The sequence below is a fragment of the Wolffia australiana genome, chromosome 16, assembly GCF_029677425.1.
Source record: "Wolffia australiana isolate 7733 chromosome 16, ASM2967742v1".
Lineage (NCBI taxonomy): Eukaryota > Viridiplantae > Streptophyta > Magnoliopsida > Alismatales > Araceae > Wolffia > Wolffia australiana.
Window position 1 is genome coordinate 4,434,877 of NC_135850.1, and position 70,134 is coordinate 4,505,010.

At 42.3% G+C, this 70,134-nt stretch overlaps 7 protein-coding genes across 8 annotated transcripts; 2 read left to right on the forward strand and 5 right to left on the reverse strand.

Annotated features, from left to right (window-relative positions):
• Positions 1–2,148: 2,148 nt before the first annotated feature.
• On the reverse strand, positions 2,149–6,827 carry RAD23D (Rad23 UV excision repair protein family). The gene is made up of 12 exons (XM_078588718.1): positions 6,633–6,827; positions 5,392–5,553; positions 4,728–4,766; positions 3,897–3,979; positions 3,753–3,815; positions 3,455–3,632; positions 3,247–3,387; positions 3,102–3,179; positions 2,973–3,020; positions 2,787–2,893; positions 2,497–2,575; positions 2,149–2,423 (listed from the first exon to the last, which is right to left on the reverse strand). The coding sequence occupies exons 1-12, from the start codon at positions 6,696–6,698 to the stop codon at positions 2,307–2,309; spliced, it is 1,161 nt and encodes a 386-aa protein (XP_078444844.1). The 5' UTR covers positions 6,699–6,827; the 3' UTR covers positions 2,149–2,306.
• A 1,023-nt stretch (positions 6,828–7,850) lies between these two features.
• Positions 7,851–10,713, reverse strand: RPL15 (ribosomal protein L15). The gene is made up of 4 exons (XM_078588719.1): positions 10,555–10,713; positions 10,173–10,482; positions 8,968–9,119; positions 7,851–8,239 (listed from the first exon to the last, which is right to left on the reverse strand). The coding sequence occupies exons 1-4, from the start codon at positions 10,621–10,623 to the stop codon at positions 8,018–8,020; spliced, it is 753 nt and encodes a 250-aa protein (XP_078444845.1). The 5' UTR covers positions 10,624–10,713; the 3' UTR covers positions 7,851–8,017.
• A 14,950-nt stretch (positions 10,714–25,663) lies between these two features.
• LOC144713801 (14-3-3-like protein) lies at positions 25,664–29,253 on the forward strand. 2 transcript variants are annotated; one of them, XM_078588493.1, is made up of 6 exons: positions 25,664–25,808; positions 27,374–27,831; positions 27,899–27,972; positions 28,656–28,783; positions 28,856–28,972; positions 29,045–29,253. In XM_078588493.1, the coding sequence occupies exons 2-6, from the start codon at positions 27,425–27,427 to the stop codon at positions 29,075–29,077; spliced, it is 759 nt and encodes a 252-aa protein (XP_078444619.1). In that variant the 5' UTR covers positions 25,664–25,808; positions 27,374–27,424; the 3' UTR covers positions 29,078–29,253. The 2 variants fall into 2 exon arrangements, with proteins under 2 accessions (XP_078444619.1, XP_078444620.1); XM_078588494.1 differs by having other exon boundaries at positions 25,808–25,947.
• On the reverse strand, positions 29,217–32,093 carry LOC144713800 (uncharacterized). Its single transcript, XM_078588492.1, has 7 exons — positions 31,937–32,093; positions 30,923–31,081; positions 30,148–30,214; positions 29,999–30,079; positions 29,788–29,909; positions 29,435–29,505; positions 29,217–29,361 (listed from the first exon to the last, which is right to left on the reverse strand). Exons 1-7 carry the CDS (start codon positions 32,068–32,070, stop codon positions 29,234–29,236), a joined length of 762 nt encoding a protein of 253 aa, XP_078444618.1. The 5' UTR covers positions 32,071–32,093; the 3' UTR covers positions 29,217–29,233.
• Positions 32,094–32,296: 203 nt separating this feature from the next.
• On the reverse strand, positions 32,297–35,829 carry LOC144713799 (Major facilitator superfamily protein). Its single transcript, XM_078588490.1, has 5 exons — positions 35,811–35,829; positions 35,631–35,745; positions 35,335–35,552; positions 34,500–35,059; positions 32,297–33,218 (listed from the first exon to the last, which is right to left on the reverse strand). Exons 2-5 carry the CDS (start codon positions 35,686–35,688, stop codon positions 32,456–32,458), a joined length of 1,599 nt encoding a protein of 532 aa, XP_078444616.1. The 5' UTR covers positions 35,689–35,745; positions 35,811–35,829; the 3' UTR covers positions 32,297–32,455.
• Positions 35,830–46,218: 10,389 nt separating this feature from the next.
• On the forward strand, positions 46,219–47,046 carry LOC144713829 (non-specific lipid transfer protein GPI-anchored 14-like). Its single transcript, XM_078588539.1, has 2 exons — positions 46,219–46,705; positions 46,805–47,046. Exons 1-2 carry the CDS (start codon positions 46,234–46,236, stop codon positions 46,921–46,923), a joined length of 591 nt encoding a protein of 196 aa, XP_078444665.1. The 5' UTR covers positions 46,219–46,233; the 3' UTR covers positions 46,924–47,046.
• A 16,419-nt stretch (positions 47,047–63,465) lies between these two features.
• Positions 63,466–65,448, reverse strand: LOC144713542 (uncharacterized). Its single transcript, XM_078588134.1, has one exon. It carries the CDS (start codon positions 65,406–65,408, stop codon positions 63,576–63,578), a length of 1,833 nt encoding a protein of 610 aa, XP_078444260.1. The 5' UTR covers positions 65,409–65,448; the 3' UTR covers positions 63,466–63,575.
• Positions 65,449–70,134: the final 4,686 nt, after the last annotated feature.

Sequence of the window (70,134 nt, forward strand, 5' to 3'; positions counted from 1 at the left end):
GAGGTCGGGTCTCTCTAGAGTGCCTCTCTCTCCCTTTCTCTCTCTACAAAATGCCTCTCTCTCTAGAACACCTCTATTTCAAGAGAGAGAGAGAGAGGTCGGGTCTCTCTAGAACGCCTCTCTCTCCCTTTCTCTCTCTAAAAAATGCCTCTCTCTCTAGAACACCTCTCTTTCTAGAGAGAGAGAGGTCGGGTCTCTCTAGAGCGCCTCTCTCTCCCTTTCTCTCTCTAAAAAATGCCTCTCTCTAGAACACCTCTCTTTCTCTCTCTAGAACATCTCTCTCCTTCTCTCTCTCTCTAGGCCGCCTCTCTCTCTCTCTCTAGAATGCCCCTCTCTCTCTTATCAAAAAACCCTTGGCAGGTCGACATATCCCGGCGATGACGTGGAATCCAGCGTGGCTGCCAGGTGGGTTCTGCCAGGTCAAAATCTGGCCGAAGATCCACCTGGCAGCCACAATGAACTCCACGTCATCACCAGGATATATCGCAGACGACTTAGTGAGTTTGGGATATACCGTACCAAAAAAAAAGCTAAGGTTAGCTCTCAGATTTTCAACCTAGTTTGGGCTGTACCGTGATATTAACCCTTTAAAAAGAGTGTCCCAACTCTCCAAGATTTTGGGTATAATTCCAAGGGTTTGGAGGGCTATAATTACTTGAATAATATCCTAGATCCACTGGTATTCATTTCCATTAAAATTGGACTTTTCCTATTCAAATTTCAGGTTAGTCTCACCATTCTTGCCCTTATTTGGTCAAATTCTTGAATAGAACTAAAATGGGCTTGAAGAAGAATTTTTTTATGTATTAAGCCATGGGTCTCTTTTATGATCTGATCCATGGTTTGGATTTATTTTCCAGTCTAGTTGTGGCTTGGACTCATTGCTTCCTCCCATTTTCATGCAAAATTCACCATTCTATTCACCATGCAAATAAAACTCAAGAATCCATGAGATAGTGCACTTAACTCTAAGGAGTCAAATGGGTGCACCTCAGAAATCAATAAAATTAGGACTTAGGAAAATAAATTATGATTTTCTCTATGTATCCTTAAATGTAGAATGATGCAAGTGCAAACCTAAAAATGAATGTGATGTATAAAATCATATTTACGTTGACCTGATTTGATGTTATCATTTTGCCGAGGGGATATAAAAGATAAATATGTTGACTCTATACTCAATGATTATGATGGTAAAATCTGATGGAGACCATCAAAGCATCATTAGTTCAAGATCATATTTTAGTAAAAGTGCTCACCATATAAAATCTCTCTCATATCCTCACCTTATAACTAGTAAAAATTAATGAGGATTTAATTAGCATCATCTCACATCCAGCGAATGCAGAATGAGAACCTCCGAAAGACTGTCATTTAGGATGTCGAGGAAATGAAAATAGACACTAGCTGGGCAAGAAGAAATGGTACGTAGAAGGTCAGGAAACCAAAGGCAACAAACATCTTTGAGGGAGGTAATCTTCCATCCAGTTTGAAATGACTCCTAATTAAGTGCATATCTTTATTTTATTTATAACAAATGGTTCATGAATGTAAGATGTGGCAAAGTCATCCCCTAGATCATCACCATATTTTCCTCTTAATGAAAATCCTCTTATTTCACTACCAGTTAACTTCTTCACTAAGTTGTTGGAAAACACTTTCTCCAGGTTTAATTTTCATCAATTGAGAACATGAACCACCATATTGACTTTACTTATAGGAAAATATAAAGGTGAAGAGGGGAAGAATCCAGAATGTTTGCATCTTAGAAGGTTGTAGAGGGAGAGGATTTTAGGCTTCAGCACTTAGTAATGCAAAGAGAGAGAGAGAGAGAGAGAGAGAGAGATGGCTTAGAGAAGAGATGAGAGAGAGATGGCTTTGTTATGATGATGATGATGATGAATCAGAAAAATGAAGAGAAAGGGAGGATCCAGAATGCTTGCATCTTAGAAGGTTGTAGAGGGAGAGGATTTTAGGCTTCAGCACTTAGTAATGCAAAGAGAGTGAGAGAGAGAGAGAAAGAGAGAGATGGCTTTGCTATGATGATGATGATGATCATGAATCAGAAAAATGAAGAGAAAGGGAGGATCATTGATTTGCTCTGCTACATAGGTTAAAATGGTGGTTACCTAAACAACGCATAGGGTGTGAATGGAAAGACGAAACTCAGGCTAGCCAGAAGATAGTCTCAGGAGGCATATAAACATGATCATTCTCATCAGCATCATCATCATCATCATCATCAAAGGGAGTCCTCATTATTCAAAGGGTGGATGGGAGACACCGCCATCTCGCCATGGCGACCGTCACTCATCAAACTCGTGGCCGTGATCCAGCAGGTAGTTAGCCGCCAGCTCCTCGTTCTTATTGCAGGCGAAGAACACCTCGAGCACAAGCGCCCGATCAAAGCCCATCGCCTCCAGCTGCAGCCGGCAGTTAGAAAGACGATCAATCAAGGGGGAAAACCGTAAAACCATGTCAACCGACGAAGGTTACCCGCTCAATCGCCTCGCGTTCCTCCGGAGTCACGGATACCGCCTGCTGCGCTGCGGCTGCCAGCTGCCCGAGCACATTACTTCAAAGAGAATTGCCAGTCAATTACATGGCATTGTAGGAAGCAATGAGGGAGATAAAAAAGAGAAAAAACCATAGGAATAGACATTTAGCATCAAAGTTAGCTATATAGATTGAGAATGAGAGAACTAGAGAGAGAGAGAGAAAAGACATAAAGATGCAGATAAATATGAAGAGAGAAATAGAGATAGAGATGGAGCGATAGAGCCAACCCCTCGCCCTCCACAGGCTCGTTGATCAGCCGGAGGAAGTCTGCCTGGTGCTCCTGGATCATTCGCACCAGTTGCGGGTTCTGCCTGCCCAACTCTTGGAGTAGAGGCTAAAAGAGCACAATTTTTAATTTTGCAAATTAGATAGAAAGAAAAAAAATAGATTAGGAGAGAGAAAGAGACAGATACCTGAAGGATCTGGGGGTTGGCCTGCACCATTGCCCGAAACGCTTGGAACTGCAACAGGAGAGAGAGAGAGAGAGAGAGAGACGGCGTGAAGAAACAGTATACCTACAAAACAGGGGCTACTGCACCCACCTGGGGGCTGTTCCGCAGGAAATCAAGAGTACTGTTACCGCCGCCGTCGCCCCCACCGCCACCCAAGTTGGGTAGACCCTGCAACCATAGCACGGCATTTACAGACCGAAAAATTAGGGAAAATAGGAAAATACGATGAATAAACCTGGGGAAACAAGTCCAGAGGGTTCGCGTTCGGCCCTCTTGGTGCCGGCGCTGGCTGCGGGGGCGCCACTGCCGCAGCAGCTGGCGCAGCAGGGGCTGCCGCAGCGGATGACGGCGGTACCTCTGCAGTCTCCGGAATACCCTGCACATAGTACGATGAGTTTTGTACACAGCCGGGAGCGGCTAATCCAGGCGGAACGACGACTTACAGAGTAAAGATACTCGACGGCTCTTTCGGGGTTATTGAATGCAGCGCGAAGGGCCCGAACAACGGTGTCCCGGTCCCATGTCCCGCCACCCATGTCCAGTATCTGTTGGATGGTCTCCTCCAGACCAGTCCCCGCCACCAGGTTTGATGCAGCCTGGCCATAAACATCTGCCGGTGCGCTGCTCCGGACCGATTCGCAGAAGAAAACACGTCAGTACTTCCCCGAAACAGTGAGATGGATGAAGATTTTTTTTTTTTGTTTGAACTGTGAGATGGTTGAAGATTGTGGCGGAGCTTACGGAGAGGTAAGGCCAGCTGCTGCTGGCGCAGGCGTAGCTGGGGTTGGCTCTGCTGTCGATGAACTGCAGACGAGAATCAGCAGAGGCAGCATGAGGTGCCATGCTGTCGAGTAATTTAGAGATCAGCTGGATGGGTCAACTTACATTGTGGCTGGCTCTCGGGGAGCTTGAGGCCGCTGTGTTGCCGGGCTTGAAGTGACTGCAGGTTCTGGACTGGGTGTCGATGTCTGCGCCTCATTCAGATCAACGGTAAGTCATCACAGCATGAAATAAAACAACTGCATTTATAAACTAATGGTATTTATAGACACCAGGGTGTGGGTCTCTGGAGGGTATTGGAAAGAAAGTGCGGAAAAATAAAAAGGAAAGAACCAATAACAACAGAACCAAATCGGCAGCCCTGTTCCTTTGGGAGGATTTCCTGCCAATTCTAACTGCCCTCCTTAAGGGAGGGCTACAAGTATTAAAAAGGAACTACACTTATTTCAAAGGACTAAAGTATCCGTAATAGGGTTGGGAAAGCATATCAGATATACAGTAGTTTATAGAAAGAAAGAGATGTTCGGAATGCCCTTCACTCTATTTTTATTGAATTATAGGCACAATGAGGTCATGATCATCACCCATGTCCAATCTCTTCAACAAGAGATTACTCTGACTTTGTATTTCCTAACATTACGTTCAAGGCATTTTGCTCGTACTAAAAGTATGGCCGAGTCCTTGGCATGTAAATATTGCCTGTTCTGAGAGGCATTCCCCCGCCTAACAATAAATATGGTTTTAGATCATGTCTTCTAAAGGTTTAGAGCGAAAAGGAAAAATACCAACATTTTTACGCTCCATTGGCCCACCAAAGATAGATGGCAGGCCATTATCAAGTAAATAAGTCAAATGTAAATCTGATGCGGAAGGATAAGGGTAAAGATAAACGTGGATATGATATATGTAAACTATACGTTAATCAAAATTTCAAACCTGGGTTGCAGTAGATGTTCCAGCAGATGATGGTTTGCTCTGCAAACATAAGGATTGATGTAAATAACAGAGTTTATTTTAAGAAAAAAATACCAAAGCGGCCAGGGAATATAATAGATAAGCAAAAGGAATGCTTCTAATGGGACAAAAAACAGGAAGACATCAAACGATAGGGCGACGAACATTACGAGACAGAGAGCTGAGAGAAAACAAGTAACGCAAAATTATTAACAAAGAGGCCAATAGCACCAACTGTCTTTAAGTCCCACCATAATTGTGTTTAGGAAGCGTGTGATCAAGGTGAAACATGCCAACGAATGTAAAATATGATTCAAATGAATGAACCCATGTTAAAAGTATGACATAGAGACTAAAAATAATCTCAATATATCAAGAGTACAAGAGATATCAACTACTTATAATTCAAAAGTCAATTTAACATCCATGACATAACAAGGAAAGCAATTTTTTTCTCACCAAACCATCACATGACGGTAAACAGCCAAACTTAATCACTGACGGGTTACTAGAGAAACCTTTATCCAATAGGTTTTTCTAGATATCAAAATTAACAAATAGTGATTGAACGCCAAAAATAAAATTCCACTAAACACAAAAAGCTAAGACTCCGTCCCGTTTCCACTGTTAGAGAGCATCTACTTACCTTGGTTAACATAATGACCAAGAAACTCGCCTCAGAGACACCATTTTGTTCCAATGTTGAATCATCTTTAAGGATTTTCCCTTGATGAATGAGCATCTGTTTGTCCGCTGGGTATACATTTTGCCCTTGGGAAGTCTCAATGTTCTTCTTTACATCACCAACCTGAAGGGAAGAATGTAAAAGCACGCAAAGTCAAGGGAGCAGATAGAATTGGCGTGTTTGGCAAAATATGCAACCACAATAGGTTATTCATCACAGTGTAGAAAGCGTCCCCAATAAGATTAGATTAAAATATGAGATTGGCAAACGGACTGATCTCAAAGATGAGGACATCATTTTTGAAGCCTAAGATGAATTCCACTGAATGCCACAACATTTAATTCCTTTGATCACTTTCAAATACTTCCAAGTGAAATCACGTTTATGCATCTCTGGCATAGTAAATACTTTTTTCCTGGTGGAGGTTTCCACGCATTTGATGCGGTTATTACCAACTTATCTCGCCATATGGAGATCGTGCCATTCAACATTTAGCATAAGCTATCGAAATTAGATAGCCCTTCTCATTTCTTTCAAAATGACAGGCTGGTTGTCGTACTCACCAAAAAGGTGGATAGAGGTGAATAAATTTTATGCATGGAAGGAAAGTTACATTGGAGTGATATTTAATTGTCAAGCTAAGAAAATCACCACGCTCAATTCACATGTAAATCGTCCTTTCAAAGAGACAAGAACCTTTTCTACATCAAGAAGAATAAATCTGTTTCGGGTACTCATACTCCGCATCCACTAGAATTCAGAATTAAAACGTGTGAAATAAAGGATGCAAAGAATTACCGAAAAATCCGTCGGAGTTTCGAAAAACCATCAATCCCCAAAAACTTCACACTTCTGTTGAAGTGCAGAGTAAGGCACAATTCACTGAAGGCCAGAGCTGCCCACATCTCTCGCTAAAAAGGTACCAATCCGCAATAAAAACGAAAAAAATGGAACAACACAGCAACGAAAGCCACTCAAGACTTCACGCACGAAACCTAACAACGGAATTGCAAAGATCGGCCTTCATAGAAACCCTAATCACCGCATCATACTAGCTCTGCCGTCAGCAATAACCACAATTAGGCGAAAAATCCCCTCCAAAACATCAAACAGAAAGTTTAACCGCCAGATCAGGCGCAATCGGCAAACAACACGCAAAATCAAAATCAGACAAACAGGCACAGAATCAGACGGAAACTGACCTTGTCTTCAGGATTCACTTCGATCTCGAAGTGAGAGCCTTTGAGAGTCTTCACGAACACCTTCATTTCCGCCGCAAATCCGCGCTGCCGAGCGTGGGAATGCGTGCGAATGGGGGAAAGGGATAAAACCTGAAGCGAGACAAACGCCACCAGAAGCGAAAACTGGAAACGGATTCAACGCAGTTCTTCGAAATATATGAAACCGCGATTAAATAGTAACTACAACGAGAAATTATACGGATCGGAGATGGATCGTTCGGAGATGGACGGCCAGGATCGCGTCGGGACAGCCGTATTCGATCTGGCCCAACCAATGGAATTGAAGAACTGTTTGGAGTCCGGGGTTTAATGGGCCACGCGCTGGCCCAATTGGAATTGATTCCTGGGCCCAGGAGAGGGGGAGAAGGGGAGAGAGAAAATTGATTTTTTTTAAAGACAAATAAACCCCAAAATTGAAGAAAAACTAATTAAGAGAGATGGGTCAAGAACAATATCAAATTTTACTTTCTCCTTTTTTTTATTAGGGGGTTGCGGATAGATTGAGACGAGTGGAACGAGAAAGATTGCTTATTTGGCAGTGCTCCGGAGTGCTCCGGAGTTAAATTCAGTGTTAGGTTTAGGTTTTTGCTAAAACTGGGACCAATACTGGAACCCAGAAGTGGGTGGGAAAGGGAGAGAGAAATATGATAATTTTTTCGAGACAATTATAACCTAAAATTGAAGTTGAAGAAAATTTAATTAAGAGGGATGAATCAAGAACTGGATTCATTTTTTCTTTATCTTTTTATTTGGTGAGAGGTCTGGAAGAATGAAGAAGGCTCATTCAGCAGCGGCGTCCGCAGCCTTCATCTTCGCAAACTGCTCCGGAGTTAACTTTTGTGCTAGACTTAGGTTTTTAATAAAACCGAGACAGATTCCGGAACCCAGAACCAGGTTGGGAAAGGGAGAGTAAACATTGATAGTTTTTCAAGAAAGATATAACCCAAAATGGAAAGTGAATAAAAACTAAACAAAGAGAGACGGGTCGAGCACAATATCAAGCTTTCTTTTATGCCTTTTTTTTGGAGGGGGGCGGGTTTGTAGTGAGTAGATTGAGAGGTCTGGAAAGAGGAAGAAGGCTTATTCAGTCGCAGGCGCGGCTATCAGGAGCAAACTTCAAGTCTAGGTTTAGGTTTTCGCTAAAACAGAGACCAATACCGAAGCACAGAAGTGAGGCGAGAAGGGGAAAGAGAAAATTGACAATTTTTTTAAGAAAAATATAACCCAAAATTGAAGGTGAACAAAAACTAATTAAGAGGGATGGGTAAAGCACAAGACCAAATTTTCCTTTATCCTTTTTTTTTGGGTGGTGAAAAGATTGAGAGGTCTGGAAAGAGGAAGAAAGCTCATTCAGCAGTGGCAGCAGCGGCAGCAGCGGCAGCCTTCTTCTTGGCAAAGTACTCCTCTGCACGTGCGAGGTTCTTGGCCACGGAGGGCTTCACCCACTTCTTCCGGCCAGGGAGGATGGTAAGCGTGCAACCTGCAGCCTCGAGCTTCTCCCGTGCCGCCGATGAGAAGGCCCGTGCTTTAAAGTTCAGCTTCAGAGAGAAATCTCCATCCCCAAGTATCTGAAACCAGAGAAGAATAAACCACAATTCAACCCTCAAGTCAAATCTTTCCAGAATGAAGTTCATCTCTTTCCCTCTCCCTCTCTGTAAATCTGTTTATCTCACCATCTACCAATATGCTAACATGTCTCCCACTCTCTCCATCCATCGCCACTGTTGAACACCTTGGCAATATCTCCCTCTATCCATCTCTCTCTGCACATCTAAGTAAATCTGTTCACCAACCCATCTGTTCATCCATCCATCCATAAGTTCCTCTTTTCCTCCATCATCTGTTCATATATCTCTATTAATTTATTATTTATCCATCAGTCAATCTTCCCATTTACTGATATATGTATAAGTCCGCCTCTCGCTCTTCATGAGTTCTCTCTTGTTTTCCATCAATAAATCTATAAATCTATCTATTATTCAGTTCAGTTGCTACTCTAATGATCGACTCATCTCTTTCTGTATATTTCCATCTCTTTCTCTATACGCTCTATACAAACAGATCTATTTAGTTATATATGAATCAATCTATCCATCCGAGCACCAGTCTGTTTATCAACCCGTCTACTGCGCTACATCCTTTTTAATCTCTACCTATCCCTCTATCTACCCACCTACCTAACTATCTAGCAATTAATATATCCCTCCATCTGTGAAACCCAGACTTAAAACAAGGAACAACATGACCTATTAACAGGCTGCTTAAAACAGCGCGCCGAATCTAGAGAGAGACATACCTTCAACGGAAGTCTCCTCTCCCTCCCAGTTGGGTTGATCAAACCCCTCTCCTTCAAAGACTCAAGAGACACTTCCTCTCCTTCTTCGAATCCAGCGGTCTCAATGTCCTTCAAATTCACAGGAACGTACTTCGGAAGACCGGCATGCATCCCTAGAAATTAAAATAAAAAATTCCAATCACGGGATCAGCAAGAGAATCGTATGACTTGGAGGACTCTGAAAGAAAATTCCACACATGGGTAAGTAATTATCCCAGTTTTCCAGGAACACATGGTTTCTCCCACAACATATATGATTATAGACACGAAATACCGTGAAACAAATGGACAAAAAAGAAATGCAGCCGCTTGATGAAGAGATGGATTGAATAGATGGATCAAAATTACAAGAACACTGATCTAAATCACGAGAAATTTCCATATATAATAAGTAGATTGTCCCAATTTTCCTGGGAAACATGGTGTCTCCAGCAACATCTACGACGAAAGACAGAAAATCCCGAAAAATAAAGTTACGAGAAAGAAATGCAGCTACTATGTTTAGACATGGGCAGATTGAAAGTATCAAAATCATAAGAAAACTGATATGAATTATAAGAAAACCGACCCCGAAAGAAAATTCCGTGCATGGGTAAATGGATTATCCCATTTTCCCTGGAAAACATGGTATCTCCGACAACGTAGACAAAGATAGTCCCACGAATCAAAGGGACATGGAACAAGCGTTGCCAACTGGATTAAGAGATGGGTAGAGTTGAAAGACCTAAAAATAAGAAAACTGATCTAAATTCTGAGAAAAGCAGGTTCTTCTTCTCAGAAACGCACAACAAAGTTATCAGAAAGAAATGCAAACAACTGGATTCAGAGCTTAGTCGAGTTGAAAGACCAAAAAAAGAGAAAACTGATCTAAATTCTGAGAAAACAGGTTCTTCTTCTCAGAAACGCTCAAACAAAGTGACCGGAAAGAAATGCAACCAACTGGATACAGAGCTTAGTCGAGTTGAAAGACCAAAAAATAAGAAAACTGATCTAAATTATGAGAAAACAGATTCTCCTTCTCAGAAACCCAGAAACAAAACCACCAGAAAGAAATGCAGCCACTACATTACGAGATGGGTCGACTTGAAACATAAAAATCACAAGAAAACTGATCTGAATTACAACAAAAAACGGGATCTCCGTCAAAAGAATAAGCTCATCATCACCTCCAGCAATTCCCCGGAGTTTGGGGAGTCGGCGGTAGAGGGGCATTTGCCCCCCCTCGAACCCCTTTCGAACTCCCGGTCCAGAGCGAGACTTCTGGCCTCTCATCCCAAACCCACAACTACCACCCTGCCCGGCGGCATACCCTCTACCCTTTCTCTTCGCCTTCTTCCGAGACCCCGGCTGAGGGCCGAGATTATCAAGCCTGAAACGATCAGAGGAAGAAGACGACGACGCCACAGCACAGACTCTGAAGGGAACCGAGGCCTTGGCCGTTTGCTGTTGCCGGACTCGGAGGCGAAGAGCTTCCCCCTGAGAAATCGAGATTGAACGAAATTGAGATCGAGAAAAAGGGTATGAAGAGATTAAACTGAAAGAGCGCACCTTGAATTGAGATGAGAGGATTCGTGGAGTTGCAGCGGCTGCAGAGAAGGAAAGGAGAGCGGCCGCCATTGCGCTGAGCTGAGGAAGAAATTAGATGGGTAGCGAAGAGGATGAGATAAGAGAGCTGCTTCTACAATGGATGTGGCTGGAGTTCTGGCTGGTACAAAGCGCTTTGCACGGGAAGCCTGCTATTATCCAATTGGAACTTGTCAGGAGTTTAGCATCGTGTATTTACTGGGTTTAGCATGCCAAGAAATATACTCCATTTCAATTGTCTGGTCCTGCACTTTATAATTAGTTTGTTTTCATGATAAGTTTTTCCCAAGTTTGAGTGTTTTTAAAATTGGGGGTTTGGATTGACCAGTCTGATATTAGAAGAAGCTCTTTGGTTGATTGCAGACTCATTTCGGCCTCAAAAATTCTGATCTGGGTCAATCTCCGTACCCGGCAACATGCTTTGATTCTATTTAATAGGGGGATGGGCTTCATAAAGAAAACAAGAAAATTACAACGGCCTTAATGGGTAGATCTGATTTTCCATCAACAATTTTTGCCAAGTTAGTCATCGTAGATTCGTCTTAATATATTTATCAATTGAACCAATATGAAATTTGAAAATCTCTCCTCATCAAATTTTAGTTTATATAGTTAGGATGTAACCTAATGGAGGGTGACTTCTATGATTAAATTTTACCAAATTAAGCTAGACATTTAATCTTCACTAGGTGTGCCCCTATCTAGAAGTAAGGTGGATGATAAGGACAACAAGTGCATTTTCATAGAGGTTTGGGCTAGTCCCATAATCCTATCATGGGGATATTGATAACATCAAATTAGATCAATAAAATTATGAATTCATACTTATTTTTACCACTTATTTTTAGATTTTATTTTTCATTATTTACCATTGAAGGATGAAAATAATAAAATTTTAAATTATTTTACAAATGCAAGGAAAGGAGAAACCCAAGCCATCTCCTAGATAATAACAAAATGCCCAATACACAAGAAGCCCGCTCTAGAAGTCCCTTCAAACATCCTTAAGAATTGGGTCAACTAAAGACAAGAATTCTGGAACTAACCCATAATTTTAATTTCAAAGGCTTATTCTCAAATCTGGGAAGGAGGGAACATGGATCCAAGTGAGAAATCAAGTAATCCAGGCCCTCTAAACACTTGGAATTAAATCTAATGGTTAAGAGAGTTAGGGCCCTTTTATTTAATCTCTTCTTTCCTCTCTTTGTATTTCATTTTTTCTACTCCCAACTTCTTGTTGGAGGCCTAGTGCACCAGATTTATTTGATCCTTTCTTTTTCTGCAAGATTTTGGGCGAGAGACTTCAAGGGTGATCAAGATTCTTGGAGAAAGAGCACAACTTGGCACTTGGGTGAAGGCACAACAAGGTTTGTGTCTCCTGAATTTTTTATTTAAATTTTCTTTAATTTTTCTCCAAATAAAAATTCAAGAGAATATCCTCGTCTTCAAGCTTTCCAACGCATCCAGTGGCTTTAAAAAATTGCTATTGTAGGAAAATTTAAAGTATCTTTCATCCACTACACATTTCTACCCCATTCTAACACAAGGCGATGCACTGCCACCTGAAAAGTTCACCGAGGGAAGGGCGGCCTAAGATTCTATTTTTTCTTAACATTTATTTCTCGTCCAAAAAATACCCAAATAAAATGCTTAAAAATCTTAATAAATTATTAGAATAGTTATGAATATATTTGATAATTAAGAAACAACATAACTATTTATTTCATTTATTAAAATAGTTTTGACTAATTTTCCTTCATCTCCTTGATTTTTTATTAAGAAAATAGTTTAAGAAATAAAATAAAAAATACAAAATCACCTTAATGATTATTTTGAAATATATTTGAATTGCAATTACCTGCTTATTGTGGATTCAACCCTTACTTACCAGATTATAGATAATGAAATTTCACAAACATTGTTACTTATATCTGAGCCTTAAAACGGCTTATTTAACTCAACTTCTCGTTTGTTAGATATATTTATCCTCATGTCCAAGAAACCAACCAAGTATTCATACCCCGAATCCCCAACCAGCTTTATCACAAGACGTTGCACAATGATATTAGATGAATCCAAAAAACTTCGCATGCACTCTATGTTGGGTTCTTGGTCCTTAATATAGAGGAAACAAAATGGATTCAAAATGGCATCAACAGAATAATTAATCGAATCACATGGGCATGGATCACATTGTGATTTCTTAGAACCTCGAGTGAGACATGTTGAGTTGCTCAAGTATGCAACATTTAGATGTATCAACATTATCTTTGGCATGTCGAAACTCCTCTTTCACCTTGATCAACTCCTTTCAGTCTTTGTCGTTGCCATTACCCATCATAATCACATAAAAAATGGAGAGGATCCATGAGGAGGAGGGAGAATAAGGGAAAGAGCCTAAACAACTCTGCCATGTGTAAATTTTGTCCAAAGGACTATTGGAATATGACCCTTACGCCCATGTATCAATCTAGTTAATGATTCTACAGACCCAATAACCTTTATTGGCCATCTAAAATAATTAACCCCAAAATCAATTTAACCCAATAAATACATGGAGTTTCACGCCACACCTCATGCTCTAGAAGATACAAAGAAATATGTATAGACTCACTCATGGATTTTTTTCTTTTATTGGTTATCAAGTATGTATAGTCCCTCATCCAATTGATACTCCTAGTGTGACTTAGGCAACTATCGACCCCTAATTGATCATCTGAATTAGAATTAAATCGTCAAAGAACTCTTTTCTAATATTCCTCTACCTTGGCCAAGGACTTCATCGAACCATCTTCCTTGAGTTGTATCATCTTATATCAAGAGCAAACAACCCCATCTTGGCCATTCAGTCGTTTTGGTGAACTTCTTGATGCATCTGAACTAAGATTATTAGAATTTCATTATTGGGAGTCGATTAGTCATAGTCAATGAACAACCTTTGGTCCACAAGATGTCTTTGGTGTCTCAGGTTTAAGGACCACTTACATGATTGTGACATGAATCAATGTGATTGACAGTTCAGTATAATACCATTTAGGGATTTGTATGGATAAATATAGTGATATATACCTTCTAAATAGCATCCACTATCTATCATTAGTGTCTCCACACTAATGGCAATGGGACCACCCATACTCATCACATAAAGTCTAGATAGTGTTTTTTAATTGGATACTTTGATATCCTTCTCGAGTATCCTTAGTATAGGAATATTTAGAACATATGATTATGTATTATGTTCTCATCATAATTCACTGAGTGTGATGATGTATTCTTGGACTTCATTATAAGTGTCACACATGCACTATAATAGATATATTTTATTAATAAATATGGAACAAGATATGGAATGTGTGTTTGGTTTTCCACCCACATATATGTCCATCACTCTAGCTTTTCCTCAAATCCTTAACTAGTATCACATCCTCGTGGTGAATATTCAACGACTTTGAGGATGATCCCCATCTTTGTTTGAAAAAATGGAGTCAAGCAAGCACAATGTTGATAGAGGTATGTTACTAAACTCCAACAAAACTTTCATTAATATAATCAAGGAATTTGTTTCAGTAGTCCAATCAATCTCAAGCACTATAAATAATGATAGCTAGTGAAATATATTATCCAAATAATGTTTCTCATTTTTCTCCAAATAAAAAAATTAAGATATTTCCAGTTATAAATGATAATAAATGAATATGAAAATATTTATGATCATATTTCTCTCTGTTTGTTTCATATAATCTATGTTATCCCTTACAACTCACATATTTTACATGTAGGTCCATAAACATTAGATATTTTTTGTGACCTCAAGATCTCACAATTAGAATTAATTTATTTTTATTCAAGTTGAATTTTCTAAACTTCTGAGGTTGACCTTGAGATATATTCTCAGATGGATATTATGTGGCCGTCAAGCCAAATCATACCACCATGTTTTATTTAAGTGACTTTTAAAAAATAATAGTTCATTATTATTCTTTGATTTTGTAAATTAATATGAGATCATAATCCACTGATCGCTACTCTTTAAACATGCATTCTAAATATTCCTATTCGATGGATAGTCGATACGGACATTGAATTATCTAGATAGAATAGCATTAGTTGATCCTACTTATAGGATAAGTATAGCTGATCCTGTAGCTATTAGTGTGGCGACAATAAGGACAGATACTGGGTGCTCTTTGGAGAAAGAGTTCACTGAATTGGTATTATACCTAAACATCAATCAGGTTGATTCAAGTCACAGTTGTAGAAGTGATCCACTGACCTGAGACACCAAAGACATCTCGTGAGTGGATGACTACATTTTTACTATGACTTACGAGCCTCTAATAATGTGATTCAAATAAGTTATAGCTCGGATGTAGTAAGAAGCTCACAGAGATGATTGAGTGGTCAAGAAGGGATCATCCGCCCTCGGTATAAGAGGAGATTGACTCAAGGAACATGATGCAGAAAATCTCTGGACAGGGTAGTGAGGATTGGAAGCCCCCTTTCTCCATTCTGATGTTCCCTCCACTCAACTAAGGAGAGTGTCTTCATATTGAGAAAATCTTCAAGATTTTTCAAGGAGAGTTGAAGAAGAAGAACTGGAGATTCAAGAATAATGTGATGAGGTGGATACTTCATGGGGCTGGGCATGTGAACGGCTTCAGAATGAGCAAGTCAAGGGTAGAACAAGTTCTCCACAAGGTACATGTGATGTATGATTTTAAAGATCAATTTAGAATCAACAATTGCTTCCACACTCATGGAAAAACATGTTTTTAATGACTGAACTAAGGCATTGAACCCAACTACATTGCCTTTTGTGATTTGTGCTATTTGATTTTTGGTTGTGGTAATCCTATGAGCAAGATTATTTATTTTTTTCTTAATAAGTGAATGTTTTATCCAATTCATGGATCAAATTTCAACGATTGATTCATCATTAGTCTTACGACTGATTATATGAATCAAACAAGAATATCTATAATCAGTTATAAGACTATCGATGAATCAATCGTTGAAATTTGATCCATAAATTGGATAAAACTTTCACTTATTGAGAAAAAATAAATAATCTTGCTCATAGGATTACCACAACCAAAAATCAAATTGCACAAATCACAAAAGGCAATAAAAAATAGTTGCAAATCTGTGTAGAAGTATTAGCCTTAATAAGACAAATTGTGCTGATAAAAATTCAGAATTTCAAAACATATTTGGAAAATGTTCAAAATAAATAGTACCCCACAAATATGTAAAATTCTACTATTTTATCAATTATTTCATTCCGATAATATACAGTCAAAATCTCTGGATAACCTCTTTGAGACCATTAAAAGTTATAGGACCAATCCACAACTATTCCTTGAATATACAGTCAAATGCGCTGGATAACCTCTTTGAGACCATTAAAAGTTGTAGGACCAATCCACAACTTTTCCTTGAATCAACAAAATAATGATCACTAAATTACATTACCAGAATGAAACAAATCAAGAAAGGATTGATAAAAAAAATCAAGATATAATTCACTTTATTTGGATAATGCAAAAGGTACTTTCTGAGTTATCCTCTTTATCAAAAGCATATGTATTTTACTTGTTTTCACAATTTCAAGTTAATAAGAAGTATTACTTGTTATCTCTATTTCAATATTATGAGACCCATCTTTTCTTAGAGATGGAACTTAGGATTATTAGGGAACACGAGGACTATTTGATTAAAACTAAATCATAATAAAGCTGATAAGTCTGGGATGAATGAATAAAAAAACTGTTTAAGAGTCATTATCAATACAATTTATCTCAAACTCGATGGTCTTGACCAGTACAAAAAAAATGGAGAAATAGAGTCGATCAATGTTGTACAATTCAAAAAAGGACTCAATAATATTGGATTCATATACAAACCAATTAATTCGTAAAATACTTAAGTTTGACTTTTGATTAAATTTGGCTAAGACCTATGGTTGACCTTTATGCTATAGTTGACTTTGAACCGTGGTTAACCTTTGTGCGAATTTTCAGTGTGACTGCCTCCTCTCCCCCCCCCCTTCTCCCCCCAGCCTGCGCCCTGCCGCCCGCTTCCCCCTCTAGCCCGCGCCCCCCCCCCCCCACCGCTGCCGCCACCCGTCGTCGCCGCCCTTCACCTCTCGTCCTCCTCCCCCGGCCGCCGTTCTCTCCCCTCCCTCCACCCCCTGGCCGCCGCCCCACCCCACCACCACCCCCCGGCCCCCCCGCCTTCTCTCCACCCTCCTCCGCCCCGCGGTACCCCGTCCACCCCCCGCTGCGTTCGCCGCCTTCGCCGGCACCATCTTCTCCGGCGACGCCATTTGGGCGACGCGGCGGCGCCACCCTGGCCCGTCGTATGATGGCGCCGCGTCATATTATTTTTAATTATTAATTATATTAATAATTAAATATAGTTATTTTATTTTCCAAATCACATTTAAATTTTTTTTAAAATCCTTCTAAATGTACGAATTTAGTGCGCCGTGCAGTGCGCTTTTCCGCACAAAAGTGCACCGCACACCGCACAGGGCATTTTGTGCGTGCAAAAATTCACACACTCGGTGCGAATTTTCGCACCGCACCGCACGACCATCTCTAGTCGGAACGTCGTTCGATCGTCACCGAGTGTGTTGACCCGGTGTCGATAAGAAGTCGGTATCGGACTACGGCAGAGTACGTCGTTCGACAATGAAACATAACGGTAGGGACTACGATGAAATGCGAAGTATGTCTACTTATGGTACGTGCAAGTGCCGACAAGCAAGGACTTCCGACTTCCGGGAACTCGCGGGAGTCGCCCGGTGGTGGGTGATTAGACCTCCTGAGCCTCGTCCGAGGGTGGGGTCGAGGACGCTATGGCGCCAGACGGGGTATGTCCCCTATTGTTCACACGGACGGACAAGCCCGGCTCGTACCAAACAGATAAGACTCTCTAGATTTCGCGTGTTTTCACTTGTCCTTTCCCACTCACCTACGTCTAATCCAAGCGCAGTGGAGGCAAATCGAAAGTGCACTGAAGAAAATAAGAGACGGTGACAAAACAGGCATACCTCGATCGTGTCCGGGGAAGATCGTCTCAGCTTCGTGCGTTCAGCCTGGTGTGGCGACGTCAGGGACGTTTGAGCTGAGGCCCGGAGGAAGATCTATTGGCCGGTGATGAATGGCAGGAGTGGCATGGCGGTGTCGACTGCGTGTGGGTGGACGACGCCGGCACGCGACGGGCACGCAGTGGCAGCCGGTCGTGCCGTGAGATCGCGTGCAGACAGTGGCATCGGTGCACGATCACACAAGCACGGGTGGCGGAGTGCCGCCGGCTCGCACGCGGGGTGCAGCGTCAGCACACCGGCAGGCGGACGGCAGCAGCAGGTTGCACCGCGAGTTCACGTGGAGGGGGCAGTCGCCACACGACAAGGGACAGGCTGCGGCAAGTGGAACCAACATCGCGCACGGCAGGCGGACGGTGGCGGCAGTCTGCACTGTTAACTAGCGTGTGGCCGAAAGTATCACTGCATAGCAACAAGGGACGGCGTCTGCAGTGGGCGCGACCACTGTCGTGCGTGGGCGAGCGGTCTGTGACGGTGGTAGCGCCATGAGCGTGCACGCATACAGCGGACTCACCATGTAGCAACACGGGATGGCGGCCGTGGTGGGCAGGGCCGCTGTCGCGCGCGGAGCGAGCGGACCGCGACGACGGAAACGCCGCGAAATTGCGTGCGGGTGGTGGATTCGCTGCGCGGCGTCAGGGCGGCCACAGTGGGCAGAGTCGGTTCCACGCGAGAAGGCGGCGGCTGCGCGCGGAGAAAGGCGGGAGCGGCTTCAGGCGGCGGCGGTGGCGGCGCGCGCACGGCCGGCGTGGGCGTGGGGGTGACTTAGGCAGCGGCGGCTGCTGAAGGCAAGCTCTCTCACTCCTCCTCTTCCCACACCTCCCCTCTCCTTTCTCTTCATGCTTCCTCCCCACTCCTCGTGGATCGTGACCTCTTCTCTTTTACGAGAACTTTCAAACTTCAAATTATCAAAAGAGGTCATTAGGGCGTCCATCTTTTCCCTTTTTATAGGGGAACATGGATGGACCCCTAATGGGCTAACAAAAGGGAAAATGAGGGGGAAATAATTGTTCTAAACCCCTGTGTGGGTGGGGGGGAAAATCCTTATAGATTGGATTTCCCTTCATTGCAACATGAGAGTAATGGGGAACAAAATGAAGGGAAAATGTGAGATACGTGGATAGACGTTCGGATGAAAATGATGAAAGAAAACGACGACTGAAAACAACGATAACGTACCCGTTACCCGGGATATTTGAATCCGGGCGTGCGTGCCGTCGGCTTGGCTTGCCAGGCGGGCTGAACGTGAACCGACCGCGGTGTCGACGATGATGGCGACGTCTCTGAAGACATTCCTGGGGACTCAAGCTGTGTCACGCCATCAATCCCCCTCTTCTCCAATGCTTCTCCTCACACACCCATGACACCAAGAACACATTTGATGGATCTCAAAAGTCACTACCTTTCAATCAGCCCACGCAAGTAGAAATCAGATTCAATATGAAATTCACAGTGATCCAGGCCTCTATTTATAGATCAAAGGGCATGGATGGAAAGAGGAGGGGCAGACAAAGCAGTGCTGAAAATTTTAGCTCAATCGGGTTCATTGGCATGCCATAATTCCAATAGACGGAATTTGCTATCAAGTACCACCGTAAACTCCTTCCCTGCAGATCTATTATTTTCTTTAGTATTTGTGGAAGTATCTTCCGTGCCCAGAGCGAGTTAGCAACCCTCGTTGTCGACTTGGACCCGATCCGATTAGTGAGATATAGGTTTATTTCTTGCGATAAAACACTAGTAGTTTATCGAGGGAGATTGGACGCTGACAGGTAACTGAATTACCCCTCATTTCACGCGTCTAATTGGTCTAAAGGGATGTTGGGAAGTCAATTTTGACTTAATCAAGCTTCGCCAATTTAACCGATCTTTAGACTTTATTAGTTCATTCTTCTTACTTGTCGTTCGAATTCATAAACTACATCATCTCATCCTCGACATTAGCGCATTTGTCGCTTCCCTATGGCGTAATATGTGCCATTCGATCACAGTCGATAACGTATTACATCATATTGGTATCAGAGTCGGTCGTGTTAGCACTTGCTTAACACGGTCGGTATCATATCACCTGTAAAATTTTCTTTCATAACGCAGGTAATTTCTCAAAATTTATTCGCATCTATATCGCGTCATATCATTTCATTGTCTCGTCATTCCATAGGAATCATCGTTTAGTTTACGAGAGAATTGACCATAGGATGTCTCGAACATATGGATCGTGGGATCATAATGGTATCAGAGCTGGTCGTGTTAGCTCTCGCTTAACAAGGTCGGTCGGATAATTCCATCTGAATTCTTTAGTGTAACGTGCATCTCATATTTCAAAATTCATAGCATCACTTCACACATCATTTGCATTACATTCTAGAACCCGTAGTGAATCTAGTGCAGGAATCATTGATCATACAATGGTTCAAACTAGGGCTCAAGTACATAGTATTGTAGACGAAGAGTACGTCGGACAGGATCCCATATATGATCCCAATGTTGTGGACCTTCCACTAGAAGTTCCACGCACTGAACACTTTCAGGACGAACATTTCAATTGGGCTCCTGCCTCCTCCCTTTGGAATATTATCTTTACAGTTTTCTAGCCTAGCATAGATCGTGGGATTGCCTACCGCGACGCCTTGCCCACGTCGAGAATCCTGTGGAGGAGCCGTCGCCGCTGCCCGGCTGATCTTCCGCTCACGCCCATTCATCGCCGACTGCATGCGCACCTGTGTTGTTGCCGCGCATGCGCATGGACCTGCTGCTGCCGCGTGTGCACTCTGCCTGACCGCGCGATGTGCACCCCTTCACCGGCGCCCCTACTGGCCTGCATCCTGGTCAGGCCAACGCCCGCTTGTGTCCACTCCAATGGCAGTCTTCATTGCGCCTTTCCCATGCCAATATGATGTAACACGATGCCTATAAATGCTTTTAAACTCCTTTGTAAAAGACATCCTGAATTTTCATTTGGGAATTTAGTGAGAGGATAAGCGGATTATTTTCCTGCTCTCTCTCTCTCTCTCCAGAATTCTGAGAGTTATTGAGGGCCAAGTGGAAGAATCCAAGAGAGAGAAATCCTTCTCTCTCTACTCCCTCTCCCAAGGGTTTCATCCTCTCTCCCTCTCTCTCTCTCCCTACATTGGAGCTGCAAAAGGATCCAAGGAGGAAGAAATGTCCAGGGCTTGTGGAGGTGGAAGGAGAGGCCTACCAGCCAGGTAAACCAATTCTTTCTTTCTCCTTCTTGACTAATCTTCATTTCTTGTGGTAGAAATCAATATCATTGGTTCTTTCTCTCTCTAGACCACCTGCATCGTGGGAATTGGGTGTTCTTGGCCCATGAACACACCCGATTCCATTCACAACACTTGGCAGATCCCACAAGTGTGAGGTAAAACAGAATATTGCAAAACTTGGTCAAAATTTGTTCTCAACCGAGATTTGTTCAAGAAGAACAATTCAACATTCATTTTCTTCAGAATTTCTTCCCGATTTAATTTTTCAAAATTAAATCGAGTAAAAATCTAGAAAAATATATAAAAACCACTCAAACATAATTTGAACTTACCTGAACTTTTTTACACACATTAAGAATCATTTAAAAGGGGAAGTCATAATTCATTGTCGTTTACACTCCATTTAATCAGAATAAAATTGAATATAATTCCTAAAATTATTACACACCTGTTTTTATCTTAAATCCACTCAGGTTTGGTCTAGTGCTCTCCATGGTTCGATTCTAACTTCTCTATCAAAGAGGAATATAGATTTATTGCTTAATCCAGGGAACTCCTCACTCGACCTAGGTTAGTGATACTTAGTATCAATAACCTAGACCCCTAGTTCCCAGGTTATCAACAATCCCATATATTGATCTTTTTCAGCCTGACATGCATAGTGACTAAGAAAGCATGTCTATTAATCATATATGAGAAAAGTGAAACAATCATGTTCTGGATATAAATGCTCAAAGAAAACATGTTGAATTCAAAATGAAACCTCTCCTCCACATCCAAGGCTCCATATTATGATGCTTTAGACTCTTTGTGGACCTGATGGGCTTAGCGGCGCATGCGCCCTAGGATGCTTTAGGATGTCTCACACGTTTTCAGCCACCAGCGCTCACTAGCTGCAGTTGCTTAAGCGGCAGTTGGCTTGAGTGTTGGCCTTGTAGGCTATGGATGTGGGCTCTCTCTGCCCACTACCCCTGCATGCTGTAGCTACTAGCCTAATTCAAGCATCCCATTTTTTAATCGTATTTTAAATTCATTCCTTGAAACAAAATTGATGCTAGAGAATATTAGGCCCAAAATATGTTCATTCTGTTAAGGCCATAATGTTAAAATAAATATGACTTCAAAATATTATATCTTTCAGATATGTAGTTCATAAAAATATTCAGTATGCCAAACTAAAAAAATGGAATATTCATGTTGTAAATTTATCAAAATAATATAGTGAATACAACCGCTGCATGGGTCATTTCATTAAAGTAATTTTGCACTAAAATGAATATAATATGAAATATCATATGCCAAAATAGTTTCGATGTGCGTATGATTGCATTTATAATATTCATTGGTTATTATCCTCTCAAATTCCTTGCACTTCCATTCTCATCTTCTTCTAAACACCATCCTCTCATATCCATTCCATCCATGTCAACTATTTCATTATTGTCCTAAAAAATCCATGAAAAGAAGAGGGGGAGAGACGGATAGAAAGGGAGAGAGAGAAAGTGTGAGAAAAGGAGAGAGGGATAGAAAAGGAGAAAGAGAGAGGAAGAGGGAACGAGAGGGAGAGAGAGATAGAAAGCTTCAGAGAGAGAGGGAGAGATATATAGAAGCTTCAGAGAGAAGGAGAGAGAGAGATAGAGAGCTTCGGAGAGAGGGAGAGAGAGATAGAGAGCTTCAGAAAGAGGGAGAGAGAGACAGAGAGCTTCAGAAGGAGGGAGAGAGAGACAGAGAGCTTCAGAGAGAGGGAGAGAGAGATAGAAAGCTTCAGAGAGAGGGAGAGTGACAGAGAGCTTCAGAGAGAGGGAGAGAGACAGAGAGCTTCAGAGAGAGGGAGAGAGAGATATAGAACTTCCAAGAGAGAGAGAGAGAGAGAGATATATAGAACTTCCGAGAGAGGGAGAGAGAGATAGAGAGCTTCAGAGAGAGGGAGAGAGAGATATAGAACTTCCGAGAGAGGGAGAGAGATATAGAGAGCTTCAGAGAGAGGGAGAGAGAGATATAGAACTTCCGATAGAAGGAGAGAGAGATAGAGAGCTTCAGAGAGAGGGAGAGAGAGATAGTGAGCGTGGGAGAGAGAGGGAGAGAGAGATAGAGAGCTTGGGAGAGAGAGGGTGAGAGAAGGAAAGAGAGATAGAGAGCTTGGGCGAGAGAGGGAGAGAGAGATATAGAGCTTGAGAGAGAGAGGGGGAGAGAGATACAGAGCTTGAGAGAGAGGGAGGGAGAGAGAGGTACAGAGCTTGAGAGAGAGAGAAGGGGAGAGAGAGAAAGAGAGCTTGAGAGAGAGAGACGGAGAGAGGGATAGAGAAAAAGGGGAGATACAGAAAGAAAAAGGGAGAGAGATAGAGAGCGTGAGATAGAGAGAGAGAGGGAAAAGGGAGAGGGAGAGACAGAGAGAAACGGTGAGAGAGAGAGGAAGAGAGAGATAGAGAAAAAGAGGAGATACAGAGAGAAAAAAGGAGACAGAGAGAGAGCTTGAGATAGATAGAGAGATAGAGAAAAAGAGGAGATACAGAGAGAAAAAAGGGGACAGAGAGAGAGCTTGAGATAGATAGAGAGATAGATAAATAGAGAGAGAGAGAGAGGGAGTGAGAGAGACGGAGAGAAAAGGAGAGAGAGAGGCGGAGAGAAAAGGTGAGAGAGAGAGGGAGAGAAAAGGAGAGGGAGAGATAAGGAGAGAGGGAGGAAGAGAAAAAGAGAGAGAGAGAGAGAGGAAGGGAAAAGAAGAGAGAGCGAGAGGGAGAGAAAAGGAGAGAGAACGAGAGGAACAGAACGTGAGAGAGAAAGAGGGGGAGAAAAGAAGGGAGGGAGGGAGAGAAAAGAAGAGAGAGGGAGGGAGAGAAGAAGAGAGAGAGAGGGAAAGAAAGGGAGAGAGAGAGGGAGAGGGAGAGAGAAGGAGAGAGAGAAGGCGAGGGAGAGAAAAGGAGAGAGAGAGGGAGAGAAAAGGAGAGAGAGGAGTGGAAGAGAAAAGGAGAGAGAGAAGGAGAGGGAGAGAAAAGGAGAGAGAGAGAGGGCGAGGGGGAGAAAAGAAGAGAGAGGGAGAGGGAGAGAAAAGGAGAGAGGAGGGGGAGAGAAAAGGAGAGAGAGGAGTGGAAGAGAAAAGGAGAGAGAGAGGGAGAGGAAGAGAAAAGGAGAGAGGAGGGGGAGAGAAAAGGAGAGAGAGGAGTGGAAGAGAAAAGGGGAGAGAGAGAGGGAGAGGAAGAGAAAAGGAGAAAGAGAGGGCGAGGGAGAAAAAGAGAGAGAGAGGGAGAGGGAGAGAAAGGGAGAGAGAAGGAGAGGGAGAGAAAAGGAGAGAGCGAGGGAGAGGAAGAGAAAAGGAGAGAGAGAGGGAGAGGGAGAGAAAAGGAGAGAGAGAGGGAGAGGGAGAGAAAAGGAGAGAGAGAGAGGAGAGGAAGAGAAAAGGAGAGAGAGAGGGAGAGGAGAGAAAAGGAGAGAGAGAGAGAGAGGAAGAGAAAAGGGGAGAGAGGGAGAGAGGAGAGAAAGAGAAAAGGAAAGAGAGAGAGAGAGGAGAGGAAGAGAAAAGGAGAGAGAGAGGGAGTGGGAGAGAAAAGGAGAGAGAGAGAGGGAGAGGGAGAGAAAAGGAGAGAGAGAGAGAGGGAGAGGGAGAGAAAAGGAGAGAGAGAGAGGGAGAGAGAGAGGAAAGGAGAGAGGGAGAGGGAGAGGAAGAGAAAAGGAGAGAGAGAGGGAGAGGGAGAGAAAAGGAGAGAGAGAGAGAGGGAGAGGGAGGAGGGAAGGGGGGGAGAGAGGGGGCGAAAAGGAGAGAGAGAGAGAGCGGGGGAGAGAGGGAGAGGGAGAGAAAAGGAGAGAGAGAGAAGGAGAGAACGGAGAGAGAGAGAGAAGGAGAGAAAGAGAGATAAGGATAGGGAGAGAAAAGGAGAGAGAGGGAGATAAAAGGAGAGAGAGGAGAGAAAGAGAAAAAGGAGAGAGAGAAGGAGAGAAAGAGAGAGAATAAGAGGGAGAGAAAAGGAGAGAGAGGAGAGAAAGAGAGAGAAAGGAGAGAAAGAGAGAAAAAGAAGAAGAGGGAGAGAAAAGGGGCGAGAGAAGGAGAGAAAGGAGAGAAAGAAGAAGAGAAAGAGAGAAAGAGAAGAAGAGGGAGAGAAAAGGGGAGAGAGAAGGAGAGAAAGGAGAGAGAGAGAGGGAGAGAAAAGGAGAGAGAGATAGAAGGAGAGGGAGAGGGAGAGAAACGTAGAGAGAGATAGAAGGAGAGGGAGAGGGAGAGAAACGGAGAGAGAGATAGAAGGAGAGGGAGAGGGAGAGAAACGGAGAGAGAGATAGAAGGAGAGGGAGAGGGAGAGAAACGGAGAGAGAGAGAGAGGGAGAGAAAAGGAGAGAGAGAAGGAGAGAAAGAGAGAGGAGAGGAAGAGAAAAGGAGAGAGGAGAGAAAGTGAGAGAGAGAGAAAAGGAGAGAGGAGAGAAAGAGAGAAAACGAGAGAAAGAGAGAGAGAAGGAGAGAGAGAGAGAAAAAGGAGAGAGAGGGAGAGGGAGAGAAAAACGACAGAGGGGGAGAGGGAGAGAAAAGGAGAGAGAGAGAGAGAGGAAGAGAAAGAGAAAGAGAGAGGGATAAAAAAAGGGGGGAGAGAGAGAGAGAGAGAGATGTGTGGTGGGAAAAAGGGGCACCACATATTTTCCTATCTTAAGATGGGCCAATAATCTACGACGCATTCATTTCCCGTCCACCTCATGACTTGATCCGTTCCGTCCACGATGCTCGCTGGTCACGGCCCAACAAGCCCCCCCCCCTTCCCTTACCAAGTGCCAATCAGATTTATTTTTTATTGGGCTGGGCCCAACCTACCATTCGTTATTTCTTTTCACTCAGATAATGCCAGGACTGAATCGATCCGTCTTCCCTCTCCTTCTCCGTCGCGTACCCTCCCCAAAAGGAAGAGGTAGGGTTTGTGCTGCTTCCGCGCGTCTCTCCCCAATTCGTTGCCTGAATTTTGATCATTCCTTCGGATGTACCTTTAATCGATTCCTTCACTGATTGAACGTTCGATTTCGTTTCCGTTGTTCTGGAGATCGGAAACGGTGATTATTTTCAGTTTTAATCGGCTATTTTCGTGACCGTCTTCTCTGCCTTTGGATGATTTTTTTTTTTCATTTCTGTACTTATCTCTGTAGATCTCATTGAAAGGATCTCCGATTTCGGTCGGATTGTCGGCATTCTCGTGACTCCAGATTTTACGGCGCTTTTCAGGATCTGATGATCATTGGATCTTATTTGGCTTCGGAATTTCATATGTCGCCTCATTATCTGATATTTACCGTGCAGTAGACTTTTTGTAGTGGAGTATCATTCTTCTATTTTTGTGCTTGTTTCTCTGGATCTGTTCGGAAGGCTTCCCAAAATTTTGTCCATATTGTCGGCATTCTCACGACTCTGGTTCGTTCAGCGGTCATCAGGATCTGATGATCAACGGATAATTTTGGCCTACGGAATTTCTACTTTCGGCGCTCTCAAAATTGTCGCTCTCAAATTTGGAATTGAGTGTTAATTTAACCAATTTTCATTCTTATTTCTCTGGAACTGTTGGAAAGGTCTGACGAGTTTTGTACAGATTGTCGGCATTCTAATAAATAACTCTTGATCTTTCGCCGATTATCCGGATCTGATGTTCAAATTTCAAATTTCGCCTCATCACCGAACATTTTCTGCATTCATTGCAAGTTTCGGCTCGTAATCTGTCATTTCTCGCCCTCTAAAGGTTTTGATATGAATATCTTTCCCAAATTTACTACTTCCCGGGATCAGCTCGTAAGACTTTCCTATTTTTCTCCAGATCATGGACAATCTCATGGTTCCTGATTTTTCAGCAGATATCAATATCCGACGATCCATGTTTCAAATTTTTGATGTGAAAATCTTTCCCAATTTTACTACTTTCCTGGATCAGCTCGTAAGACTTCCCTAATTTTCTCCAGATCATGGCCAACCTCATGGCTCCTGATTTCTCAGAAAATTTCTTAATCCGATGATCCATGTTTCAAATTTTGAAATGAATATCTTTGCTAATTTTACTACTTTCCTGGATCAGCTCGTAAGACTTCCCCATTTCTCTCCAGATCATGGACAATCTCAATGCTCCTGATTTTTCAGCAAATATCATAATCCGATGATCCATGTTTCAAATTTTGATATGAATATCTTTGCTAATTTTACTACTTTCCTGGATCAGCTCGTAAGACTTCCCCATTTTCTCCAGATCGTGGACAATCTCAATGCTCCTGATTTTTCAGCAAATATCATAATCTGATGATCCATGTTTCAAATTTTGAGGCATCGATCAATTTCTGTAGAGAATTTGCAATACGTCGCCTTCAAAATGTTGGATTCAATATTTTTACCAAAATTTATCGCTTCTTCCTGCTAATCTGATCAAAAGTCTTCCCAATTCTTCTCCAGATCATCGACAATCTCATGAACTCATATTGACTGGTCTTGTTTGACTTGCAGAATTTCAAATCTCGGCACATCATCTGACATTCTCTTCAGAGATCAGTCAATATGTCGCCGGTAGAATCCTCCAGGGAAGAGAATGTGTACCTGGCTAAGCTGGCCGAGCAGGCCGAGCGCTACGAGGAGATGGTGGAGTTCGTGGAGAAGGTGGTCAAGGCCGTGGACAAAGAGGAGATGACGGTAGAGGAGCGCAACCTCCTCTCTGTCGCCTACAAGAACGTCATCGGCGCTCGCCGCGCCTCGTGGCGTATCATCTCCTCCATCGAGCAGAAGGAAGACAACCGTGGCAATGCCGACCACGTCGCCTTGATCAAGGATTACCGGGGAAAGATCGAGATTGAATTGACCAAGATCTGTGATGGGATCCTCAAGCTGCTTGACTCACACCTCATTCCCTCGGCAAAGTCTGCGGAATCCAAGGTTTTCTATCTCAAGATGAAGGGCGATTACCACAGGTCTGAGAATGGGTGATCCAATCTCCGCCGTTGATTCCAACTTTTGAGATCATTTGATTTCTTTCAGGTACTTGGCAGAGTTCCAGACCGACGAAGACAGGAAAACTGCTGCTGACTACACCCTTGAGGCGTACAAATCTGCTCAGGTGGGTACTCTGCTAAGCTTTCTTTGAAGTCTTAATTATACTTCAGGGACGCAGACGGGATGATTTTGTGGCCTCAGACACGGACGAATTTGGGATGAAAATTCGTCCCGGGGACCACCGGATGGGATGGTTTCCATCCGTGGGACAAAAAAACCATCCATCCGGAGGTCTCGGACGATGGACAGACGGATGTGGACAATAAACTGTCAGATTCACATCCGACGGTTGAGATCTTGCCACGTGGCCTCGCTATGACAATTTGCATCAAGGTCCCTCTATTTTTTTGCTTGTATAACCTGACGCCACTCAGAATTAGTTTCACATATGTCCATTTGCATTCTTTCTCCTCCATATTTCCCTTAAACAACTTAGAAAAATCTATACTAATATGTTAAAATATGTATTTCAAAATATATAAAATGGGTTTTTTTCATCCGGGACAAATTTCGGGGCAAAAATTCGTCCTGGGGGGACTGGATGGGACAAGAAACTGTCCCAGTACAATTGTACGGGATGGTTTTTTATCGTTGGACAAAATCCATCCCGTCCTTCGTCCCTGAACTTACTCTGGACGTCAGACTGAACGAATTTCGTCCCGTCCGGTCCATCGTCCACGTCCGGGACGATCTGAAACTATAATCTTAACAATGAAATTTCCCATGACTGTTTGTTGACAACCTCAGGGGATCGCCAGCGCCAACCTCGCGCCCACCCACCCTATCAACCTCGGGCTCGCGCTCAACTTTTCCGTCTTCTACTACGAGATTCTCAACTCCCCAGAACGTGCCTGTGCTCTCGCAAAGCAGGTGATTGTTCAAATTTTTCTTGTTTTCTTGCTCTTTTGGTGGAACTGCAGATTTCTGAATTGATTTGGCCAGGCATTTGACGACGCAATTGCTGAGCTGGATACGTTGGGGGAGGAGTCGTACAAGGACAGCACTTTGATCATGCAGCTCCTCAGGGACAACCTCACGCTCTGGAGCTCCGACGTTACAGTCCGTCTCCGTTTGCCTTCTCCTGTTCTTTCAATTCTGTGTGAAACAGTATGCTGAATTGGTGCCTGGCAGGAGGATAGCGGGGAGCGCGAGGCCGAGGATTGAGTCGCGGCGGCTTAGCCTGGACCAGCGCGGCCAGGCTCACAGGTTCCCTTTCTTGCTCATCTTCTGCAGAACCAGCTCTGGACGAGGGGGCTAAACAGTGGTCGTATTTATCCATAAAGAGGGACCTTTTTTTCCTTCATTTTTATTCAACCTGCATCAGTCGAGTATTTCCACAACGTCCCTCTTTGTTTTCTTGTTGACCGGCGGCCCAACTGGCTCTTCCCCCTTTTCTTGCACACTCGGGAAGAAGCTCGTTATCTTCCTGCACTTTCGCTCGCTGGATTCTGCCCAATAAAAGCGAGCATAATTTATAAATATATTGGCTTTCTTAATTCAATTAAGAAAAGATAGAAGTACCTCCTGGGTTTTTCTTTCTGTTGATCGGCTCTGCGATCTTGACGTAGCTTCCCGGGCAGAGCATGAGGTGCCTGCAGAAACAGCCAACAGCCGGAGGAGGTTAGTTGGCCATGGTAGGACAGTTTTCTAAAATTCTCTTCGTCTGAATCATAGAATTTCTAAAATTTGAGAAAACAATCATAAAAAGGAAGTTTCTTGCGCGTTGGACGGTAGACAATGGCTAATGCAAGAAATTTCCCTCTTATGTTTCTTTTCTCAAATTTTAGAACTTCTACTGCTTTCCATCCCTGAATCAGACGGAACAGGACGCCAGGGGCAGATACACGGACGAAACACTGGTCTGTGGCCCTTACCTGTGCCAGTGGCAGTGAGGGATTTGGCAAGGTTCTTTCCGGGGCTTGGTCTTCTGAATGCAGTCGCTGGGGGATGGCGCTCTGTTCATCGCCCTCTTGATCACGTCTCCGCATGCCTCGCACTGGAATGAGAGGAAACCAGCTCATTTATCCGTAAACGGATTAGATCCGAACGAAGGAATGTTGGACGGGATGGATGACGTCGGGTTACCATCCAGCGATGGGTCTGGTAGTGGTCGACTTCGGCGTGGAAATCGTGGCAGACGGTGATGTTGTAGCCACCCGCGGGTCTCTGCACGAGCAGCGCGTTTATAATTGGTTGATGGAGTCAATGCAAGGACCGGAGAGGGGCTAGAAAACCTGGTGATCATCCACTGAGCTGGAATTGATCGCGTCCATCAACCTGCGGAAGCTGGGGCCGTGGTCGCTGCTCCGGACAGCACGGCGTCAGATTGGCATGATGATGATGATGATAATAATGTGATGATAATGATGATGATCATCATCATGATGTGATGCTGATGATAATGATGATGATGATGATAATGATAATGATGTGATGAGGATGATGATAATTATGTGATGATGATGAAGATAATGATGTGATGATGATCATGATGTGATGATGATGGTGATGATCATGATGCGATGATGATGAAGATAATTATGCGACGATGATCATGATGTAATGATGATGAAGATAATCATGTGATGATGAAGAAGATAATGATGTGATGGTGATGATCATGATGTGATGATGATGAAGATAATGATGTGATGATGATCATGATGTGATGATGATGAAGATAATCACGTGATGATGATCATGATGTGATGATGAAGAAGATAATTATGCGACGATGATCATGATGTGATGATGATGAAGATAATCATGTGATGATGATCATGATGTGATGAAGAAGAAGATAATCATGTGATGATGATCATGATGTGAAGAAGAAGAAGATAATCATGTGATGATGATCATAATGTGATGAAGAAGAAGATAACCATGTGATGATGATCATGATGTGATGATGAAGAAGATAGTCACGTGACGATGATCATGATGTGATGATGATGAAGATAATCATGTGATGATGATCATGATGTTGATGATGATGATGAAGTTGACCTGTGATCCCTGTTCTTGTAATGGATCCACAAGAAGGCGTGGATCATTTCGTGGAGGAGAGTGTTCTTCAGATCGGACGTCAGGCGGAATTTGAGGAGAGGCTCTGACAGCCGGATCTCGCAGCCACCACCTGGGGCGCAATGGCAGACCCCTGCGCACCTGGTTTGAATTGGGGTTTGTTTTCATAGTGCAGCAATCGGTCAGTGAGTGCTGATTTATTGTGGTTTAGGAGATCATGATTTGCGTTTGTTGATGGCTACAGTTTGAACGGATACGAGCATTCGAAATTTTTGGACGATAAAATAGTTGATGAAAGAAGAAGAAAACTAAACTGCGTTGAGTTCAGACGCTGTTCATTCGTTGTCGGAAGATTATGGAACGACAAACTATCGATTCTGGTGAAGAATCTCATCGAGTAGGTTCTACAATGCCGCGGTGCGCGGCTTTAAGTCGGACAACAAAAACATAAAGGATAAATTAAGCTGGATGGAAGAATTTTGATCACTTCACTAGAAATATCGGAAAGTGAAAATATGGACCTTTGGACCAGAAAGATTTAAAGTTATCGTCCACTTTATCTCTGTTTCGGAAGATATTGCGAAGACGAAGAACAAATTCTGACGACGGAGAATCCTCTATTTCTCGGTTCCAACTAGTAGAGAAGCCGAAACTCGAGTACGTCAAATGAATAAAACTTGATCAGGGAGAACTGGCGGAGAAGTCGATCCGCGACTCTACCTCTTGAAACGGAGCCCTAAAATCCGCGGGAAAAGGAAATTTCCCCCAAAATCCATCCACGACGCCATACACAACTCAGAAACAACAAAAACCTCGATCGATCAACACGCGAAACTAGAAAAAACACGACTCGATCGATCGACACGTGAAATTAGAAAAAAACATGACTAAAAATCGATCGACACGCGAAACTAGAAAAAAACATGACTCGATCGACACGAACAACACAAGAAACCAAGAGAAGACGGACCGAGACTCGACGGCAACGAGACGAACCTCGTCATGCGAGAACTACTCCAGGAAACGCAGCACGCCCCAAGCGAATCGCCAAAGTAGACCGAATTATAGTAGCAGAAGAGAGCGTGAATATCATGATGAGGATCCATCGCCTCCTCTCCCACGACCTCCATCTCGCCCAAAATTCAAATTCCCCAACAAACTCCCCCCTCCCGCGCAAAGTTATATACCCTCCCGCCCAAAATTATTTCAACTAAACCCCTTAAACATTTTAAATGGCGTTGAAGCCCTTCCGCTTGAAGGTGTAGCAGCGGGCGACGACCTCCATCTCGCCCAAAATTCAAATTCCCTAACAAACTCCCCCCTCCCGCGCAAAGTTATATGCCCTCCCCCCCAAAATTATTTCAACTAAACCCCTTAAACATTTTAAATGGCGTTGAAGCCCTTCCGCTTGAAGGTGTAGCAGCGGGCGACGACCTCCATCTCGCCCAAAATTCAAATTCCACAACAAACACCCGCCTCCCGCGCAAAGTTATATACCTTGCCCCCTGAAACATTTTAAATGGCGTTGAAGCCCTTCCGCTTGAAGGTGTAGCAGCGGGCGACAGCGAGGTAGTAGGCGAGGTTGACGACCTGGACGGCGGTGACGAGCCAGTAGAAGAGCTCGAGCCGGCCCCGGTCCAGGTCGTCGGCGAGCCAGCCCGGTCTGAACCGGTGGACGGCGTACACGAGCAGCGAGCTGAGGTAGTTGCCGGCGGCGGCGGCGAGCCAGAATAGGGCCGCCGCCGAGCTGCGCATGGTCTCGGGGCACTGGTCGTAGAGAAACTCGAGGTGGCCGACCGCGGCGAGCCCCTCCGCCGCGCCGTGCAGCGCGTACTGCGGGACCAGCCAGAGCGCCGACAGCGGCGCCGCCGAGCCGGCGGCGCGCCGGCGGACCTCGACGAACCCGGCGAGCAGCGTCGCGGCGGCCGAGACCGCGTAGCCCAGACCCATCCGGCTCAGGTAGCCGAGCCGCGGTCCGGGGGCCCGGTCCGAGATGGCGATGGTGGCTAGCATGGCGACGAGCGTGAAGGCTGCCATGGAGGCCGGCGGGACTTGGAAGGTGGCGGTCAGGTGGCGGTCCATGGCTCGGGCCTGCTGCAGCGTGAAGGTGCCTTGCTGGGCCGCCGCCGTCACCACGGCGATCCCCGCCGCCCAGATTGGGCCCATCCGGAGCAGCGACTTGAGCTCCTCCACCCGGTGCACCGTGCTCAGCCGCCACAGGTCCGGCTGCTTCTCCCCTGCCTCCGCCGCCGTCGCCACGGCCGCCTTGTCCAGAAACCTGCTTAACATCGCCTGTGTTAGCGCGTTTAAAACAAACAAAGAATTAGCGCAAAAGAACCGCACATGGCCTTGTTCTTTGTTCTGTTCTTTTTTTTTTGCGCAAAAACGAACAAAACTTGCACATTCTAACAAAATTCGTACATTCGAACAAAATTAGAACAAAATTTGCATAATGCGAATAATAGAACCGCACACGGGTCTGTGCGATGACCTGTTCGAGTTTGATACTGTTCTGTTTGGAAAATTGAACAGCACGAACAATTCGCACAAATTTGCTGCAAAGGAACCGAACAACCATGTCTAGCATGTTAAGGGGGCATTATGGTTCGTCCCTACATTAGTGCTCCCAGCATCCTGTTTTTGAGCTGCTTACCTGGACTCCAGATATCCAGATAAAATGGGTGCGGTTTCAGATACCGGAATTTTGCCAGTATCTGAAACCTGCGCAATATTGACGGGTGTAAATGTCTCAAGGGGATATTATTGTTCGTCCCAACTATAGTGCACTATCATCCAGGACATAGGTGAAGGATGAGCCAAGCCGAAGATCATCTCATCCTACATGCCAATTTTTAGACATTCGTCCGAATTGTCCTGTCCAGATTTCATCCCATCCAAGACAATCTAGTCCCGTCCCACGTCCAAGACGCGGCAGTGCATTAGGGCACTCGGAATCGACATGTGGCGCAGCACGTCTCAAATTCCACGGGACAGTTTGGACGTAGGATATCTAAATTGGTATCAGGATGATGATATCTGACATCCATCTGCATACCGGTTTGAAAAAAGAGCACAAATTGTAAAATATGAAAAAAAGCAAATTTTAAAACAGTAAAAAATTTTGAACAAGATAATAATTGAAGAAAGGTCTGCACTCTACCCCCCTGACTTAAAAATGTTTGGCATTACACCTATGGGCCGCATAGTTTGTGCTATTGGGCCCATTTTGGAGCGGGCCAGAATTAATAAATTGAACAATTGATGCAAACCTTGAAGAAATGTAAAAAATACTCAAACATACTATATAACTAGCTCCCTATAGCTTAGTTACGCATTAATATATTATTTAAAATATATTTCTCTTAATGAGTCAAATATCGAAAATCCAATCCTTGAGACAAAGACGGATGCCCGATATGATAACAATATCGGATATAGATATTGTAGCAACCGATATCTGATATCATCATCCGGAATCCGTAAAGACAGATATCAGATAGCCCATTTCCGGACATCCTAGAGGGAGCCACAGGCTTGATGGGGCCACTGGTGTGCTTACACTAGAGAATTGGTGTGCAGAAGACGGCCATCTAAGGAGATCGGCGCGTCGAGCTCCGGGTTCTCGTAGAGCAGCGTGGAGTCGTCGACTCGGGGGAGGCGGCGCTTCCTGGCAGCGGCGACGGCGACCTGGAGGAGCCGGGTGAAGGGGCTACCGGCCGGCTCGAGCCGGCGGTAGAGCTTAGACCCAGCGAAGAAGAAGATCAGCGACGCGGCCATGGCGGCGGCGGGGATGCCCAGGCCCAAAGCCCAGCTCACATTATCCTGAACGTAGACCACAGCGGTGACTGCGACCAGCATTGACAATCCAAGGCAGAAATAGTACCAATTGAAGAAATTCCACGGCTCGGCCTTCTGAGTCTTATCTCCCTGGTCAAACTGGTCAGCGCCGAAGGCGACCACGCAGGGCCGGATCCCACCAGCGCCGAGGGACTTTAATAGAAGAGAGAGGTACAGAACGGCGAGCTGCGGGGAGGACGCCTGCGCGCAGACCGCGCGCGCCGCGCACGGCGGTGGGCGGAGCGCCGGCAGCGCCGCCGATACCGTCAGTAGAGTCATTCCCTGGGAGATAACCGCGGTTCAAAAGATGAAGTTTTCAAGCTAAGGAAAAAAGAAGGAAAGACGAAGGAAAGAAGAATGAAAGACGAAGGAAAGAAGAATGAAAGACGAAGGAAAGAAGAATGAAAGACGAAGGAAAGAAGAATGAAAGACGAAGGAAAGAAGAATGAAAGACGAAGGAAAGAAGAAGGAAAGACGAAGGAAAGAAGAAGGAAAGAAGAATGAAAGACGAAGGAAAGAAGAATGAAAGACGAAGGAAAGAAGGAAAGAAGAGTTACGAGCTGGTAGATGACGGAGGCGATAACGATAGTCCAGAAGCGGCCGAGATAAGCGTCGGCGAGGAAGGCGCCGAGCAGCGGCGTTAGGCTGGCGGCCCCGCCGAAGTTGGTGACCGTTGTAGCGGCCTTCGCTAGAGGCATGTGTAGCTCCTTCGTCAGGTAGCTTATCATGTTCGCCGAGAAACCCACCACCGCCAGCTTCTCCGCTATCTCGTTCGCTGCCCATCCCACATCCCAACATCAACCATACTTTCATGATAATAATAATGATGATGATGATGATTATGATCATGTACCGAAGATGAATGGCATTGTCCGGAGACCGCCCTTCTTGGGCTGCATTGCTGCCTCCATCTTCCTTCTCTCGCTGAACGCGAGATCTCAATCTTCGCACCTGCTTATATCGTTGCACTGCGAGACGAACCCGTGAACCAGCGAATGGAAATCGAAAAAATAGAAAAAATAGAAAAAATTACGCGCTGATTTGAGCGAGAGCTACTCGCCCCAGGTTAGGATTCTGTCCTCTTCGCTCTTACTCTGCTGTTGCGCTACGGACGCGCCGACCTCACGGATAGCTGACGTCCGTCGTACGTTTCTGTCTCTGGAGATGGTTTAATCTCTGTAAATCTCTCTCTGGATAAGCGACATCTGGCATGGGATGTCGGCGATGCCGGCTCGGAGAGCTCAGTCTGCCAGCCCAGCCCGGTTATTCATTGCTGGGCATTCTTCTACCAGGCCAAAGATTCGTTCTTCACGATTCTGCGACTACATATCTCTATCTCTATGTACAGTAATCTCCTATTATTATTGTCTATTGGTTATTTTCGTTCAATCAGTCGGAAGGACTGACATTGCGTTGTATCATGACTTAAATACAAAGCCTGGTTATTTATTACCAGCCCAAAGATTCGTTCTTTACAATTCTGTAACCGCATATCTCTTTCTGTGTTTATATCAATATCCTATTATCGATGTCTATTGGTTATTTTCGTTCAATCAGTCGGCGGGACTGCCATTTCGTTTCATCCTGACATATATATGTACAGATCCTGGTTATTTATTACCAAACCAAATATTTGTTCTTAACAATTCGGTAACCACATATCTCTATCTGTACGCACAGTCATCTCCTATTATCGTTGTCAATTGGTTATTTTCATTCAATCAGTCGGAGGGACCGCCATTGCGTAGCATCGTGACATATATATACAGAATCCGGTTATTTATTACCAGGCAAAAGATTGGTTCTTTACGATTCTGCAACTATATATCTTTCTCTATATATATAATAATCCCCGATTATCATTGTTTATTCGTTATTTTCATTCAATCAGTCGGAAGGAGACTTAAATATACAGATCCTGGTTATTTATTACCAAGCCAAAGATTCGTTCTTTACAATTCTGCAACATATCTCTCTCTGTATATGCAGTAATCCCCGATTATCGTTGTCTATTAGTGGTAATTTTCATTGAATCAGTCGGAGGGACTGCCATTAACATGAATGGCGACGAACACTGGGCAAGAGATTTAATAGCTTGTGACAGTCGTCGGCTACCTCGGGTTTGTCGTTTATGGCCGATTGGAAAAATCATAAATTTACCATAGGAAAAGCTTGAGATTTATTTCTCAATTAAACAGAATTAAAAAGGATGAAGAGGTAAATGTCATAACTTACTGTTCTCTTTGCTGTACTTATGATCCTGAAGATGGAGAAATGTCACCAAATAGGTGGATGGCAATGCTATGTATTTTGACTAAGCTCAAAATCAATGCAACATGCGGGGGCTAATTCACCGGTGGGCTTAGACCTCTATTTCAGTAGAGACAAATGCTACCCAACTTTCAGTCTCAACCTCATTCTAATTTTCAGTCGGCACATATGACTAATCATAATTCTACAGACATGATGATGCAGATAATAAATTAACTGATCGAAGAGCAGAGGAAAATAGTGGAGGAGATTGCCAAACGGAGGAAGGTGGAAGACAAAGAGAGAAGAGGATAAATCAGAAGTCTCATGCCCAAGTTTCATGTAAGAGAGTTGAAATAAACTCCCACAAAGATTAATCCTATACTCAACCTCTGTCAATCTTGAAAACTTGTTTCATGCTGGGCGGCATGTATCATATGTTGACATTCATCTTCTTTAGAAATAATTCATCTAAAAATAGTATATGAATATCAGAAGTAATTCATATTCTTTTATAACAGCTCATATGATAATTAAAATCTTCATCAGAACCGTCCAAAAATCATCGTCAATGTGTACAGCGAACATATGAATTTAAATTTAACGTACAATCAAACTATATTGATATAATTGAAGAAAAAAAGAAGAATACATCTCATGTCATGACATCTCATCTTTATTAAAAACATATATTTAAAATTCATTTGTGGCTAAAAGTAATAACTTTTCATCATTTACTGGTTCTTTCACTCCATCTAAGTTTCTGCATTTTAAAATCTAGGAGCATGACAGTCTACCCATTACCCTTTTACCTACCGGAACACCTTCTTTTCAGCCATCTACCATTATCTTTGTTCTTTACCCATAGTTAAGTAGGAACCTTGTAATCCATGTTTCATTCATACAAAATTGATATTCTATGATTACAGGAGGAGAAGAATGTGTAGCTCCTACATTCGGTTAGGATCAAAGTTAATGAGAACTCAAACACTAAGTAGATGCCAGCCGTCAGAGAGTGATATTAGTTGCGAGAGATGTGAGGCCCACCTTTTAAGTCAAAATGTAATTTTTTTAATTAAATATTATTTTTTTCTAAATATTATTCTGTTTGTCACAGTCTGACATTCTTGGATTGGCTAAGATCAATTATTAACAATACCAATCGGAAATTTGACTTGAACCCTTGTACAACTAATGAAAATATACTGAATTTATGTATCATATGAGAAATGCATTCTGACACACAAGACATGAGGCAAAAAGATAAAAACTAGCAATTTAAATTTCAATAAGTGCACTGAACATGTGGAAAAATATGATTCAACATGGGAGATAACACATATACATTAATTGCCTTTTTCTTTATGCCTTATTAGGTCCATGCGGTGAAACATGATTGAACAAAATGCTTAAATGCAAGTTTTTCTACCAACAATTGGCACTTGTTTGATGAATTTAACAATACTTTTCCATACTGGGCTAAAATGTATTTAAAATATATGGTTTATGCCAACGGCCCACACTTTCTGGAGATTGCAAGGGCTTATTTCAGCAGCAGATTGAAGCACATCTCATGTGAGGATTTCAACACAGAGATTTTCAAAAATTCAAGGATTCTATTGCCACACTGGTGATCCATGACATGGATTGATGAGAGATAAATAATAAAAAATCTTGAATTCTCCAACTTCATAATGTATGTCTGATGATCTAGGAGTTTCAGGCTGAAATTTTGGGAGTACCTTTGTTTTTTCCTCATTTATCCTCTATGGTTTCAGTTATATTGGCCCACCATTGATGTAAGAAATCACCGTTGAATTTTATTCCTAATTAAGTTTAGTGGAGTGATTTTGTCATTCAAAATATTCTTTGTGCCGTTTCTTTATTTTCAGGAGTAAAGGATTAAAGATGCAACAAATCTAATCAACAATCATGAAGAAAAAGTACACCTTGTCCTGCAAGGCTGGTGATGAACAAGTTTGTGTGATTTTTTTTTTTTCATTTTGATTTCTTCATCATTATTCCTCGGATATCTTATTGGATAACCTAGGACCTCAACCTTTTACTCTCCACCACAAAATATTTTGGTCACTGGCGTTTATCCACCATCAAATTCTGCTGTAAGTAGTGACACTTATCCACATTTCTCGCTCCACTCCTTAACATGACGTCAACTATCAGTGTCGGTTTTTCACAAATACTGCTCTAGCCCGTTCACACCCATTGCTATACATTGTCACCTAACACTACCCAAGCCCCGGCTATGGTATTAAATTACAATTAATTAGTATTCATGTTAGGAAATTCCATGAATTCCTATGATTATTCAATGAAATTTAGATACATTGTAGCCTAACATAATAACTTGAAAGTTCATTTTTTTTCAATACACACTCCTTGTCAATTTGACACAAACTTATTTTGTGTGCATATGAAATTTAAAAATATTTAACCCTCATCTCTAGTTTATAATATATCAATACTCATACTCTCTTGAATAAGATCCAACGGCTTAGAACATTGGGGCACTTGTCATGAAAGTTATTTTCCCTCTCTTTAGATCCCATCTTGATGTTTTTCCTCCCGTACTGGCTGATTGAGAGAATTATCACCGTTCTTAAGTTTCACCCTTGTTACCTTAATAGAGAGCTGAATATTATTATGCCCAAAAGCAACCACTCATTTTCTAGCCACATGCAATTGCATGTCTCGGAATAAACAACAAGTGTGCAATACACACTGAGGGCATACACTGAAAACTGAAGGTAGAATAATAAGACATCACATGGCACACATTGAGCAATGTCGTGCCTAAGATAACACTTTGGCAAACATGAGATGCGTGTTATAATAAACGAAACTCTGGGAGTGAAGTTTGTAGTTTGTGTTGGGTTGTGGGGCTACAGATTTTTGAAACTATTCAGGTAGTAAAAGTATGAGATCATTTCATTAATGATCTCTAAAACATGTAATATATTATGTACCTTTTGGGGAACATTTCCCACCCTTGACTTGCTTTCTAGGAGAGTTTCTTCAATTCAATCAAATTCTCGGCCTCAAATAGTCTCCACTCGAGAAGAAGGTTGTTAGCTCTCCTGTCCTTTCACCACTCCTTGAATATCGTGTGAATAGTCTCACCATCAAGGACTTGTGAAATTAGTGGAAAATGTAGAGGAAAAAGAAAGGGAGGGGGCAGATCTGGCTGGCCAGGAAAGCTAAAAAGGGTGCCCCCTTTATTTATACTCATCAAGGAATTTGTAGTCTTATACGTGTGACCTCTAGGCCCAATAGTGATTGTCCAAGCGATATCTGTCCAATATCCGATATTGGACAACCGATATCCGATATCCGGGAGAAAACCGGGACGGTGTCTGATATCAGATACCGGTCGATATCTGTCCTTTAATCTAGATGGACATTGATGACGGATATCGGGGGGGGGGGGTGGTGAGGATGAAACGGGTATCGAATACCAGATATCGAATTTCGATATCCGGATATTGGAAGCAATATCCGGATATTGATATCTGGTATCGACTGAAAAAATAAACATTTCTACCACATTCATAGGCTTATGTACATCAGCGTCGTATTATTTTAATGTAACCAACCTCAGTTAATATATAGAGTGCAACATTTTTAATTTCTTCCATATGGGATAACAGGATTCGAAGTTTAATGTAAAGTCCGAATCCCATTATCCCACTTGGAAGAAATTAGAAATGTTGCTTTGTATATATTAAATGAGGCAGGCTATATGTTAAATAAAAATAATATTCTACCTACCGTTGCTATATTTTAAGCCCCATAAATATGTTGGTTAATTAATGTATTTACATATCGTTCAATAAATAGAGCTAAAAATTTCTATTTTATTCCATATGGGATAAAGGGATTCTGAGTTTAACATCACACTCCGAATCCGGCTATCCCATATGGAAGAAATTAAAAATATTCAGCTTTATATATTAAAAAAATGGGTAAACAATCAGAAAGATCTCCTAGTAATCTCTTGCCCACATTAATCCCTTTAAACCGCTAAATACTTGCATGTTAATAATATTTTTAAGTACCCTTTTGATGTGGATATTGAAATCCGATATCCACACCCAATATCCGACGTCGTCATCCTCTCCCCTGAGACGGTGGCGGATGATGACATCGAGACGGATATCGGCGTTGGATATCATCACTATAGCAACCGATATCTGATACCGATATCCGATATCTGGATATAAAAAAAAACAGATACCAGAAATTCCCTTTCCGATATCCGGTAGAGCATCCATCGTGATACCGTCATCCAATACTGGTATCGGGACGGGCAAACCCTAAGGCCCATATATCATTCTAATTATTGACCAACCTTTATTGACCAATAAAATTTAAGGTGCAATAACATTTATTTTCCATTCTTATTTACTACATCAACACATATACTAGTTAATTATGGATCAATTTGACCCAATGGATAGGTTAAGTTTCCAGCCAGTGGGGTACCAAGCTACACCTCGCGCTCTAGAAGATATTGAGTAGTCTTTTAACTCTATGATGGAACCTTTCCCATCATCGATTACCGTATATGTATAATCCATCGCCTGCATCAAATTCAAATGTGACTTAGGGTATGATAAATTGTCAAACCCTAATCCATCATTCGGTTAGTACTAATGCATAATGGGGATCATTGGAGAACGTCCTCTCTAATATCCTCACTACCCTGGACAGTGATTTAGCTGTATTGTCTTTTTTAAGTCGATCTCCTCTTATACTGAGGCCGGATGCTCTCATCTTGACCACACAATCATCTTTTTGGGCTTCTTACTATATCTTAGATAAACCTTATTCTAATCCCATGGTTAGAGACTCATTAGCCATTGTCAAGACATAGTAGTCCATCAACGAGATGTTCTTGGTGTCTCCAGTCAATATATCACTTATACAACCATGACATGTATCAACCTTATTGGCATCTAGGTATCATTCATGGATTCATATGGATCAATTTAATAAACTCTTTCTCCAAAGAGCACCCATCATCTCTCCTTAGTGTCTCCATACTAGTGGCCACATGATCAACCATACTTATGATATAATTAGGATCGTATAGTATTATTCTATCTCGATAATTTGATGTCCATGTCAACTATCCATCAAATATTAATAGTTAGAATCCTATTTAAAGACTAGTGATAACGTTATTATAATCACATCATAATTCACTAAGTCATTGCATGTATTCTGGGACTTCATTATAAACATCACAATAGAATAATAATAAAGTAATATCTCATTCAATGAACATAAATAAATAAATAAAATGTGGTGGTATGATTGGCTTGATGTACATAATATCCATTAGTTTGGTTAGGGTGTAGGTGTACATAGCATTCACTCTCCAATTATGTGTAAGACATGTTTTTTTATTATTTTAGGTGAAGATGGAATGATAAATTTTATCAGAAAGGGGAAAAAGTAAACTTAATGTATGTTTTTAAAATTGAAATTCATACAAAAGCCTAATCAACCAGTCTACTATTATAGCCATGATATTCGTCATAATTTAGGTTCAAATAAAAAAATACTATGAATTTCCATCAAATGTATGTTGGATTAAAAAATTCTTTATCTTGATTTTTGAAAATGAGAAAACCTTGATTCAATCTATGGTTTCCACTTTGAGAAGGGTTCAACTTTAATTTCCTTATTGCAGTCAAATTGTCTACGAATCAGCTTTCCAAAGACCCCAAAATTACACGATGTAACTAAATACCACTTTCACACAGTCAACATTTTGTTGAGGTTGTCTAAACAAGTCAAATTTGAAGAAAGACTAGTTGGAGGATGACTATTAAGTTGAATGAGATTGTTGTTTAACATTAATTGGATGGCTAGGGTGGCTCCAATTTTTTTGTAGCCTGCTCCTTTACACTCCAATTTGTGTTCTCTAACCCCATATACCTCCAACATCTAGTGTTTATATGTCTAATATTTTTCCCATATCTGATATCGAGCAATCAGATAGCCCATATCTGCATGAAAGTGAGATAATTTAGATACTGGTATTGGATATCAAATGGATCTCAAATATCCGCCCAATATCTGATGTTAGGACAAATATTGTATGGGTAAGTATGATGGCGGATGAGGGTACCAGATATCAAGAACATATATCTATATTAAATATTGATATCCTACCAATAATCGAATATTTGTTTTTCTGTTGAGGCGGCATTGTCCCACATGGAAGAAAATAACAAGACAAATTGGTATAAATCTATCATTTTGAACATTGTGTGAAGAAATTTCTCTGCCTTGAAAGATCATGTTAACTTTTATGCTGACCACTTAACCTTGAATCAAAACCCTTGTTTATGAACACAATCTGGGGTCGGCCTGGGCATTTAAGGATGTAGTCTCTTATTGCCATACACTTATCCCTTTTCTCTCCCAATATTAATCTCATATATTTCAACCTGTCGACTTAGATGGATATTGATTATGCCGTTTAATTAGTATATGTATAAAATAACTTTAATAAATATTTTTTTGTTTTGTATAATTTAATTTATATGTCGGATATTAAAAAATGCTAAATGATGCTGATATCTGATATTTTCATCCAAACCTTGAGACAAGAATGGATGCCGATACCCGGGCCAATCCCTGAGAGGAAGAAGGATGTAGATAACTGGATGAATAATGAAATCAGATATCAGTATTATAAGAACTGATATCCAGTTCTTCCTAAAGATGTAAATTAGATTTCCCATATCCAAAATCCACTACATCATCCCTCTTGATTTCATCATCCGATATTGATAAACCCAAAATAAGGGGTGGATTATGCAATTTTAGAATCCCTTGTCGTTGTTGATTTTAGCTTAAATAATAAATTTATAAAACCCTAGTTTAAGGTGAATAGTAACAAGTATAGGTATTGTCCAGGGGAAGCTAGTAAGGAATTCAATTAGTGATCTACAGGAATAATTTGGCCCAAATTAGAGTTAATTTAATATTCAATGAAGGTCAATTCACCCTAATTAGGTGAGGAATTTAGAAAGGAGGGTAAAAGAGATGAGAAGATTAAAAGTATTAGGGATCTCTAAATTGACTTCTTTGATCCAATAAAAAAGATCAAAGGAGTCAAGTAGAGGGGTTAAAAAGAAATTTTAATTTTGGTTGTTTTGGGGGAACTGGGTATCCAGATTCACTAAGTACTATCTCATAAATACAATCTAATATATCCTAGAAATAAAACTTTTTTTGTAATTTTTTTCTTAATGTGCAAAAGGAATAGCTATATCAATTTCATAATTTCTCCTCTCAATCATAGTAAGGGTATGTACATTCCGTGCAAGCAAGTTATTTAGAAATGCAGACCAAGATCAAGATGAACAATCACAAAGTTCACTAACACATAATCCAAATTACACTAAAATTTAAATACAATTAAGTAAAAAATACCAAATAGGGGTTATCTAGGATGTAGCTCCTCTATTTCTTGCAGCTGTCAAAGAGCCCCTTCCAAAATGACCTCCTCATCTCAAAATTCAGCTTTAATACTTATGTTAAATGGTAAAACTACCATTTTCCCCCCAAAAAGTAATTAATTTTTATCCATCGATGTACGTTTGATCTGAATAATCCAACTATACAGATAGAAAGAAGAGGTCAAGATGAGCAAATTGATAAAAAATCACCTCAATCAGACTTCAGGATCAAAAGTTATTAATTACTTGAATTAAGCACAAAATTTAGGGTGTTCTCATGTATCGAGCTCATGAAGGGGTGAAGACTTCCACCACATTTTGCTGGCCCAGACTATTATCCCCTTTTCTTCTTTGCCCTTAGTGTGGCTTTCTTGTACCTCGATCACTTGGTTCAACCCAGATTGCCACACTTATCCTGGTCAACTTTGATGTCTGGAAATAGAATTGGTTACCCACATTCCATAGAAAATCCTCTTTTTGCATTGACGATGGAGAAGAGAGAGAGAGAGAGAGGATAATAGAGGGAAATTGAGAGTAGAGAGAGGGGGTGATAGATGTAAATGCTTCTTGAAGCTGTGATCTTGAACAATATCAAGAATGGAGATAGATGAGGAGTGGAGAGAGAAGAGGAGAGAGAAGTACACAGCAAGATAGGTGGTTAAGATCGTTGATTCCACAAATGATTCATTGCACATTGGTTCGTATTTATAGTTGTATGTATAATGTAATAATAGAAGTAATCTAGCCGTTTAATCTCAGCCATTAAAATTAGTTATAATGGCTAGAGTCCAACGAATCATGTTCGTTAGTTTTTTCCTATCTACGTTTAATTCTGGCCTTCTATGTTTCATCCTATCTATATTTAAACTTTTGTTTAATCCTGACCACTATTTATCTTCACGAGAGTAGGGTATGTGTCATGTTTTTACTAGCTAATCTTTATTTAAGTTCCTATTAGTTGGCACTGCTGCTGACTTAGCTGCCGAGTTTCTGACTCTGAGACCTGTCTTAGTCTTCCTTAATTAGAGAGAGAAAGAGAGGGGGAGAGAGGGGGGAGAGAGAGAGAGAGAGAGAAAGATAGAGGGGAGAGAGTGAGAGAAAGAAAGAGAGAGAGAATGGGTGAGATAAAGAAAAGGAGAGAGTGACTGAGAGAGAGAGAGAGAGAGAAATAGAGAGAGTGAATGAGAGAGAGAGTGAATGTGAGAGAGAGAAATAGAGAGAGTGAATGAGAGAGAGAGAAATAGAGAGAGTGAGAGAAATAAAGAGAGTGAATGAGAGCGAGAGAGAAATGGAGAGACTGAATGAGAGAGAGAAATAGAGAGAGTGAATGTAGAGAGAGCGAGCGCGAAAGCGAGAGAGAAAGAGAGAAGTAGAGACTAGAGAGCGAGCGGGAGAGAGAGAGAGCGAAATAAAGTAGTAGAGAGAGAGAGCGAGAGAGAGGGAGAAATAAAGAGAGTGAGCGAGAAAGAAATAGGGAGAGAGAAAAAAATAGAAATAGAGAGAGTGAGCGAGAGAGTCACGCGGATTCAGTTCAAACTCAGAAACTTCCACAAAAAGGCGAAGGCACCCGTTTCCAAATCTCCCAGAATGCCAGAAACCCCCCAGACTCGCCCTCCCTCATCTCTCCAACAAACAATACACACAGACTCTCGGTATGAATCTGTCACGAGAATTCAGTTTAAACGGAATCTCAGAGCCCAAGGCACGTAGAACATGATCAAAAACACCCCCCACCACTTTATAAAAACCCCACAACCCTTCATCCAAAACCTCAATTCAGACCAAACCATGGCCTCCCAACGCAACCTCGCGACCGCCATCTTCCTCGCCCTGCTCGCATCCACCGTCCCCTCCGCTGCCGATCCAACGGCTCCGCCGCCGCCACGTGGCTGCACGGGGCGCCTCCTCCTCCTCCTCCCCTGCCTCCCCTTCGCCCAAGGAACAGCCCTCCTCCCTTCACCGGCCTGCTGCCACGTCCTCGCCACGCTCTTCATCTCTCAGCCAGACTGCGCCTGCGCGGCCCTTCACAGCGCCGCTATCTCCTTTCCAGTAAACGCCACGCTCGCCAGGAAGCTCCCTCTCGCTTGCCGCCTCGCTGCTGACCCCGAAGCCTGCGACGTGGCCGCCTCTCCAGCCGCCAGCGCGCCGCCGGCGGCGGCGGCGCTGGCGGCGGCTCCGCCGGCGGGTGAGTATTACTCTGGCGGCGCTTCCTCCTCGTGTGTGGCAGAGAAGAGCGCTGACTGCGAGTCGCTGTCGCTGTTTTTGTGTTCTGTCTGCCCTTCAGGCGCGATCTTCAACGGCGGCCAACGGTCGGCGGCGACGCGGCGGAGCGCCGCCGCGGGTGCGGTGGCGTTTGCTCTCTGGGCGGCGGAGCTCTTCTCTTCCTTCTTCTCGGCTGCTTAATCCTCTCATCATCAAGGACGATAACGACGATCTTGTATCCAGAAGTTTTGAAAGCTTAATTTCTGAAAAGGATAGCCGTCTTGTGAAGAATATGAGATGAGTTTCAAGTGGAATTTTGGTCGCTTCTTCACTGCTAAGTGCACACATTCGACGAGTTATGAAAGTTTAGTGCCTGAAAAAGATAGCGATAATGGATGATTAGAGATCTGAGGGATTATTTTAATGCTTGTCTGGAAAAAAATGGGAATAACGACGCTGGTTAATCCTATCATCATGGACGATAATGACGATCTTGTATCAAGAAGTTTTGAAAGCTTAATATCTGAAAAGGATAGCCACCTTGTTCACTGCTTAGTACACAAATTCGACGAGTTATGAAAGTTTAGTTCCTGAAAAAGATTGCGATAATGGACGTTTAGAGCTCTGAGGGATTATTTTAATAGGATAGCCGTCGTATGAAGAATAGGAGATGAGTTTCAAGTGGAATCTGGTCGATTCTTCACTGCTAAGTGCACAAATTCGACGAGTTATGAAAGTTTAGTACCTGAAAAATATTGCGATAATGGATGTTTAGAGCTCTGAGGGATTATTTTAATGCTTGTCTGGGATAAAAGTGGGAATAACGACGCTGGTGCGGTGGCGTTTGATGTCAGGGCGGCGGGCCTCTCGTCTTCCTTCTTCTCGGCTGCTTAATCCTCTCATCAAGGACGATAACGACGATCTTGTTTCAAGAAGTTTTGAAAGCTTAATTTCTGAAAAAGATAGCCCTCTTGTGAAGAGTAGGAGACGAGTTTTAAGTGTAATTTGGTCACTTCGTCGCTGCTTAGTGCACAAATTTGACAAGTTATGAAAGTTTAATATCTGAAAAAGATAGCTATTTTAATTCTTGTCTGGAAAAAAGTGGGAGTACGATTGCAGAAAGGAATAAATTTACTCGCAGATTATGAGATATTGACTGTGGGTCTTTCGACGGCTGATTAATACTGGCAAGAAAGAACTTTGGAAGGATCAGACAAGAAAATTTTAGACTGTAACGTCTACCTGTGGTTCATATATAAACTTGAGGGCCATATTTCGCATTTATATCGTCATTTTGTGTTATTTTTGTATGAGTCGTTTTAGGATGCAGCTTCTTCTTTTTATCCTCCGGTGGCCTCCTACGCATAGTTTTAAAACTTTTAAACCTTTGTTCATCCCACAGATATTCATCTAATGATCTATTAGTCACTCCTTGGCTGGGGCTAAAGTTCTTTAATCGGCCTTTTCGTTAATAGCATCATGAGCCGACCATAACCTTACTATGAATCAACCATGCTTGTAAATCTGCGTTCAAACAAGGGGCGGATCTGTCAAAACTCAACGAATGGGTAAGAACAAGGATACGTTGGAGGCTATCATGAACAAGACACATGAAATAAATTTTTTCAGTGGAATCAACAGGATCCGAAGGAGTGATTATATACTGATGATCCTCCAAGGAAACTGCACAATCATCTTGACTGAAGGTCCCTACACAAATGATTCTAGCTATGAAGGGAAGATGATGATGACGATGTTTACGCCAATCCCATGTGAAGTAGTTTATCATAACTCAGCCCAAAAAAATAGTTTATAGAATATGAGAATGCCAAATTCTAGAAATTCGACTATCTCATAAAAAAATAATTTGAATAAAAATGTGGTAAAAAAATATGGAAAATTTTAGGTTAAGCATAGGGGTGTAAATTTGACAAAAACTCTCAAATTTAATTTAGAATATTTTATAGTGAAAATAAAATATTTTTACAATATTTTATTGTGAGATAAATCATTTTCATGTTTATAAAAATAGAAGCCCATCAGCTGATACCAGGATGAAGTCACCCATCAGTTGAATCAAGTTTTGAGCTTTACCTAATGAACATTTGAAAGTCCAATGATGAAACTTAAATCCAAATAAAAAAATCATAGAACTCCAAGGATAGTATTCATAATATAATAAGAATAATTTACAGGATTAGACTAGATGAAATAGACTTTCAGTGATTATCAGAAGTGTGATGGATATTTTGTGGCCGTCAAGCCAACCAATCACACTACCATGTAAATTAAAGTTCATTCAATAAAATATTTGCATTCATTATTATTCCGTGTGATGTTTATAATGAAGTCCATGAATACGTGCAATGACTTAGTGAATTATGATGAGATCATAATACAGTGATCACTAGTCTTTAAACATGTATTCTAAATATTCCTATTCGATGGATAGTCGAGAAGGACATCAAATTTTCCGGATAGAATAACATTAGCTGATCCTAATTATACGATAAGTATTGGGTTCTATAGGCCTTGAGATGGATGGACAGAACAAAACGATGCGCAGCGGAAGTCTCTTTGCGAATCGAACGACATCAACGAAAACATTGAAACGGCGTACCTTTGCACAAATCTCATTCGCGATTTCTTCGATCCCCGAGTGAGACGAGTCGAGCTGCTAAAGTGTGCAGCCTCTAGACGTATCCACACGGTCCTCGGCGCGTCGGATCTCCTCCTTCTCGTTGACGAGCCCCGTTCTTTCTCCGTTGGCGTCGTTACGTCGTCCCAATCACATCAAGGATGGAGAGGGGGTGTGGGGAGAGTGGAGAAGAAGGGGAAAGGCCCCTGAACAATTCTGGCCTGGGTGAATTTCGTTCAGGGCCTTCCCCTATTTATACTAAGTGGGTATTTTTCATAAAACCCCCAAAACTTAAGTATACCTTCCAACGTCCAAAAGACCATTTGCGTGTGACCCTCTAGGCCCATGTATCAGTCTAGTTAACGACTCCAACGGCCCAATAACCTGTATTGGCCTTCCAAATTAATTAACTATATCATCATATAGATTAATTAACGTCGGATCAATTTAACCCAATCGATAGGTCGAGACTCCAACACGTGGGGTGCCAAGCTACACCTCGTGTCCTAGAAGATACAAAGGAGTGTGTATCGACTCACTCATGGAACCTGTTCATCATCAGTTACCGTATATGTGTAATCCCTCATCCACTTGACGCTCCTTGGACGACTTAGGGTATGGTCAACTGTCAAACCCTAATCGGTCATCCGAGTTAGTGCTAATGCATTCGAAAATCATCGGAGAACTCTTCTCCGATATTTCATTGCCTTGGCCAAGGACTTCATTGCATTGTCTTCCTTGAGCTGTCACCTCTTATACCGAGGGTGGACGATCCCATCTTGACCACTCAATAGCCTTCGTGTACTTCTTGATGCACCTGAACTAAGACAGTTTAGAACCCCATGATTAGAGACTCGTTGGCCATAGCCAAAGTACAGTCGTTCGTCCACAAGACATCTTTGGTGTCTCAGGTCTAAGGACCACTTACACAACCGTGACGTGAATCAACCTGATTGACAGTTCCGTATAATACCATTCAGGGATTTGTATGGATCAATTCAGTGAACTCTTTCCACTAAAGAGCACCCACTATCTATCCTTAGTGTCGCCACACTAATGGCTACGGGACCGGCCATACTCATCATATGAGTGAGGCTAGATAGTGCTATTCTATCCGGATACTTTGATGTCCTTCTCCCGTATCCTTTGAATAGGAATGTTTAGAACACATGCTTAAAGACTAGTGATCTCCGTATTACGATCTCATCATAATTCACTAAGTCCGATCATGTATTCATGGACTTCATTATGAGCATCACACGTGCACTATAATGAATATGTTCTATTAATGAATATGGAACGAGATGCGGAATGTGTGATTGGCTTGCCGGCCACATATACTTCCATCAATAAGTATAACTGATCTTGTGCCTATTAGTGTAGCGACACTAAGGACAAATAGTGGGTGCACTTTGGAGAAAGAGTTCACTGAATTGGTATGTACGAATCCCTGAATGGTATTATACCTAAACGTCAATCAGGTTGATTCAAGTCACAGTTGTACAAGTGATCCATTGACCTGAGACACCAAGGACATCTCGTGAGTGGATGACTACGTTTTGACTATGACTTACGAGCCTCTAATCGTGGGATTCAAATAAGTTATAGATAGGATGCAGTAAGAAGCTTACAGAGATGATTGAGTGGTCAAGACAAGATCATCCGCCCTCAATATAAGAGGAGATTGACTCAATGAAGACAATGCAGAAAACTCCCTGGCCAGGGTAGTGAGGATATTAGAGAAGGCATTCTCCAATGATCCTTGTTACGCATCAATACTAATTGAATGACAGATTAGGGTTTGACGATAAACCATACCCTTAGTCATACGAGAGTCTCACGCGGATGATGGATTATACATATACGATAACATATGACGGTAAGGGTTCCATGAGAGAGTTCAAGACTACTCGGTATCTTCTAGAGCACGAGGTGTAGCTTGGCAACTTGCGAGCTGAAAACTTAACCTATCGATTGGGTTAAATCGATCCTTATTTAATTAATATATATATGTTGATATAGTTAATTAATGAGGTTTTAATAAATATTATTGGAAAACTAAAGTTATTAGCTAGAATGATACATGGGCCTAGAGGGTCACATGCATAAGGTCATAAGGACATCGGTGGATATATTTTACTTTCGAGGGTTTAAGTGAAATATAAAGAGGGAAAAGGGTCTCATTTGAAGCACCCATGCAAGTCTGATGTGAGAGCACCTCCCTTTCTCCATTCTCTTCTCCACTCATCCAAGGAAGAATGTCTTCATGATGGGGAGATATTCAAGATTTTCAAGAAGAGTTGAAGAAGAAGACATGGAGATCCAAGCGTCGAGTGATCGTATGGATACTTCTAGAGGCCGAATGCATGAACGGCTTCAAAATGATCTCGGAGCAGCAAAATCAACGGTGGAACGAGTTCTCCTAAAGGTACTTTGGATGATTTGTTTTAAAGATCGATTGTGAATCGATCTACACTCTTTCGCATCCATGGAACGTGCTTTCCATGGCCGAACCAAGGCACCAAATCCAATAAAGTGGACTGCCAATATGTTGGTGTCGAGACATACCCAACAGTTCAGGTGATCTTTCATGATGTTTCACATAATAAGCACTCTTTGGTTTCCCATACAAAGTTCAAACGTCATTTGGCTGATATCGAAAATATGGGCAGTGATAGGTGGCTTCAGAAGTATCACGGTATCAGATAGATGAAGGTAGTAGAGTATACAATTTTGAAAATATATTGATATCACATCTAAAACATCATTTCATATCTACACCACATAGAGAATCATGATGAATTCTCTAGATATCTCTCTTGCTCCAAGCATTGTCTTTTTAAGATGAAATTCATTTAGGTGGGTCAGTCATTGGTAATCAAATGAGGAATTGGACCCTCACTTGATAGGTAGCTATCGAGGTTTCCAAATCTCAATAGTTATAATCAAGTATAAAAAAACTTGCGATATACCTTGAAACTTCCTTCTGCAGGTTAGCTATCAATAAATATCAAAAAAATAATATCAGTTCAAGAAATGATATGAAAATATCAATTCAAATTTTATGATATGATCTCATTTTTATTTAAAATTAAAAATACTAAAAAATATGTTTTCATAGAAGCTCGAAAAGTGATTCAGAATGTCATTTTTAATCCATTGAATGATCTTCAAAAAAATTAGATCAGACAGATTTTTGTGACATTAAATTTGCAAAGAAATTAATTAATAAGCTAAAAATGTTTTTTTGAGATTTATTTCAAATATCTTATGGATTTAAAAGGTTTTTATCGTGATGAAATACTATATTGTCTATTTGTCAAAATCTAATTCATTGGGGTTGTGGCTAAGGATTGATTGTCACAATCATTGCAAAAAGGTGGTATTAAGGCATCATTATTAAGGCATCATAATTTATGATGTCATAATGCACCAATCATGGAACTAATTATTTTTCTTTCTGAACACACTGCCACTCAGGTGTTAAAAAATTGATGGATTTAATCACAATTAATGCAACGAAATGAACTTATGCATGGCAAATAATGCACCGTAGGATGTAAATAATGAAGAAGGTTGGTACGCACATTTTGCGACTGGAAGATATAGTTTACACCATAGGACAGGTGTTATGTCGAGTGCATGTATGCTTATGAGATGTAGAAATATGCACAGAATCTTTGATAAATTTGAGGATTATGCCAACACACACAAAAAAAACATGTGTATTAGCATAGAGTGAGAAAAAATCAATACCTCAAAATCATCCAACTTCACATCTCAACATTTGAAAATCCAGAAAAATTGTTGGGCTCGATGTTTGAGGTAAGCTCTCTCTCTCTCTCCCTCTCTCTCTCACTCTCTCCTATACCCATACATGCCCTTGGATCTAAAAATTGAAAATCATATCCACATTAAACCATCCTAGAATCGTTCGTACAATTGTAGGCTGAGTGAAAGAGTTGATTTCAAGATCCATCATCTTCGTGTTTCATATTTGATTATAGGCTGAGGCCCATAGAGTGACAAAGGAGTTCATATTGAATTATTAAATTACCTTTTATTAGTGACAGATAAGGGTATAAGATGAGTTATTTGCTTTTACATCATCATTGTCTTATAAAAACCCCTTCAGTAAGATTTTCATATCTCAACCAAGGCCCTCTATCTTTTCATTCCTCATATATAGGCCATTATATTATATATAAGTTCAATTTATTGTGTTCTCATCCCTCCATTTCCCTCATCGACATATCAAAATTCATGCATCCATTTTATCACTCTCGAGGTTATATTTTATATAAAAGGTTTAAATATGATACATATGTCTGGGTAAATATGTTTCACCGCAATAAATCATATATTTCACAATTTTTCCTATCCTTCATGAATTTAGCAGGAATTATGTACAATTAAGGAAATCAATGTAACTTATACATTTTAAGTGCATCATAGACAATGATTTTTCTTGGTAAGAAATTTATAAAAATAAGAAGAAAAAACTAATAAATAAGACAAGAAAAGAAGAGGTTTATGAAGAAATAACTGATGGCTTCTAGCACCAAGTTAGGCACAGCAGTGGGCACCTACAAGGATGGAAAACACAGACGTAGCCAGGCACAACTACAAGCCTGAAGGTAATCACAGCTGTTGCAGGCCACAGAAGTGGAACACAACATTCATCAGGTTATGCGCGCATGGGAAAGAATTAAATTCATTTTTGAGTCGCATTTCTGCTCAGCATTTATATAGGTCCACCATTTCTTATTTTCTTCCATATGGGACAACTTTGCTCGCCCTTCCAGAGAAGTATATTGCAGGCTTAGGGCTAAGGGAATACGGCCCAGGGGTCATATCAGTAATAAATAAAGAGGCAAAAGAGGAGAGCTGGATGGTGGCCGACCTGGCCTAAAGCCCTTTGCAAAGCGGGCTTCCTTTAAATGATTGGATTTAATCTTGACCATTGATTTTCTTTAAGAAGATCAAACGGCCAAGTTCAATTCTCTTTTTTTAATATCTATTTCTCTCTATCTTACGTGATGAATCAACAACGTACACTGATGCGGATGAATGAAGAAGGGTCAGCTGGAGATAAAAGCTGACTATGACGAGGACCACCAAAACTTAAGAGGTTCCACTGCTATGATATAATAGTAGCTGTTGAACCCTCCAAGACAGGAATCGAATGGCCCAAGGGCAAGCTCATCTCTTCCTATCCACGGCTGTTGTCTCTATCACCGGTGACCAAATTCTGGTGATGAGAAATTGAATATCCTCCCAATAACTGCCAAAAAGCAGCAGGGAGTGGTCCCATACTGCTGAGGGAAGTTCTAGGAACATTTCCCTCTTGTAAAACCTGAGTTTACCGGTAAAAATGCATCTTTTCTACCAAATTCGAAGTTGAGTTTATAATCTCAAACAGAGGAAGATCCCCCTCCGCGTCTTGTTTCCTCTTCCTTGAACCTTTCAGAATGAGGGTGATAGCTCCTCGCTCAAGAGGGAAGGTCAGTGAATGAATGAATGAGTTAGAGGAGTGGAGGAAGCACAGTTGAATGAGTAGGTTGCTCATAAGAGGAATATGAAGCTGAAGGTGATTTCTTCATGGTGGCGATGTCTGGTAAGTAACTATACTAAAAAAAGATCAAAATGAGGTGAATCAAAATCATAAAATCAAACATAACTGTAGATTAACTCAAACAAGTGATGATGTTACTCATATAGGCATTTTATCAAACACCCTGAAATCAACATTTATATGTTGATTTTTCAGCATTTTCTCCACATTTTTAATGGAATAAAAATCTCCAGAATTTACCTATAACCTTTAAAATTATTTCAAGTCTTAACCTACTCTTCTGATTCTCATAACCAAATAAAAAAAAACCTAAATAATGGATGTGAATTAGTGGATGTGATGTGCACAATGGATGTGAATTAGTGGATGTGATGAATATATTTAGAGAAGAAGATGCACAAGTTAGCTCAAGAAGGCTCATCAATTAGTGACAACAGGAGAGCCCCTCCAATTATTATTTTTCCTAACATCAAGCTACGAGAAACACCAATACAACTTGATGTATCTCAGAATCCTTTTATTTCACTCATCCTACTATAGTATGAATAATTCCAATATGATTTTTGGATATAGGGATCTATTAATTGATCATAGGGTATGGATAGATATAGGAGACACACACACACACACACAGAGAGAAAGTTAACCTTATAATTTTTAGCCTGAAACTCCTAGATCATTAGATATCACTATTTGAAGTTGAATTTATATCAGCCATCTAATTTTCTCTCTCCTCGTTCCGTGTTCCAAATTGCAGCATGGCACAAAAAATTAGAAACCTAGTAAATGTCATAAAAACCCTTAAATAATTTGAGAGAATATATTTTAATTCATAAAAATCTTAAAATATATATTCTGACTTATAAATTTGTTTCATTTATGAATTTAATGTCATAAAAGTATAAAAGTATATATTTTAACCTGGATAGTGTGCATATATAATCATTTTAGCACAAATAAAAATTAAACTGATACACTATTAAACTTAGAAATTGCGTGTTATTCGTAGATCAAGAACAAGATAACAAAAGGAATAGAGTTAATCTTTGACTGTCATTTTTCTACCCCTTTATAGCTTGTGTTCTAATATCCTTGAGATCTCATATTTTATTTTAATTCATCTGGGGTTTTATTACATTATAGTTTTATTGACTTCCAACATTTTTTGAATAATATCACTTGAAAGCACCCCATGAAAACAACAAAGATGAAGAGAAAAGACCAATCTCCTCAACAAAAACTAATGGTATAAATAGGTTTCTTATTAATCCTATATATTAATGTGATAGAATATATTTTAATAAATTAAAATAGTTTTAAAAGTGACGTTTCATTAATGAATGATGGAAATGACAATAAGTGATACTTTGGAGCTTTTGGAAATTTTCAATAGTCTCGTATATTTGAATGATAATTAAGTCATCAATATGTGAAAAAAATTAATATATTTAAGATTTTTATTTATCATTTTTCATATGCAGTAATTCATTTATTGAAAAATATGATATGTTTGTTTATTTATCATTTCCCATGTTTAAAAGTCAATCAATGATACAAAATTTTTATTTTTTCTAATTTATTTTTTATTGATTATTTATTATACTGATTATTCTGAACATATGAAGATCACATTTATGTCAATTCATCTTCACATGTAGCTAATGTTGTATCATGTAACAAATATCAGGTAAGCATGTGGCTCAGGCCATGGATTATTAAGTTAATAAGGAGCCAATATAGTCCTCGGATTACACTTGCGTCTTTTTACTAGCTCATATAAAACTTAGTACTTATATCGATTTTCATAGTGCTTATATATATGATACACTGTCAACTATTATCTTATAATAATTTGGCCTAAAAATCACAGAGATGTGGCATTTTCAAAATTTAACTATAGATATATACCTTTGAATTGGTTATCATATATTATCAATGCTCACAATAATTTGAATTTGTGTTTTTGGGAGTCAAAAAATTAATGTTGTTCTAACCTCAACTCATTAAGGATGAATAAATGATAAATATGCTTTACCCCCAGAATGAGTCTCATACTTGTGGCCTTTGAATGTAGACATAATTAAAGTCATTTTATATTCCAAGTGTACTTTCATGTGAGCAATAAGGGAATTGTTATATGCTTCTCTTTCTCACGTGATACAACCATTAATGGGAACGATTTATATTCCATGCATTATTTATTAAATGTAAAAGCCATAGGAAACATAAAGGAAGACAAACAAAATATTAAAGTAGTGCAATGGGAAAAGCCCTATCACCTTAGAGGACTGCAATACCAAGGGGAAACTTAGAGAAATGGGAAGCACTAGTATGATTCAACCAGAAATGAGAGTTTATATTCCTTTACATAGGCCTAAGCCAAATACAACATAAATGATGGGGATAAAGGAGACATAAAGATTCAGAGGGACCAAGAGAGAGGGATAGATAAGCCAAACGAGCCCATTACGCTTCTTAGTCCTTTTCACTATAACGAAATCATTAATGCCACTAAGATAAAATTTGAATTTTCATCAAAATAATCTATGTATTAGTGTAACACGGTCAAATCCCGAGCTAGGTCTCTTGCTCGAATTTGGTGTGTGCCGGCCTCAATGTTCAGGGCAAAACACTGAGCAACCTTGATCTCTTGCAGCGAAAGCTTTGCAGATTGCTTAAAATCGCATAGAAGGGGTTAGAGGAGATGGTGGTGCTCAGCACCGTCAGGGAATAGGGTCATTGCATTAATATCATAAAGAGTACATCATCATTGGGAATAATTACATGGGGGAAGACGAGGGGTGATACAATGAACAAGACGAGACGCTTTGCGCTGGGGTAGTGTCGCCACACCGCCTCAGGGCCGCCGCTTCACGCGCGCGCGCTTCGCCGCTACTCAAGTAAGCCAGGCCGGGCGCCATGCGCCCCCGAGCCTGGAGATCACACACGCTACCAACACCCATGTCAACACTCTAGCGCTCAGTCTGTGCGACGCTGCCACATTCGACGCCCCCGAGCTGGGCGCTGCGCGCCCAGCACTACCCGCAGGAGCGTTGCAATCCCGCTGTGCCGTCTTGGTGCTCTCTGTGCGCCACATGCCGTAGTCTCCTGGTGGGATGTCTCCCAGCCCGCGCCCCGCACACACAATGCGCGCGCTGCCCGCACGACCGCTGTGCGGCACCCCGCACAACTCCACGCGCTGCAATCGCAGCACGCCGCTCGGCCTGCGCGTCCCGCACCTGCGCACAGCGCTTCCTGCCCCTGCACACAGTGCTCGGTGCTGGCGCGTAGCGTTGGCGCCCGCGCGTGGTGCTTGGCATTGGCGCCCGCGCGTGGCGCTTGGCATTGGCGCCCGCGCGTGGCGCTTGGCATTGGCACGCGGCGCTTGGCGCGCGTGCGCACACACCGATCAGCCCGCGCGCCCAGCACGCGCTGACCATACCTGATCCATCCCACCTTGGGCGCGGACGAGCACGTGCACAGTCTGTCGTGAATCACCAGCGACAGTGGCAATGGCATGAAAGATCAGGTATTTGGGCATCGCTACCCATAATGACTCAGTCCTTTAATGTCGTGAGCTAAATTACAATGGACACTCCCTCCCAATAAGCACGCAAGCCTCTGGGCAGGGAATGCCGCCTAGTTAGGGGCCTCACAATTAGTGTTACATAATGTATTGAATTAATTTTTCTATCCCAACACTAGTTTAAACAGTTTAAACTCAATCCATTGAAGCAGATTTGTATATAGATTAAGTAACTCTATGTACATAGTAAGTGATCCATATACAAAAATATTTTATTCTTAGCATTTATCCATTGACAAGAGTGACATCATTATCAATTAAAAAACTGGCCAACATATTCTCAACCAGAAGTATCATATGTAGTGGGTTTGTAAGAATTTTTTTGCAAAATCCCAGCGACTTCACATAAAATTGACTGTGTATGTTTTAACTTCAAAATGGGACTTATCTCTTGAGTTTCCCATTTTAAAATGGTAGTACTAATATGATTTTACTAATGTTGATCATAATGTTGGATTTAACATTCACCTTTGGTTTTCTATTGTTTATGGGGGGATCTGACAGTATGACTCAACAAAAATCAGCCTAGTCTCTTGTTGAAGAGTGTCCTTTATGTTTAGATAAATGACTTATACATTTATATCAATTAATGGCATCTAGTAGGGTTCGGCCGTCCCGATATCCGATATCCGGAAAAAAATGGGACGGTTCCGGATATCAGATATCAGATATCGGATATCGGGCAATATCCGTCTAGCAGGGGTTAGAAGGATATCGGTACCGGATATCGGGGGGTGAGGACGAATAAGGTATCGGATACCGGATATCGGTTTTCCGATATCCGGATTTCGAAGACAGATACCGGATGCCGGATACCGGTTTTCGATATCCAGATCTCGGTTTCGATATCCGGTATCCGGTATCGACCGATAAAAATAAACCACTTTTCACATTATACATGTTCGTTTCAATCGCATTGTTCGGTTTTGATTTATGTTCAATGCCCGTTAATATATAGTGTGCAATTTTTTTTTCTTCCATATGGGATAACAGGATTCAAAGTTAATGTAAACTGTGAATCCCGTTATCCCACATAGGAGATTTTAAAAACCTTTTCATGTATATATTGAATGAGGCCGCTAAATTATTTAGTATTAAAATAATATCTATATCTATTATCGTTTCTTTTAAGAGCGTTCTAAATAAAAATTAATATATTAATCAATCATTACGCTGTCCAATAAATACAAAGAAAAATTTCTATATCTTTCCATATGGGATAAAGGGATTCCGAGTTTTACACAAAACCCGAATCCTTCTATCCCATATGGAAAAAATTAAAAATTGAGAACTGTATATAAGAGTTGAGATCTACTATCTTATAGAAAGTTCTTTCAGTTGATCGTGCCTACGTACGTGTAATGCGGGATGTCTTGTTAAGTAAATTATTTTAATTTATAATTCGATGCGGATATCGATTTTCGATATCCGCATCCGATATCCGATACCAGCATCTATCCCTTTGAGACGGAGACGGATGCCGAATCGGAATGGATATCGGTATCGGATATCGGCACTGTAGCAACCGATATCCGATATCGATATCCAATATCTGGATATCGAAAAAACCGGATACCGGAAATTGCCTTTCCGGTATCCGGCACAGCATCCGTCCCGATACCGGCATCCGGTACCGGTATCAGGACGGGCAAACACTAGCATCTAGGATGATTTATGTTTTGGATATACTCACCCAAAAGATATAATCTAGTGCAACAAAAATAAATATGAGATATAATTTTCATGTAATCATTCCATACCATTCCAATTACATTGTTATTCATGTTCCACTAGTAGTATATCATTTGGGAACTCAATATATTATTTTCTTGATTAAAATTCTCCTTCCCGGGTAAATTTCGGGTGTTCCTTTTTGCGGTCAATCGATATATTTTGTTGAATTTCAGACCTGTTTCTCTTTGGCCCCCATGCTTTTGTATCATGATGGCACCACTGTTATCTTTGCCACCGTCATGGTCTTTGCATCAAAATAATTGGTTCCTGAAGCCGCTGGATGAATTTACAATTATTAGAATAGACTTGCATCTCTGATTTTATTTTATTCATTATCATTCACTAACTTCCTTTGATGTCTCTTTGGGGATGTCCAAAATATTTATATACCACTTTGACTGCTAGTTTAATTATATCGGAACTTTGGTCCCCAACCTCAACCATTCTAGGATCCACAAACCTTTCCCGCTAACAGACATAATTTCTTCGAATATCTCCTTGAATTCACTCGAGACATGAGTAAATTCAGATTGGAGAAGACTCTTGTCCTTGTGTTCCCTATATTAGAACTATGTTTTTTTCCTAACCGGTAGGTAATATTTCCTTCCTTTCTTAATTTATCATATCTATGCACATAACAGTTTATCTCACCTTAGCACAACATTTTTTCGGCCCTTGTCCTCGCCTAGATGCATTCGTATGGTCTAACTTACTTGAGGGCAACCCATTTATTATTATTTTTCTCACATCGTTAACCTCTTGCTCTCCACGAGACGAAAAAATTATTTCACATCTTGACCAGCTGTCGCAACCAGTGGGATGCCCTTCAATTAGACACATCCAAGTCTCCATTTTAGATTCCTATCGCTAGGATGGCTACCTCTGTGTGACAATCTCTCCATTTTTTTAATATCGACCGTGTTTCTTCTTATTTCCCAAGGATATTTCACTATTACCAAATTATAAACAATTTGGATGGTTATTTATGAGAAATTTACTGTTATCAATCACACTCCCGGGATTATATAGATCACAGGTCAAACTTTATGGCATTCTTTAGAAAGTCTTCATGCCCTTGAATTCATAATTTGACGTTCGGTGATCAACTCATGGAAAATAAGCTCTTCTCCTTATAAGAGATCATCATACAATTTATTATGGGTTTTCCTTATTTTATGATTTATTGTGTTTTCCCGTAACTATTGATCCAGAAAGGGAAGAAAATGACATATGGAGAAGAAAAGACAATTATTTCTGTGTGCATTTCTTCATTTTACATGGCAAAAGAGGGGACACAGACTGAGCTGATGTGGCCGCGTACAGAAATGTCAAAGGGTGTGATGAGGTGTTACCCATCTTCTCCAATTGGTATGAGGAGAAAGCTTGGAGATTAAGGGGCCACACGTGGTGGCACCGTCTTCAGAAAAATAACTTTGAGTTTATTCAATCTTCTTTAGGTACACTACCCATGTTCTAAAAGGTCCCACTAGTGACTAAACTTTGATGTCACGATTCAGGTAATCTTCTGGGCAACGCAAGACAGGATGTCAGAGAAGGCCTAACATATCGAAAATATAAAGCGAAAGAGAAGAAGGGTAGGCTAGCAAGAGGGCTATCAGACAAAGCAGCAGGCTTAAGTGCAGTCCGAGCCCACCGACAATGGAGCGACTTTGTGGCAGCTCCGATAAGGCAGCGATATCCCCAGCATGCCCAGTCACACGTCTGCAAGAAACATTAAAGTTTCATCTAATTATTAACACGTATAATTTTCTTCCCCCCATTTTGCATCCGTCGAGCTGGCTTCCTTTTATCGCATTTTTTTAGTTGAAGGCTCTGCAAGAACCTTATCGTGATGTAGTATTATTTTTTGAATCAGAACCATGTGCAACCTCTGGGTGAAAGTCCGCACTTTAACCCCATTCTTCTGCTATCATGTTTTACTTTATTTTAATATCTTTTCAATTGCCATTTCCTTTGAAGAAAGCGTAGTATAGGTTGAGTGAGTTAGAATTGATAACCCTGAACTTACTGGATTTGTTCCTCGAAGATAGAGAAGTAATGAGAGGTCGCCTTCTAGTCTAGAGAGAGAGGGAGGTAGGGACCTCAGTACTATTTCAACTCATTTCTCGACTGCCCTCATTATGGGGGAGCTACCCTATTTTGAAGGAAGTAGAGTGAAAAATGACTCAAATACCCACGGTACATAAAAATGACAAAAATATCCAAGACATGATTTGAATCTAGCAAAACTACTAAATTCATATCATGGACAGGAAAGACTAGACTGAACAGCTACTCCTTAAGTCAATCCGTTCATAGGGTTTGTTTTGGTCACGACCGTCACCCGTCCAAGTTCATCGTCATCACCATTATGTCATCAGTCCTGTTCCTTTGTACATCCATATCAAAGAAACAATATAAGAGTGTGACATAGAGAGAGTAAGATGGTTTTAAATGGCTTGATAGTACCAATAAATTCGTTCTATGAGGATACCTCTCCTTAGTAGAGCTCCACGACATTGTTAGGTATAGTGCAAGGATGCGGATGGGATGGTTATTTCATCCGTGAATGAAAAAATCATCCTATCCGAGAGTTTGAAAAAATGACAGAGCGTAGATTCGTCCGCCGGTCTCCAGATGGGATTATTTTTTGTCCATGGACAAAATAACCGTCCCGTCCGGGGCCTTAGACGGCATCGGATGGTTTCTGTGTCCCGTGGGAGTCAAGTTAGAGCCTGAGATCTCCAGCAGGGTAAAACACGTGGTGTGCCACATGTCAAATTCTGAGTGGCCTAATGCTGACACATAGTCGGAGTACACATTGCTTCATTCCAGCCGTCGGATGGGACTAGAATGTCTTGGACGGGAGTGTTTTCGGACGGGACGGGAAAATTCGGATGAACCTCTAAAAAATGGGATGTAGAACAGGACGATCTTCATCCCGTCCTGTCATTCGTCCCAGTCCTGGACAATTTGGCACTATACTGTTAGCTGTAGGTTTGTGGGATGGATGAAGAATTACATTTTTGGATGGACATGACAGGACTGAACTTCCACTTTTACCGTGACGTTGACATCTAAATTGTCAAATGCAATACAAAATCTAATTTTTAGAACACTATTATTCCCACCCAATTATTGAATTCCTTTTCCCATGACAGAAATGGAGCAACCCAGTTATCGTCCACAAACCTACTCCACAACAACCACTAAACGATAAAACGGTAAGTCTTAAAACATGTAAAATTCCACGGGTGCGCGGCTATTCCCCGATTATTCACTATCCCTTAACGATTATCCATCCCCGCGCAGTCACGGCATCAGCCATTCCGCGCAACCCAGATAATATCGTTCTCAAAAATCCAATGGCAGACCTCGATCTTCCCGGGGGCCGGCCCCAGAGCAAGGAAAGCGGCATGCCCGGCGCTCCACTGAGAGGTATCCAGGTGACATATCGCGACTCCGCGGTTCACCGTCTCGCCGTCGGCTCTCTCCTTGAGCTCAACGTCGTACACGGCCACCTTGGGTACGGCGTGGCAGAAGTAAACCAGATAAGGGAAAAGGCTTTGGTGGCAAGACACCGCGGCGGTGTCTCCGCCGCCCCTCCGCGGCGTCGCCTTCCCCACGACAAGAGTCTTCCCCGACCCCGCCGTGCTCTCCGTCGTCGACGCCGCCGCGGACTTCCCCAGCACGGTCGCCGCGAACTCCGCCATCGCCTCCAGCGACGTCACACACCGCTTCTTCTCGTCCTTCACCGCAGGGCGCTCGCAGTCCGCCAAGGTCTTGGCCATGGCCGCGCGCAGGCCGCCGGCGCCGAGCAAGCCCACGAGCTCCCCCAGCCGCGCCGTCTCGAAGGGCAGCCTGTCGGCGATACCGCGCGGGAGGAAAGACCGCGGCGGCATCTTGTCGCGGATATCCGGAATGGGAATTCGCTTCCCCTCGGCGATGTCCGCGCGCCGGAAGAACTTCCCCGCCTCCACGCCCCCGGCCATGGCGGCCGAGCTCCGCGAGCTGTTCACGTAGGAAGAGAAGGTCCCCGGCCCGCCCAAGTATTCCTTAAACGACGTCTCGTTCCCCACGTAAGTCCCAAAACGAGCATCCTGGTTGTACTCGACGAACTCGTTCTTGGACGAAAACGTGGAGTTTCCGTAGACGGAGAAGTCCTCGTTGGGTGCGTTGTTCCCCTTTCCGTAGGAGAGGAAGCTGCTGGCGGACTGGCTAGCTCCCACACCGTAGGATCCGAACTCGCGGATGGCGCCGTTGCCGTTCTCGTCGTAGGCTTTGAAATCGTTTCGTGCGATGTTTCCGGAGTCGCCGTAGCTGCTGAACCTGCCGATAGCTCCATTGCCGCCGGCGTCGTAGGCCTTGAACCCGTTTGTGAGGACGTTGGAGCTGACAGAATAGCCCGTGAACGTCGTGGACATGGCGTTGGCGTCCTTCCCGTAACCTTTGAAGTCGTTCCTTACTACGTTGGACTCCTCCGAGTAGGAAGTGAAGGAGTCGATGACGCCGCTGCTATCGGCGCCGTAGGCGGCGAAGTCGTGGCCTTGAACGTTGCTGCTTTTGCCGTAGCTTGTGAACGTCCCGCCACCGGCATTGCTGTTTTCGTCGTAGCGGGCGAAGCCTGAGCCGCCCACATTGCTGGAGAGGGCGTAGTTTATGAAGCGTTCTGACCCCGAGCCGTCCTTGCCGTAACGGAGAAAGGTGTCCCGGGCGACGTTCGAGTCGACGGAGTAGTTCCTGAAGTCATCGTTCCCGAAGACGGTGCCTTTCTGGTACCGCCGGAAGTCATTGTTGTTGTAGCTCTCGAAGTCGGCGTCACCTGAGATGTCACTGGTGACGTTCGCCGGCGATTTGAGGTCGCAGAAGAGGTTTGCCGCGGCGCAGAAGGAGAGGAGGTGGGTGGGAAGAGAGCCGTCGGCGATGTAGCGGGAGAAGGCGGCGGCCTGGGCGGCGCTGAGCGGGGAGGCTTTGTTAAGGAGAATGGCTGGGATTTCCTCCGAGGGGAAGAGCCGCTTCCATTGGCGGAGCAAGCTCGCTCTGGGGGAGAAAGGGTTGTCTCCTCCGGCGGTAGAAGGGCACAGAAGAGGAAGCAAGAGGAGGAGTTTCGAGAGGAAGACGAAACGAGAGCGAGAAGCCATTGGACTTCTCATTTCTGGAAGAGAAAGCTGGGCTTGCTTGCGCTGTCGGCAGCCATAGTGGCACCTAAATAGCGGGAGACGATTCCTTCACACTGGCTGGCACATGGAGCTTTTGTCCTCCATTAGATGTAGTCTCCTATCTTGCTTACATCTGTCAAAGTTCAAGTCATCGCCTCGATGGTGCAACCAATGCACCGAAGAGCTGTCCTCCCACGATTGGAGCGTGAATTATCCGCCATTGACAGTGAAGATAGTGAATCAATCAAGAGCTGAATATTTACCTGCAGATTTCAGGTTGAGCTAGAAGAGCTCTATTGGGTAAAAAAACGATGGATCTTGAAGAACAAAAGTAGGTGCCATTAGACGGCTCCAGCACGTCAGTGGCTCCCTCTGTGGCTCCCACTTTCCACTATGGTTTAGGAACGACCCTAAGATGTTTTATCCTTTCTTGGATACGAACCATAATGCCCCATTATTGCCTTAACCCTTAATATCAATCATGAAAAGGATGATAATATCTTTGGTCGGGGTAAGTCAACAAGGTCAACATCCAGCAAAAATTGATGGGAGCATTGATTGGATGCCACATGCGGCTAAAAGTAGGTAAGCTGTGGAGTTTTCTTTCAAAATTAGCATTAAACATGTCCTCGTTTGGGTTTGTTCTGATTAGTCTAACAGAACTTGGCTAAGTTTCTTCTGACTTTCCAACACTTTCCTGAATTTCCATTTCTGCCTTTTGCAGAACTCAGAATCTGACTTGATTCACCTTTTCTCTTATTCTTGTTGCTTCAGTCAAACTAGAAATCACACATTTTGTCGTTGAAGGAGTGTTGAACAGCAAACTAAATAGAGAAAGATACAGTCTTGGCAGGAACCCTCCAGAAACCAGAGTGAGACCTATAGATGTTCATGAATAGAGAAGCATAAGGGCAGCAGAGAAGAGAATCAAAAAACTTATTCTATCGTATAAAAGCCCTAATTTTATAGAGTCTTTGGTAAAAGTTGGTAGGGGTACATACAGAATTACATAAACTTTAGGGTAAAATGTAAAATAAAGGGAACAATGCAATCTTCACTAATTTGTCTCCCTTAACTCTCCCAATCAAGCTGGAGGAGGATGTTATTCATCATTCCGTCAAGATATGAACAGTATGGTGTTCTGACTTGACATAAGATGTGCTTAGAAAGCCGCTCTCCAATTTTTCGTAGACGAATAGTCGACCTAATTCCGCTTGCTTGGTTCTATCACTCTGGACTAGGCGGGATTCCTTTAAACCCCCATAGCTGACTAATTGTTACAGAATAGCTTGATGGGAGTTTCAAATGGAATCTTAAAATCTTCTAGGATGGATCTGAGCCATAGTGCTTCACATATGATATGGGACTTTGCTCTGAATTCTGAATCCCCAGTGGATCATAGAACACCAAGTTCATTACTCCTCCAAGAGATAAGGTTTCCTCCCAAAAATGAACAATACCATGTAGTGGATCCTAAATCTATGATGTCCCCCACTTAATCAGCATTAGTATACATTTTAAATGTGGAGATACCTATATAAATTTCAAGGTATATATTTGTATTTGTTCTTAAAATTTATCCCATATCTTGGTGCCCCCTCCACGTATCTGAGAATGTGAAGAACCACCCGTCATGTATCTCATGTGGATTTTGCATGAATTCACCGGCCTAAGGATTATATGACTTTGTGTGCGAAAAAAAACCAGTACTCATACTATACATCCATACATGCCACTGTTACCCAATGAGTGATCTTCCCCTCTCACTAGTTTCATATTGGGGTCTACTAGTGTGGGTGCAAATTTACAACCAATCATCTATGTTTAATTTACAAATCCAGTATATTTTAGCTGTCATAATACTTGCTATATCTCCCTCAAAGTTAAACACTTCTGTCCTCAAAAATATCGGAGTCTATATTATTTATATATCATGAAATTTTTTTCAAGTTATTCTATTCAATTTTTCTAATTATTTTTTATGACGTCAATTTGAAACATGTTGTCTGCACAAACTAACAGATCCATTATGGCGGACATATGTTTTATAAACAAAATTTGTTCACTGATACTCTATTATGTGACGTTAGACGTTACCTATGATGAATTTATTCCCTTATAATCTGCCATAAATTTTTGAGTCATAATATAATTTTTTGATTTTTAAAATATTTTATTCATAGAGATGTGATCTTTCTAAATCAAAAAATATATTTTTATTTTAATTTAATTTAAATATTTAATTTAAATATTTAATTTAAATAATTCATATAAAATATTTCATTTTATATGAATTATTAATTAAATTTTGTATTTTATTTTTGCCTTCACATGTGTCATCGTTCAATTCATAAAATGGCAACAAATCAATTATTGCAGTTAATGATCGGAGACAGCCCATCATTAAACCTCAGTAGATTATTAGTGTAAACCATTCATTAAAAGCAAAACCATTATGGCATTGCAATTCGTGATGACATAAGGGCAATTAATACTAAATTCTCCCACTTCATATTTTTGCAATCTGAATTTAAAATTCATTATATTATAACTTATCTGGTGGCAATGTCGTCAACGCACCGCCATCGGGCGCGCCTCCACCGTCTCCTGAGACACCCCGCATCATGACTCGCTGTCAACGCCAACTGGAGAACCATCCTGATGGTGACCACGTCAACCCACCGGCATCGGACGCTTCTCCACTAACACCTGGGATGTCCCACATCATGACACAACACCAACGACAACTACAGAACCGCCCATTGATGCGATAAGTTGACACGCCGCATCATCTTTGACGGTTAGTTTATTTCTTATTTTCTCTTTCCGCCAAGGCCTATATGTAGGCCAATATTGCAGGAAACACGTGGTGAATCATTTTTCAAGAATTGAAGTTTTCCTTCCTCTTGAAGAATTTGCCCTAATTCTCCTCTGTTCCGCTCCGTCGCTGCCGCCACCCACACAGACCACTGCCGCCCGCGCACTTGGCTACCACCCTGTGTCCGGCTGCCCGCGTTCCGCACCCTCAGTTGCCCGCGCCCTAGGCCGCCACCCTACGCCCCGGCCGCCCGCGCCTGCACCCTCGGCTCCCCTCAGCCTTGGCGACTGGCCTATGCCTCGGCGACCCGTGCCCCTGACCCCCCCCCCCCCCCCCCCACCGCGCCCTTGGCTGCCCGCCCCCTTGGCAACCACCTTGCGCCTTGACCGCCCACGCCCGCCGTGCGTTTTGCCTCCCACGCACACCACGTGATGGGGGACCATCGCATCAACACCAACACAAGACGAGCTCTGCCACACCGAGCAGCTCGTGCCGATGCCCCTGACCTTGGATTCAAGTATCCTACATGACGACTCATGTAATTTTCTTCATTATTTGGTTTTAGCTTGTGATTTTCTGAACAATTGGATTGGGCCGCTATCTTGGGCCTCATCCGTTATTTCCCTTTTCTCGTCAACGTAATACTTGTAAAGAGGAGGACCTCGTCTTGTGATGGTTTCCTCCTCCACAAACGGCCACTTGGCACCCATCCTCCCTATATTAGGGCATGGCATTCCCAAGAGATGGACAGGCTTGAGAAATTTGAAATCTGAATTGTTCGAATCTTCATTTTTTTCATTCTTCAGAGAGATAGTTAGATCAACGTAGAAGTAGGATCGTGAATATTGTGTCTTCATCGACGGGCTGTTACCATGTCGAGATCACTCCGTGTTACGTCCGCTCGACAATAGCTCAAAGCCCTCTGCTTCTTGGAGGAACCGTTTCAAGAATCGGTCTTCTTGGTGGTTATTCATCAAGAACCACGAAAGACGACCCCAAAAATTTGATCTCCAGTGTTTCGTCTTCGCCCAACTGTGCTGACGCGCCGCCGCCCATCGTCGCCCGCCGCCGCCTGTCACCGGCCACCGTCTGCACCGACCGCGCGCCCCCTCGGCCGCGCACAGTCCTGCCGCGCCCCCCGCGTTGACCGCGCTGCCGCGCTCAACCCTGCCGCGCGCCCGCGCTGATTGCCCCAACCCCGCCCGCCCACAGTCCTGCTCGTGCGCCAGTCTGGCCGCGCCCCGCGCTGATCGTGCCACCCCGCGGCCACGCACTGCCCTATTGTGCGCCCGCGCTGACCGCGCCACCCCTCGGTCGCGCACAGCCCGGCCCGCACACCCGCATTGGCCACGCCACCCCTCGACCAAGTGCAGCCCTGCCCACACCAGGTGCCGATCGCGGCACACTTAAGCCACACCCTACCTGGCCCGTGTGCCCACGCTGACCAATGTCCTCACGGTGCTTTTCACGTGACGTTCTGCTACGCCAAGTGCTGATCACGCATAGCCCTGCCATACGCTCGCTACAACTCGCTTCGCCACAACGATCGGCCCTCGAGGCGTTTCATTGGGATGAGTAATCCGGGTTCTATCACCCGCTTCCCCACTTCTTTCAGTATCATTACTTCTTGTAGTGCCGTCGTCCACTATCATTTTCCTCTGCCGACTTTTTGCTAATATTGTTGAATAGGATAGCTACCATTGTCGAGAGCTAGGGCATTCTTGAGATAGACGATTAAATTATTGATATTAAAGGTGCAACTCCGACGGGCCGTAAAATGCCTCTCTCATCGTAGTCATTTTAGTACATTCTTTGGGTCATCTAGAGTCTGCCCAGACCTACCCACCTCTTCGAGGACTTGCTGTATTGTTCACCTTAGATGGTCCGTCCTTATCGCTCGCT

What these genes read in the sequence shown, in the direction of transcription:
- RAD23D (XM_078588718.1), bottom strand. Translation starts at nt 6,698, where the DNA reads ATGAAGGTGTTCGTGAAGACTCTCAAAGGCTCTCACTTCGAGATCGAA. An exon ending in GAACATCTACTGCAACCCAG is followed by an intron (nt 3,980 to 4,727) that starts GTTTGAAATTTT and finishes AATGAGGCGCAG; the next exon opens with ACATCGACACCCAGTCCAGA. An exon ending in CCCCGAGAGCCAGCCACAAT is followed by an intron (nt 3,816 to 3,896) that starts GTAAGTTGACCC and finishes TCTCGTCTGCAG; the next exon opens with TTCATCGACAGCAGAGCCAA.
- RPL15 (XM_078588719.1), bottom strand. Translation starts at nt 10,623, where the DNA reads ATGGCGGCCGCTCTCCTTTCCTTCTCTGCAGCCGCTGCAACTCCACGA. An exon ending in ACTCCGGGGAATTGCTGGAG is followed by an intron (nt 9,120 to 10,172) that starts GTGATGATGAGC and finishes TTTAATTTCTAG; the next exon opens with GGATGCATGCCGGTCTTCCG. An exon ending in AGAGGAGACTTCCGTTGAAG is followed by an intron (nt 8,240 to 8,967) that starts GTATGTCTCTCT and finishes CTCTGGTTTCAG; the next exon opens with ATACTTGGGGATGGAGATTT.
- LOC144713801 (XM_078588493.1), top strand. Translation starts at nt 27,425, where the DNA reads ATGTCGCCGGTAGAATCCTCCAGGGAAGAGAATGTGTACCTGGCTAAG. An exon ending in ATGAAGGGCGATTACCACAG is followed by an intron (nt 27,832 to 27,898) that starts GTCTGAGAATGG and finishes GATTTCTTTCAG; the next exon opens with GTACTTGGCAGAGTTCCAGA. An exon ending in CCTGTGCTCTCGCAAAGCAG is followed by an intron (nt 28,784 to 28,855) that starts GTGATTGTTCAA and finishes TGATTTGGCCAG; the next exon opens with GCATTTGACGACGCAATTGC.
- LOC144713800 (XM_078588492.1), bottom strand. Translation starts at nt 32,070, where the DNA reads ATGGAGGTCGTGGGAGAGGAGGCGATGGATCCTCATCATGATATTCAC. An exon ending in AGTAGTTCTCGCATGACGAG is followed by an intron (nt 31,082 to 31,936) that starts GTTCGTCTCGTT and finishes AATTCAAACCAG; the next exon opens with GTGCGCAGGGGTCTGCCATT. An exon ending in TACAAGAACAGGGATCACAG is followed by an intron (nt 30,215 to 30,922) that starts GTCAACTTCATC and finishes TGTCCGGAGCAG; the next exon opens with CGACCACGGCCCCAGCTTCC.
- LOC144713799 (XM_078588490.1), bottom strand. Translation starts at nt 35,688, where the DNA reads ATGGAGGCAGCAATGCAGCCCAAGAAGGGCGGTCTCCGGACAATGCCA. An exon ending in GACAATGCCATTCATCTTCG is followed by an intron (nt 35,553 to 35,630) that starts GTACATGATCAT and finishes TGGGATGGGCAG; the next exon opens with CGAACGAGATAGCGGAGAAG. An exon ending in CTGCACACCAATTCTCTAGT is followed by an intron (nt 33,219 to 34,499) that starts GTAAGCACACCA and finishes GATGTTAAGCAG; the next exon opens with GTTTCTGGACAAGGCGGCCG.
- LOC144713829 (XM_078588539.1), top strand. Translation starts at nt 46,234, where the DNA reads ATGATCAAAAACACCCCCCACCACTTTATAAAAACCCCACAACCCTTC. An exon ending in GGCGGCGGCTCCGCCGGCGG is followed by an intron (nt 46,706 to 46,804) that starts GTGAGTATTACT and finishes TCTGCCCTTCAG; the next exon opens with GCGCGATCTTCAACGGCGGC.
- LOC144713542 (XM_078588134.1), bottom strand. Translation starts at nt 65,408, where the DNA reads ATGAGAAGTCCAATGGCTTCTCGCTCTCGTTTCGTCTTCCTCTCGAAA.